This window comes from Scleropages formosus, chromosome 24 (assembly GCF_900964775.1).
Source record: "Scleropages formosus chromosome 24, fSclFor1.1, whole genome shotgun sequence".
Classification (NCBI taxonomy): domain Eukaryota; kingdom Metazoa; phylum Chordata; class Actinopteri; order Osteoglossiformes; family Osteoglossidae; genus Scleropages; species Scleropages formosus.
In genome coordinates, this window is record NC_041829.1 from 488,803 (window position 1) to 560,891 (window position 72,089).

The 72,089-nt window shown below is 42.8% G+C and overlaps 1 protein-coding gene across 1 annotated transcript; it reads right to left on the minus strand.

The window, feature by feature from the left end:
- Window positions 1-963: 963 nt before the first annotated feature.
- arhgef39 (Rho guanine nucleotide exchange factor (GEF) 39) lies at window positions 964-51,928 on the minus strand. Its single transcript, XM_018755831.2, has 12 exons — window positions 51,868-51,928; window positions 42,030-42,256; window positions 40,709-40,803; window positions 35,636-35,756; window positions 32,985-33,103; window positions 22,724-22,794; window positions 19,430-19,558; window positions 16,689-16,918; window positions 8,671-8,759; window positions 4,573-4,729; window positions 2,449-2,567; window positions 964-1,370 (listed from the first exon to the last, which is right to left on the minus strand). Exons 2-12 carry the CDS (start codon window positions 42,165-42,167, stop codon window positions 1,331-1,333), a joined length of 1,308 nt encoding a protein of 435 aa, XP_018611347.1. The 5' UTR covers window positions 42,168-42,256; window positions 51,868-51,928; the 3' UTR covers window positions 964-1,330.
- Between the last annotated feature and the right edge of the window lie 20,161 nt (window positions 51,929-72,089).

The following is a 72,089-nucleotide window of genomic DNA, read 5'->3' on the forward strand; positions in this document are numbered from 1 at the left end:
CAGTGTGGTAAGAATAACAGTTGGTTGTATTACAGAAATAGCATCACATCTGTGTGCTTTGCAGGGCAAATAAAATGAAAACCTGCTGTGGATGTAAAATGACCATGTGAGAAGGCAAAAATACTGTTGCTCTGAAGAGTGAACAAAATGAATAATGAATTTTTTAATGAGAAAAAAAGGATGTTGGCAAACTTTTTTCCTATTGTACACGACCCTGTAATACAAGCATGAATAAGTGATCTTATGTATTTAACTTTTCAACAATACGGGGGTGATGCAGAAAACTAATTTTGAGCAGTGTAACAGATTTGAGTGAGACATGTCTGCAGTAACAGCAATAAAAATCAGAGAAAGCGCAAAGTAATTGAAAACAAAGCAAACGTATAATACACAACAGTCACAAAACTCCTTACAAGATGAACTCCATAAAACAATCTATGTGGGATAAAATATGTGCAGAAACGTAGGTCCTAAGCACAGCAGAGGTGCGAAACAGCACACCTGCCACATGCATCAAGACAGACACTTTCTGCCAGGAAGGAAATGGAGCACAGCGGTTAAAAAACAGGTAATCTCCATCAGCGGTTCCACAAGGCTGTGCTTGTACTACTGAACACATGAAACGAGAATGGCAGGATCACGGCCGAAAATTGTAGTAAATACACTGCGTACGACACTCCAGACACTAAAACAGTTTAAATGTGCACAAGCTCAGTATTAGTAAACCCCTAACCAGTGTTACTATAAGTTTCACTGCCACCTATGACATAAATCACATTCTTACACAACACATTCATCTTGCTATAGGGTATATTTTTGGTAGCAGTGCTAATAAGCTCATTTTGGATTATTTTATATAGATCCATATCACCTTTGAGTACAACAATTCCCAGTGGGAAACAATAGAGCAGTACAGTAGGACAGTGTGTATAAACTTACACGATTGAGTCCTTTATTGCACGCCTTACATCTGACAGTTGCAAGCACATTTTTAATTACAGTGTTCGCCAACCATTATGCTATTAGTTCACACACCTCAGCAATGATGCCATTTGCAATACAAAATCATCAATATGAGATGGTTTTACAAAAAAGTACAGTCTTGTTTGCAAAAAACAAAAAATGCATGACTAGGTTAAAAAAAAAAAAAAAAAGCACAGCATATTGCACACAAATGTAAAAGAATTCCAGTTGATGTGACGTAACCCTCTTTGGCATTTCTTCGCTCAGACATTTATATTGAAGCGTGAAGCTGACACACAGACACACTGTTTCTCACACTGGGCTCGATCCGTCCTGAGAGGAGCTCCATGTTCACCCTGAGGCTTTGCTACAGGATGACACAGTTGGACCCTGAGGAAGTTGGAGCACTAAAACCACAAAGGAAGGACAAAACGGTCACGTGTGGATTCAGTTTTTCAATGTCATCTTTTATTTTCTTTTAATTACCTTTCACTTCTGTCCAAGAAAACCTCTGTCACATTTGTAAACAGTGCTACAGTTATTCATGCATTTATACAGCAGGGTCAGTATCCTGGTCAAAGGACTACAGCATGAGCAGGGATTCGAACCCAAGATGTTCTGACTGAAAGGCAATGATTGTAAGTACTGAACTACCCCAGGTATAAACAACAAAATAAATACTAACGAATGAAAGGAGATCATGGGAAAGCACGTGCAAGTGAAGGCTCAGACCTTTGCTCTGACCTCCACAACCTTTGCTGAAGAACCTGCGCCCTGATTTTCTTACACACCAGCTGTACCACGTGTAAACTTAAGGGTTCATTTCAACTTCTCTGCTATGTGCCCCCCACCCCCCAGTGTAGTACAGCTTAGTATAATGTAGCTTGGTGTAGTACCAAATGATATGTTCACCCCCAGTACTCTGGCTATGAGGTCACTGGCTGTCTTCTTGCTGGACAGGTGCCCGCCCCCTCCCCTTCCAGCAGACAGCAGAGAATGAGGGCGAGGCAGCGCACTGTGACTCCTAATCAGAGCCTCTTTGTCCCTGCAGATTGGACTGCTGCGCACCCATTAGGTACTGCGTTCCCTGCCATGTTTTATTCACGCCCAGTCGAGACACAACCGATCCTGCCCAAACGCAGGCATAAAACAAACAGAATGGCAAAAGAATCAAGATCGTTAGGAAAAACCCCGGTGCCTCGGGGGCTGCTGCAACTCCTAACCAGAGAACAACACAGGCGCCAATGATACCGTCTCCCAGCCCCACCACTGACTTCATTATTTATTTTCGCAGGCTTCTTGAGCTGATCTTTCGCTCAGCGGTTGCTCTAATTGGCTCTCAGATTGGAACTCTTAAATAAATAAACAAACAATCAGAGGCCAGGGTGGGGAGGAGGGGCTAATTAGAGGTCGGCCAGGGGCTAATAAATGTTTCATTCCCTCCACGGCCCTGTGGCGGTGACCCCGAGCACAGTTGTGCCATACCTTTCCGCAGGAATCTCCGTCAGCTTCATCCTTTTTGACGCGCTGGCTCCGCCTCCTCCTGGAGGGGAGCATGGACTGCAGCAGGCAGCGGCCTGCTCCTCACACTGCGCTGCAGCGACCTGCCAGGGGATGGACAAACGCTGTCAGCAGCTGCTAAGCAGGGTGGACTGGGGGTGAACGGAGAACAGCAGAAAAGCCCGTAGTGCACACATTTCAGCCTTTGCCGAGTTGCTGCTCTGGAATCTAGGACAGCAGCATGTGAGCAAAGCGAAGGGTCTTTGTTCTGTGACAGCAGAAGATGTGTGAGCATGGCGCCTGTACTTTTTGCCCATGTGTCGGCTTCAAGTGGGATTTCCTTCAAAGTCATGTAATAGTTGTGCATTCCGGATGCTCTAGCCTGCTGGTACCAAACAGGCAGTAAGACTGTGGGCTCTGCCTGGTGCCTGTTTGGAGACAAGGGGGTCTTTTTGCCATGCTCGCCTTGCGAGTAAGTAATGAAACCCAGCCTGTTGGGATGTCCGGGTCTCAGATCCAGCTTGGCAGGCTGTCCCTCTTCTGCCAAAGTCCAGCCTGGGGCAGAGGAAAGAAGAACTATGGTGCTTAGAGCTGGAGGAGCACCGCAAAGCTACACATACAGAACAACCAACAGACATCACCTGCACTGCTGGCAGCACCACATATGTGACAAGATGAGGAACAGAATACTCTAGTACTTATTTATATACTGAAGGTGGCTCCAGATACAGGCCTATTTATTACAAAAACACACAGAGCAAAAGTGCACTGTACAGTTTTTATACAAAAAGGTCAGAGTGTGATAAATATATCAGAGGACCATTTGCAAGGTCATCAACTTTGTTCACATCTACTTTTCAATGAAGCTATGATTTTTTTTTTTTTAGAAAGGTGCCTAAAAATCACACACATTCCATCAGGATTCTAGATGCGTTAACAGTAGCCAAATAAAAAGCAAAGAAAAGTTAAGATGGCCACTCCAGTGCTCAAGTGCAGCTGAGAACCTACTGCAGGTTGGTCTTATCAAAATATGTCCAAGCACTTTGAATTTGGGAACCTGTAAGACAAGAGCCCAGTAGACAGACCATTTAATCCAATGCAATGGTGGACTTTGGAAGGTGGTGACTCCATTTGGCAGCCCTTCCCATTGCACCCAGTTTTGGGTCGGCTCTGGAGGATATGTTTGATGGAGACGTTAGCAAGGTGTTCAGACAATGATAGCTTGGGGATACTGTAACTCCTAGGATGTCAAGCTCCTTTGTTGAGGTTTAAGGATCCATGTCCGGGCAGCACGGCAGCACAATGACTAGTACTGCTGTCTCACAGCGCCTGGGTGGTGCGAGAGAACAGGGGTTCGATCCCCGCTCAGTCCGTGTGTAGTCTGCATGTTCTCCCCGTGTCTTCGTGGGTTTCCTCAAGGTGCTCCGGTTTCCTTTCACAGTCCAGAGATATGCTCTTCAGGTTCACCCATAGTGTGTGAGTAACAGAGAGCGTGTGCTCCACTGATGTATGGATGAGTGACCCATTGTAAGTAGTGTATCTAGCAGTGTAAGTCACCACAGTGAATAAGGTGTGGCTGAGGACACTCCATAGAGTTCATTGGGAATTGCTGTGTAAAAAAAGCATTTGCTAAATGAAGTAATGTTCTACAGTGTCACAGACTTGCACTCATAGTTCCCAGGTTGGCTTCCATGTGTAACAGTATCTGTATTTGCTGAAGAACCCTCTTAAGGCTTAACACCATTATTTCCCCCGATATTATAGGTCTCACTGAAGCCTATGGGGCTGAAGCAGTGAAGCAGCTGCTGTACCGCCAGGCTACTTGGGAGAGGATTTGTGATGGCTGAAATTTACTTCATACACTTAAAGTTAAAATGTTAAATAAAGTGCAGTTATGGTCAAGAGGGCATCTTTACAATAAGAAGGAAGTGACCTTCAATTACAAGCCTGTTACTTTTACTGTTAATTTGGGAAAACTGCTACCTCTGATAACTAGCAGTAGATAACCATGTGACAATCTTTTTTATAATTAAATTTTTACACACACACCAATATTAAAGAGGCTAAAAGACATGGTACTAGTGGAGGGAAGACAAAGACGACTCTGACCATATTCCTCTTCCTGCCATGAGGCTGGGCTGTCAGGCCCTCGAGGTGGCTGGGGCCTGCAGGGGTGTTTGGCTCGCTTCGTCCTTCAGCGGAACGCAGGGGCTTCCGGCACAGGTTGTCCCTCTTTGATACCACTGTGCTTCTGGACACCAGCTGTCTACTCACAGAAGGGAAGACATTGTTTTTTTTTTTTTCTTTCCCCCTAAACATTTCTCTGTCTTTAAGGTCATGGGTGTATAATTCCAGACTTCCAGTTCCAGGGTTGATATCCTCAATTAGTGACAGATTCATCTAACCTAGCAAGTTAAGACAATGTTTCTGTGCCAATGACCAAAGATATATTGGTTTCTGGTGTTACAATGATTCCAATAACAAATTTCCAAAGATACAAATCATCCCATTTTATTTTTAACAGCATTTTTTGGGACCATTCTATACCCTCAATTGAAATGCCTGTTGAGGAACAAAAATTACCTGATTTTCGATGTCCCACCACTAGTTGGCAGCAAAACACGCTAAGAAGAAATGGAGTGCTGTACAGGTGAAAGACCAGCTTTGCTCAACTCACCCGCAGCGTTCACAGCTCAAAGTAGCTTGAAGTTAATAAAATGTTGAAATGAAGCCTTACAATGTGTTTTTATTTACTATAGGTATATCCCAAAATTTTATACAGCCATATTTGTAATAAAACCAAGCTTTTATTGACTGCATAGATATAGGTGAAGGTGGCGCAAAGCTGACGAACACTGGGCATGCTTATGTGAGGTCAACGGCGTTGAATTGAAGGCTGTGGAAAATACAACTATTTTATTTTCAGTAATTTTAAATAAACTTTAAGTTTAGTTTTAAGTCAATAAAAAAATTAAAGTGTAACACTGCAACGTAGTTGCGTTGGGTCCGGGCCAGATACTGCCTTACACTGTATGCTTGCAGCACTGGACAAATATTTACTGATAATGGATGGAAGGGTTACAGAGCATTTATATTATAGTTTTGTCTGAGAGTTTTAGAGAACTTAATCTTTTCATAAGTGATGTATGTATTCTTCAGCTATTATTGATTGTGTCTTAGTGGCAAAAGTGATTTTGGTTTTAGAAGCATATCAAGATATGGACATTGGATTTCTGGTCACAACTGAGTACGTACATTGAAGACTGAGCACAGAGTGAAAACCAGCACACTCAGTAACCCATGAAGGTTAAAAACATACAATACTTTAAACAAACACACAAGGAAATTATGGCTGTTCTGGCCTCTCGTGTTTTATTGTGAAAATGAGTGGTTTAAGGTTAAGCTGTTCAATATATCAGTTGTGCTGCAGCTACAGAATTAGGCTGCTCCGCTCCAGAGTTCAGGGCAAGAGACTGAATTCCTGTCTTGGAAAAATGCTCTTGCTGTGACTACTTCGAGAAGCAGTAAACCCACTGCTGGTGGGTGCAGGGGAGGGCACTGTTTTTTAACCTTGTGAGAAACTGTAGATGTGTACATTGATTCAAACGCCAATCGACTAATTCAGCTCAATGCTGCCTGAATGTGTCTCAGTGCTTTGCTCTCTTCCCCTTAGCAAGGACTCCCTTCCACTGAAAAAAGTATATAACATTTTTGTGATTTAAAGTTTTGCAGGATGTGAACATATACGGTGCACTGACCACTCAGATTATGAACGCAATTGGGACCAGAAGCCTACAACTCCAAAGTCACTTTTAGCCTTAAGTAACAATCAATAAATACCTAAAATACAGATTCCCCTCAATATATTCATGAGTCAGAGTTTGTACAAACCTTGGGTATAACTGTAACACATGAGAGAGTACTATTTTATTATTTCTATTTTTATTCCATGAGCATGTGCAACATTTATCAGCATCGTGGCACATTCCGATTTATAATATTAACTTTTGTCCCTGTTGAAGAGGATGCCTGTTCTCACTACTGCTATTAGAATCACCAGCGTTCACCAGCATCAGACCTATTCTGTTCTAGAGTGCCTTACTGACATCTGTCAACTTGGTGGATAAACACAGGTCATGTTCACACTGCTATTTCAGAAAAAGGAGAAGTAAACATGCAATTTCTTTAAAACATTATTTTTGGCAGTAATCTGCGTCTTTCAAATACGTAACTAAACATTTTGTAAGCGGCATAACCAATGTACAACGTAAATGTAGACAGTATTATATCAGTTCTAGATTAAGGAATATAAGATTCTTTCAATACAAATGCCTTGAAAAGTAATACTGGAGTTTATTACTAACTCAAAACATGTTAATCATTTAACAGATGTATCAAGCACTGCGCACATCTAAAGATTTTTGAAAGTTATGCAGAGAATGGAAAAAGTTTTTTTTGTTTCTCAATTTAATTAATTTATATCCCATAATGCATCCCATTAAGGCCATTTCAGAATATCACTGTACTGGAATATCTGAATTTTTCACAATGGGAACACTGAGAATTAATAAAAATGTTATTTGTAATTACATTCAGTTTAATGAGAATTGAAAAAACTAGAAAGAACTAGGAAAAAAAGAAGAAGAAAGAACAAACATTCCCTCATTCGTTTATTAAAGTAATAAAAGCTTCTTTCACAAGTCTAGGGCTTTGCTGCTTGGAAATTCATGAAAGCCTGAAACACATCCACATAAAGATGAACAAAGTATTTGCGCTCAGAGTGCTAACATTTCATTAGCAGATTCCTTAATTGATGTTTGGGGTGAGTGCCGCAGTTCAGCTGAGAGCAGCTCGCTGGTCCGAGACCCATCAGGAGCTAATTAACGGGCCCATGAAACTAGGCCGAAAGCTCTTAAAAGACAAATCCTGAGGAGTCGAACAATAAGGAAGCTCATCACTTCCCAACACCTTTAATTACTGTCGACAATGGGCGATAAAGGCCAACTTATCAAAGAACCGGTCGCTTCTGCAGCAGTGAAATTAACATCGAGCCCAATATCCATCTCTCTTTGTTGTATGGAAACAGATGTTGATGATGAAGCAAAGGGAACAAATTAGAAGCTAATGCCCCCATCCCTCCAATCTCTCTCCACTGGCATCCATTTAAAGGGCCCTGTGTTAAAAGCGTTGACCTCACTTGTACGAAAATGGGCCAACAAACAAAGAGGTAAACGGATCCTCATCAAAACTCAGACAGTGGGGCTTTCAGGAAAGTTTTGGTAATGACTCTCATGAGTGAGGTTGCATCATCAACATCATCATCGGCAAGGGTGGGTAAAGGAATAATGAGGCACTACTGCAAATCACTTCTTCCTGTACAGTTTTAAAATCAAAGCCATGCACCGCAGAATCTTAAACATGTTACGGGCTACAGTTCAGAAGTATTGCTGTGTGATCAAGGACATGTACACAGAATATGAAAAAGAGCAGCACTGTTTAGTATTAAGAAGCCTGCTGCATTCTGGTCATTAGCACAGTGTCATTGCTGTCAGGTTCCAAGAGAGTGGGACATCTCCAGTATCTATCAAAGTGGCAGCTGGGACTGCCCCCCCCACCACCACCCTGCCTTCGTTGGCTATGCATGTCGTTAAGACCATAGGTGCGCCAAAAAGGAAGGGGCCGAAGGGGGGCGGAGGGTGATTAACGGCTCCTTTTCCCCACCATCTGGACGCACATACCCACTCCTCTTCTTTCAGGTGTGCGGGCCAGCCCTCGTCTCTTACAGTCTCCTTCGCCGCACCCCGGCTGCGACCCCTGTCAGTGCATGAGCAGCAGGGCCGACCCCGGTAATGACCGCCCTGCGGGTCAGCCCGACCCGGTCAGCTCGGCCTGATTAAACTTTTAACAACGTCCCTGGTGCAATAAAGGGCAAGATGACAAGTTCTCCCCTCGTCAAGGTGTCTGTATAATAAACTAATTAGCCTGGCTGCGCAGGCTGCGAAGCGCTTTTAATGAGCAGCTATCGGCTGGCCCCAGTAATAATAGACCAGCCTGGGCCCCCCTTTTGGGATTCAATTAAGGCAGAGACTGTCATATGCTGGGGGACTGATCAATGTGGCTGCGGACACTTTCAGCTGGAGAGGCGTCGGCAAGGTCGCCAGCCAAGGACGGGCCTGGGTGGGGCGGGGGAGTCGGCGACACACGTACCCGACGGCTGAGGACAGACTCCGGTACCAGTCGTTGATGTCTTCCTGGTCACTGGACATCAGCAGGAGCTTGTCTTCAGCGAAGGTCAACTAAAAGAGAGCCGAGTCGGAAAGGAGAAGGAAGAGGGGGGAAACAGTGTGGTTACAGCAGGGCTACAGACATGGGTCGTCTGAGGAGGAGGGGGGGGGGGTATTCTTTTCCCAGCAGCCCCAGCTGCAATTTCCTCCAGGAACACTGTTGAATGCTCTTGTTTTCAGCTCCTCAAAAGTCACAGGCTGACAGTCACAGTTATAGAGACTCAGACATAAAAACAATCCTTGCATGGAGATATGTTAAAAAAGTACACAATGTAGCCTAAGAAATGAGGTTTCCTCCACAAATTGTCATAAGAAACAGATGAAGTTAGAGGCAGAGGCAGGTGACAGACTGTTGCCGCCGCATGTTGAGCACTGAAGTGAAGGCCAGCGAGCCTATTCGGCTGGGAAGTGCAGTGGAGTCCTGTCTTGCCTGCTGCTCCAGCAGATGCTGCTATTTTCTAACTAATGCTGCAGCAGAGCCTCTTGGGGATCTGAGAGGGAACCTGAATGATCTCAAACTCCCTGAGAGATATGCCACCAGTGAGGCAGATAAAAAAAAAAAAAAAAAGTTCAATTGCAACATAAGTATGGATATATTTATATTATCATATTTTTATACTAATACCATTATCTCTTATTCTGCCAAGGCCAGATGTTATATCATTGTGTTTAATACAAATGGAGAAAACTTCCAGTTTGAGTTTCATGCTAAGCTTAATCTAAAAGATTTTAATCTAAAACTGTACATTCTATAGGATCAAATTTGTTGTACGGCATTTGTTTGGCTCTGAATTCCCTGTTGCTCAGTCAAAATTCAAAACAGTGCACATATTTTGAAGTTTTAAATCATTTCCCTTTTAAAGGAATCAGAACAAATGTATTCTGGTTAACCCAAGAAATCCATCCATGCATCAGTCATCAAAAACTGCTGGTCTTGGCCGAGCTGCAGCGATTTAGTGCGAGCGCCAGAGAAGGAGGGTGGAAGACAGAGTCACTAGTACACTAGCCAAGGACACTCGCACACACATTGCCAAAACAAGGACAGTTTCAGCTAAACAGCATTCCTTCGGAGCAGGTCCGGAATCCAGCAGAAACCAGTGCAGACTCCGCAATCCTGAAGCTGTGAAGCAACAGAACCCACTCTACAGGGGGCCACAGTGCACATTTTTCCTTTTACACCACAAGCCATTCAGTTTACATTTACATTTATTTTTTTTAGCTGACACAATCCAAAGCGACTTACGTTCAGTTATTTACAACGATATAAGAATTTATACAGTCAGGTAATTTTACCACAGCAAGCACGGAACAAGCTTAAGGGTGCTACAGCTGCAGATGGGACTCAAACCTGCTATCTTTGGGTCCAAAGGCAGCAGCTCTAACAACTACGATAAAAGCTGCCCCTTGAGTCAGTTATAATCTGCATTTTAAAGAATTTGTTTCCTGTTATTTTTGTCGGTTTATAGAAATTTCAGAGCGACTCATGATTTCTGGTTATTTTAATATCTGGACACTTTTGGACAGTCCATATCCTTAACCAGTGAGCAATGTTCTGGATGGAGACTGTGTAGCAGGGAATAATTCTCAGCAGTGTGTTGTGAGTTGGGGGGAAAAGCTGCTCGGGTTGCACACCTGTTCACTTTACCAAAAGTGCTTAAGAGCCTGAGCAGAGAGCAGAATCGAAAGACTGAACTACATTCATGTACAGAGCCAACAAGTGCAGGAATTTCAAAATGTTGAGTAGAAATGCAGTTTAATGCATGAAAGTAAATGCTGTCAATGCAACAGACATGTTACAAGGCAGCATGACCAATGGGAAACTCTCAAAGATGTGGAAGTATTTAACGCTTTTCTTTACAATGACCAAGAATACACTGTGGGATTTTCGTCCTAACTGTGGCGTGCCACACAAATGTGTCACATGGCGAGAGGTACTGGACCTCCAGCAATGGCATTCCTGTCTCTCCTGTGAAACCAAAGAGCCTTTATTTAGAGATGCGTCATTGTTTTCACCATATTTGACATCATCAGCGCACCTCGTGCAAAAAGTGTCATGTTGGGCATTGAAAGATCTTGTGAAAGACAGCCAGTGGCAGCCAGAAAGCAGTTACATGGTACGTTTGGACAGAAGAAACCCAATAAAAGAAAACAATACTGTTGGAAGGAATGTGAGCGCTTGTTCATGCCGTTTCCCAAAGACTAACTCAACATGGATGAAAAAGAAAGCATGAGTGACAAATCGCTGCCACACTTCACATTTGACCCTTGCCGGCTTTTCCACGCCCACCCAGCAAGCGTTGCTAGATGCAATGGATCGTTCACTTCCATGATCCATACGTCATTCACACATTCACTCTCTAGTCACACCATTCATTTTTTAGGCCAACAGCAAGTCTTGTGATACGTGATCCCCAGCCAATAGCACTTCTTTCACTGTCTCAAGTCTGGTACAAGGGAGAAACAAGATATTTCAAGAGCTCTAATGTGAAATGGCCTCTGAAGAAACGTTTTTAAAAATTGTTTAATCCACTATGAGAGCACGGCTTGTGTTTTTAGGAGCCTGCAGCCCCGATCCTATGGAAAAATATCGGTTTGATAGTCTGAGTCTCTTCCATTAATCAACAGGAGATATATTCCTTCATCCATATTAGAGAGCCTTTAGCTGAGAATTGTACATGTCAAGCAAACAAGAAAACAGGTGGTCCAAGGCCACACAATAGGGGTTTTATACCAGAATAATTACAACAGGAACCTATTAGAGGGGATTATAATTAGTGCCTAACATATTAAATGACCTTTCACATTTACCTGGTGCTCTGGTTATATGGGAAACCTGTGAGGTTATGAACGGCATATTAGCCATCTTTAATCTTTATTACAGCTGTGGACAGAATTTTAATGACAGTTAAATAGGCAACGGTCACTAACGTATCCCTATTAAAATAAGGGGGGGGGGGGGGGTGGCTCATAAAAAATTAAATGGATTAAGATTTCAAATGTACCATCATCAAAAGTATTATCTAATTACGGAGTTCACTGAGCAGGCCAAGTGAAATGGCTGTGGTAATATTAGTTACTTGCCACATGGGAACGGTGGTGATTTATGCACAAATAGATTCCACTTCTGTTGCAACGCCGTAATTAAGAATTTGTCAGGAATTTTGACCCTCTGGGGTAGAAATTACTTTGTAAAATAGGAATGGCAGAAGCAGAGCCTCCTTACTGCACATAATTTAGCTTGATTATTTATACATCAAAAGGAGTCTGCTGTGGACGCAGTATAATATTTAAATAGCGGGGATGTTGGAGAGAAAGGCACATGGAAAGGGGGATGGGGTGGAGAGAAAGAGGGAGGAAGCGAGGCAGAGGGGGGGTGGAAGCTTTCACTCCCAAATATGCGTGAGAAAACGGAGGAAATTTTCATAAAGCTTTTTCGTTTTGCATATAAATTGGCATCAAGATTGTGGCTGTGCATTTGCTGCTGTCAAATTTAATTTTTCTTTAATTCTTCAGGCCCTGGTGTGAAGGGCTCGAGAGTGCTGACAGCAATTTTCTCTGCTTACAGGTAGGGCCTCGGATCAATAATGTGTCTTTATGAGAAATTACCCTTAATGTTATTGAGTATGCATTTCGCCCTTATAGGATAACAAGGTAATGAAATGCCATTTCTGCCATTAGATAACGTTAACTACTCCAATGAAAAGGCTGACAGGCCTGAGGAAGATGTCTTTACTGGATGGAAGGAAGAAATGGATCTAGGGCTTAATCTGATAAGTCCCTGAGAGCTGTCAGCCTCCGCCTTACCGTGCGAGGCAGGACGCCATCGAGACCCGTGCGCGCCTTATTTCGAGTCCCAGGCTAAACAGGTACTGGTGGGTGCTAAAGCTCATAGGTCACAACTCAATGCTCAAAAGTGTAACAAACATATTTGGCATGGCTACTGGGAGTAATTTACACTCTGCCTCAGATAATGGTTTGAAAAGCCATTCATAAGCACTGTTTGACTCTTCGTGATTAGAAGGTGAACGTCTTGACTAGCTTTCAGAAGGCAATGGTGTCTTGGTGCTGGCCATCTCCTCAACATACTTCACAGTGGTGGGAAGGTGAAGAACATTCGCTACAAAGAAATGCACCCTAAAAATGAAATAAAACATTTAAAAAAAATGAACATTAATGTTCTCTCTCCTCTAGGATGCTTTACCTGACATTGAGTGTTGATTCCTTTGCATGAGTCAATGCAAAACGATTTCTTCTCTTCCTCTTAACAGCACATGCACAGATTTAAGGTTCGATCTGACAAGCTTTATGGCTTTCAGCCAGTCACATTACACACTTAAGCCTTCTGAGGAAGTTCGTCCAGGAAAGGGGGCAGCCATCTGCCCCAGCTTTTCCCAAACTGTAGTGTAGCGCGCCCCCACCCCTGAAGTATACATGTACACATCCTGCCTATCCTTTTGCAGAAGATCGCCAAGTGGGGATTAACAACGTTTCTTAAATGGCATCAGCTTTGAAAGGTAACAACTACCCCAAAAATTACATGTCCAGCCCATGGGTGGCAGAAAAGGTGAACTTACATCAAGAGTCAATTCTGTGACCCTTGTTCTGGAGAGGCAAGGAGTAGTCCAATTACTGTTCCATGTGTATTAATTTATTAATTTAATTTAATTACTTACTGAAGCCAAGTGACCATATGCTCCAGGTTCTCAGTGCTCCACCATTGGTGCTCCACCAAATCTGCAGCACTGTTGTTCTTCACAACCAGGGTTCCCCACTGCCTGAGTCACGTGGCAGTGAAGCTCCTAACAAGGTGTGTCATCTCCACACAGGCCCCCGTCAGGTGCTTTTAAACCCTGCGACTCCGTTCCCCACATGCTGAGCCTGACTTTTTGAATGATGGATATGGATGCAAATGCACCTTCCTTGTCAGTCATCAATCTTCCTCACAAGCCTCACCTACTCCCTGACACTACAGTCGGGCTGCCGTGCGCCGACATGTCTTGCGTCCTCACAGTGAGGCGCACAAATTGGAAATGGCCCAGTTTAAAAAATATATATTTTGAAAAAGTTTTTCTTTAAATTCTGTGAAATCCTCATATTTGATTGACACGGGGAAATAAAAAAACATCAGTGTACCTAAGCAACGTAAACAGTGCTTTCATACCTAATAAGGCTTGTTCCATTTTTTAAACTGCATAAAAAAAGCTATATATTTTCATTAAACACCTTAAGTGATGCATAACTTTTGTTAAGCAGTACATATGAAAGCATGATGTCTTCCTTTCGACAGCAATATGGTCTTCTGTTGAGCACAGTAGATTGCTGGGCGTTGGGTGCTCACATCCTTCAGCAAACAGCAAGAAAGCTGTGCATCCCAACAACCTGCTCAATACAAAGTCTCGCGCCAAGGCCGAAGCTGCTTCAGAGCCCTCTACACCAGAGAAGAGTGTGCTACAGTAGGTTGTGCTACAGAGGAGAAAGCCCCCAAGGACAACGCCAATGAGAGTTGTACCATGCGCTGTTCGCGAGACTCTGCGAGTCGCCAGCCCATCAGTGACAATGAACACCTCCTGCAGACTGTCCCACTGCTCACTCACAGCATAGGATAAATGCCACAAACTAGGCATCTCTGACACCACAGAAGACCACGAGGGGAAATGGGAAACCAGTTCTTGCTACGAGAGGAAAATTCTGCTACACAGATTCGCCCCCACCCCACAATATTCATGGAAAATTAAAATACTCATCACTGAACCATAGAGAAATATCCCACAAATTATCTCTGGCATGTCCCTCTTAGCCTCCATGCCACAACCACAAGGGACATGGATACAGAAAAACGAGGACTTGAAGGAAACCAAAACTCAGAATGAAAAATACAGAGCCAACTATGCAAGTAAAATAGGGTAACACTTCTGCAGCTGCTGAAACTCTGCTGTCTGTTAGAATTAGACCAATTTAATGGCACAGCATCTAATATTAATCATTAAACCCCCAGTACGAACACACAAAACATGGAAACTCTAGATCTTGATCTTCCCAAAAAATTAAATAAATAGTTGAAAAAACAGCACCGATGAATAGCCTGTGGGACATGTAGGAACCACAGTAAAGGGCACTCTGTGGCTAGGATGTGGTGCGAGGGCAAGGGGCTAAAAGTTCTCTCAACAAAGAGAATGATAAATAAGTGATGTGTGTTTACCAGGGGGGTAATTATGCAAACTGGCAAAGTGCACACGTGTGTCTTGGAGTGAGAGAGCGAGTGTGAATGGAAGAGAAAAGGAGGGAGAAAGCGAGTGCATGTGCGCATGTGTGTGTGTTTTAAGAGTGTGAGAGACAGCCTAGTCAGGAGGGAGATGTTCCACATTTGAATACGTTTGATTTGCCATTGCAGTACGAGAATCAGAAGACTGATGCAAAATTAACATAAGAAAATACAGAAGCCTTTCATGTCTCTCTAGCTCCCTTTAATGCATAAACTGGGACACAAGTGAACTTTGTAATTAATGGGGCTGAACTTTAGCGGCCTAATCGTGTATCAAGAACCTCAGCATCATCAAACTTCGACATTACCGCCTTCCTGTTTCTGCATTCGACTCATTAAAATTAAATAATATGTCCACGTTCAACTGAATATTTTATATTGGCATCGTTTACATTCGTAAGTCATTAATGGCTGAGGTTTTAGCGAGCATCATCATACAACATATGGAAGTTTCCCAGAAAGTGAGAACTGCTTTGCATTATCAACGTAATTCCATTGATCAATTCAACCCATTATTAGATGTGCAGAGTATAATTTGTCAGTGTAAACAACAGATATAGCAGTGGAAAAAGTGACAGGTTTGCCAGTTGTCTTCTAAAATTGAATTAGGTGCTTTTTGAGTACTAAGGTGTTGCTGGAGAAACAATTTGTCACGAGCAGGTCAGCATCCTTGGCACAGACAGACTGTCCTGGTCTTGACTCATGGCAGAAAAAGTAAAGTTAAAGGTTTCAGTAGATCATTAGGGACTGGCAATTAGGGACCTGCCTGCTCCACAGACTGGCTCAGTGGGTCTGGGGAAGATGGTCCAATTTGGGACAGCAACTCAGCAAATGTAAAGTTTCAAAACCCACCTTTTCCAGATCCACTTCGCCCAAGATCTCTTCAGATCATCTACGGTGTAACTGTTCACGCATCGTAACTCCAGAAGCATCCCCAGATACAACCTTTATTCAGCCTGGTATTGTACTGCTCATTTGTGTATCTTATAATACACACACACACACACACACACACACACACACACACACACACACACACACACACACACACACACATTTTCAGAACCGCTTGTCCCATACGGGGTCGCGGGGGAACCGGAGCCTACCCGGCAACACAGGGCGTAAGGCCGGAGGGGGAGGGGACACACCCAGGACGGGACGCCAGTCCGTCTCAAGGCACCCCAAGCGGGACTCGAACCCCAGACCCACCGGAGAGCAGGACTGTGGTCCAACCCACTGCGCCACCGCGCCCCCTTATCTTATAATATTTAATAAAAAAAAAAATTTTTTTTAAAAATTCGTGTGGGTATCGGGATTTGTCTGTGTCTTATGCACCTACTTGAACGATGAACCTCGGTGCAGCATGTGGTAGGGAACAAACTAAGTTTGTTTGAGACTTTCATGTCTGCAGCTATGTCTCCTCTCAATGTAATGCATAAATTGTACTTTTGCTGAGATGTACGACGCTTTGGATAAAAGCGTCTGCTAAATGAATAAATGTAAAATTTTCCACTTTTTCATATGAGTTTCCTCCCAATACCTTCTGACACGTTCAGCAGAATGGCTCTAGACTGATCTGTGGGTACCTGTGCAGTGCACTTCCTGGCAAGTCCACGCCACAACTTGTGCCATGGACTGGACAAAGAGCTCTGGGTAAGGTAGGCGTGTCGCTCACTTACACTGATGAGGCCGCCCTGGCTCTTGGTGTGTCCGAACACCTTGTCCACCACACACTCCTTCAGGGGATAGATGCGCTGGCAAGCAAACTTGTCCCCATTGGTGGGGTGCAGTGGAGAGCAGGGTGTGGTCTGGAGCAAGATGTCAGAGAACAGGAAGAACATCTTGGGTTTGGTCTCAGTTCCCTTGGGGGGGACCACTTGCAGCCAGCCCTCGCGAATGTACCACCGACCTGCAAGAGAAAGCGTGAAGGGCTTAAAGGTGGAGTGGCACAGCGATAGAGGGTATACCCAATGTATGAATAAAAGCCTCACATGTTGTGAGCACAACACAGGTGCTTCATATCTAAGAAGTGCAATGTTTCAAATGCAACAGATATTCTTCTGGATTACCACCAAAATCCTTGCAAAAGTAAAACAACTCATCTGTAGTGAGGTCCTAATGAAATGATCCAACTAGCAATTAGCTTTCTAAAATACTACATTATAGAAAATGATGAAACTCAAATTTAAAAATACATACAGAAAAATACTAATTATCAAAAATACAGATTCCAACTGGAAATGCCTTGTATCTCACTATTAATAGCTATTAATATAACTATTAAGGAAAAATGTATTACAGCTTTTTGGAGCTGAATTTCAACTTTTTGTATCAGATCTATTACAATTCAATTTTCATCTTTTGAGAAAGGGACTTTATAAAAAAAAAAAAAAATTCTCAGAAACTAGCCTGTCACTGATCAATAATCAGCAGAGGCCAGTCGACAGTTTGCTTCAAACTGATGGGGATCAGGATGCCAGTATATGAAAAGAGGGATGGACAATTATCAGACATTTCAAAAAAAAAAAAACCTAACAGAAAATAGAGAGGGGGTGGCAGGCTGTTTAGTATTGATGATGCTCTCCAGCAAATCCGGAGTCTTGTTGCTAATGATCTTTTGGTCTTTCATTGTGGTCCTGCCTGCTCCATCCGTGCCCCTTTGAACGATGCGAGTTCAAAAAGCAGGACTTCCAAGCGGCCCTTTCCCATGTTGTGCTCTTTCAACTTCCCTTTTCAACAGAGCTCCTCTGCACCTCATCAAACATCGGCAAATTTTCGAGGGGGAGGGCAGATGGCTAAGGTGGCTTTACAAAAGCTCCCAAAATGTCTGAGCACGGAAGCAAAATGGAGAATGCGGAGGGGAGCATGAACTTCTGTTCCCGAGATGTTCTTCTCCAAAAAATAATCCTTAAATCTTGATTTCAAAATCATATTTTTGGCCATATGTAGGACAAGGCATTCTTTCAAATGTTACACTTCACTTATTTTCAATTTAAATACACTACTCTTTCAAGGGAAGCACTTCCACTGCTGGATCTGCACCTGAAAACTTACAGTTCTCTTAACAACTCAGCACCGCTGTGCATCTTCTAATGTATCCATAATTGCAGAATATTCCTCTTGTTTTACGTTGTTACAGAATCAACACGGGCCACTTCTACTAGCTGCCTTTGAACACCATTTTTAAAAATGCATAAATAAAAAGAAAAACATAACAGCTAAAAGCATGATGTTTAAAGAGAAAAAAAGGGCAGAAAATGCTGAATGTAAAACCTATACTATGAAGGTGCACTTTCCTGCAGGTGGGGTATTCACATACAAAAAAAGACATTAGATCGATCTTCTCATTTGCTCTTTCCTTGGGCTTTAAAGTGCCCTGGGGCCTGTGAGCAGCGCCAGTACTGATAGTTGCTTGGCCTTCTCTCCGCTGACCCATATAGCCTTCACAAAGTCTCAGCCCAGACCGAAACACTACGGCAGGCATATCAATGTCCCATCGATTCCGGCTCTAGTTTGAGGCCTGGCTCCCGGTGTCCTACCGAGCCACTTAACGCATTTCGAGAGTCTTGAAAGTTCCTTGTTTGTGAAGCATCGCTTTCTCTTACCCACATTCAGCGAGCGAGTAAAGAGGTGTGGCTTCTGTGCGATGAGCCGGGTGCTATTGGACGAAAGCGGCTGAGGCGGATTCGAGGTCTGAGAATTTGGATGAGAAAGCTTATAAACTTCTCACATCCACATCTGAGAGAATGCGCCCGCTGCTCGTTGGGTATTCATCATCCAGCCCACCCCCCTCTCCTTTGCGCGTATACTCTCCCGCTTCCTTTTTATCTGCCTGCCCACAAGATGTGGAGCGCCGTTAATTGGTCCTGGGGGAGAGTGGCAGGCCCAGGCTTTCATGACGAGGCTTCCCTCTGTTGTACACATGTGGCCGCCTCCCTGGAGACACACAAAGGGATGCGGCCAGGAAGAAAGGGCCAAAAACTCCACAAGTTGAGGAAAGAAACTGCTGGGGTCGATAGAGGTTACCTTTACAGCCCCCCTCCACCCCAACAATTACAAAGCTCAGTTTGTTGTTAATTTCATTTCATCGATTTTTTTTTTCCCTGCGACAGAAGTTATTAAAAAATGCAAACCAACCTTATCTATCTTACTTGGGTCACATTAATTGCTCTCAGATGATCATCTTTGGATTTGAACCTTTTTTTATGTATGTGCGTGTGTGTGTGTATATATATATATATTATATATATTCGACAAACAACCCCCCCACCACACCCTCCTCGTTTCCCACGTCTGTAACATCTCCCAACCCAACCCCCCATCATCCTCCCTCTCCTCTCCTTTCTTCCTCCCTGCAGACGACAGAGAAGGGGTGGTCCCTCGGAGAAGATGAAAGGAATAACTGATCACAGACACTAACCTGGAGCCAGCACCTTGGTCTTTCGGCCCTTCAGCAGCCTCTGTACCCGCCGCAGCTGCAGGTGGTTCTCGTGGCTGCGGGCGTTGTCCTGGATGCGCTGCGCCACCTCAGAGACCGCTTTCACTGCCCCTGGCACACGCACGGTTTTTTCGTTAGCTCCGGCTGGACGCACTGCATCCTGGCACCGGTCAATTAGCACTGCTTGGTTTCAGCTCATTTGGGCTCTTTATCTGTTTTACGCGTCCCATTGTGTAACCTCACTTTTCAGGTTTAGGGGGAATCCTTTTTGGAATAAGCTGCCCACCATCGTGATGATCCACAATGTATTTTTCCCCTTAGTGTAACAAAATCAAATATGGTTAATGTAAACCTTCAAGCACTTCAGTATACATTTAAAAGGAGCCTTTTTGCAATTTTAGCATACAATGTTTTTCCCCATGCATCATGATGTTTATATGCACACATGCTTATTTTCAAACAGTCCTATTTTCTTGTTGAAATGTGGATAGACATCTTGAACTTTCCCATATTTGAAGAACCTTTATAAATATTCAGGCTATGCTGAGCATACCGTTACCATGGCTAGGGCACACAATGTTGTGCTTTTGTCTCCAAAGTTGCCAGCAGGCCTAAGCTGAGCATTGACTTGGGGTTTGGAAGTTTAAAAACCAAACTCATGTTCTTTACACACTCTTGAATACAGAATAAAATGTACAGGCAAGTACATTATAAAGGCAGCGCTGATTTTTTTTGGCTTGCATGTTGTTATTACCACTGAGTATCCCATACAAATAAAGAAGTAGTTTTACCAGGGAATATTGCCTTGTGCTAACAGTGTTCTTTACAGTACAAAATGGTTTTTGAGCACAGCTTGATTTGCTTTTAGCAAGGAAAGGACAGCAAGGTTATCATGGAGCAACTGCATGTAGATGTGTGTCTACGGCGTGTTTCTAAAAAGGACGGTCATGTTGGACCCCAAGGGCCACAGGGTGTAGTAGTTTAAATTTCATCCAAACACTCAACAATGTGCGTGAAGTCAATATTGTGACAAAAAGCCATTTCACCAGTAAATCTGCCACTGGCTAAGAGCTCCCAGTGAAGGGATCCAACACCACAACTGACGGCCCTTCATCGTAGTACAGTTGCATTCCTAATGCAAAGCTGTATACCATAAATGTTAAAGATTTCATCTAACAAGTATCCAACATACAAATAGAATAATGAAAAAAAAATCTGAGGAGCTTTAAAAATAGATAAATTGCATCAGTTTTACATTGTTTCAATTTTGTTTTCGTTTCATTTTACGTTGCTGCAAACTTTGTTTACTGAAGGGTAACTTTTCCTTGTTATTTTGCATTTTAATAAATCACAACTCAAGCATGCTCCATTGGTTTATCTAATTACCACATCTCAAACAGAATGCACTAATAACATCAATTACTGTACACATTTACATATAGCTGAAGTAAAGCAACAAACAAAGCGATGTCTTCTAATTTTAAAATTAAACTTGTTCAACAACACCGGGGGGGGGGGGGGGGGGGGGGGGGGGGGGGGAATTACTGAACATGTTGCTTGAGGTACTTTAAATATGATAAAAATAATAACTGCTAATTGGGTCACTTATCTTCACCACAATTATCAGTGAGGTCTTCTGGAAATTACTTTTTTCTATTTTAAAACTTTTCCATTATTGTTATTATGTTTTTTTTACCTTTCTCAAATGTGTTTTAGCACTGTCTGTACAAATACATTAATAACAGCACTCATTCATAAACACAGACCAAAAAATACTAAGGCTTTATCAAAAAAAAAAAAAAAAAAAAGAACAGAATGTTGGATGAACACTTTAATGTTAATGTTTTTAATTAACCTTAAATAGGGTCACGGCATGGGGTGGGGATGGCAACAGAACACTATGTGGGAGTCATGACCAAGTGTGCTTTGTGAGATCATATTAACATGTGGATTACAAGAACTCTGGAGTGCAGTGATTAAAATACTTAACACCAAGCCATCAACGCTAAGTACAGTGAAACAAACCCGAGAGATGGCAAAGGGGAAGGGGGGAAAACAAAGACGTAGGATTTTCGTTGCTAGTCAGCCAAATCAGACACAATGTTATTTTCAGAGTGCTTTTTAAATAATTCCCTTTATAATAAGGCAGCGCTAAGTAAGAAAAGAGGAAGAAAAAAGGAGCACTAATGAAAAGAAGAAAAGGGAGAAAGAGGAGCAAATTTGGAAATGTTCCTTCATCTTAGAAAATGAATCACTGGGCTGTTTTAATTTGTAAGCAAAAGCAGTACGCAACCAATGTGATTTTAATTAATACACATAAATAATTCTTTGTGTACATTTGTGCTTAAGTAGGATCTGCTGTTTATTTGACAGTGGGATTAGAAATTAATCATTATTGGGCTTCTGTTGATTTAGAAATTTTATTTATTAATACATCTCACGCTTGATATCCCCTGGTCAGGTCCCAATTAATTATTTCACAATCCATACAGAGAACACAGACTCGCACACAGCCTCCCAATACTTTCATCCTCCCCGAGTCGTACTTCTTTGTGATAATAATAGCAAATAAACAATAACAAGAGGGAAGAAAAACATGTCTTCATTACCCTCACAAGGACAAGGGAGAGCTGTCTTTCACCCAGACATTTTATATCACCCACCCCCAACTTTTCTTTGCTTGACTCTTGTTTGTTTGTTTCTTTATTTTACATTAACAAGGTTTACTAACAGGCTACAGCTGTACTGGTTGTCCTCAATAGATAATAATGATGATGATAGATGATGGGGACCAGAAAAACTGCAACCACTACTGTTACTGCTAATAAGCATGAAGTAAAAATAATGTAGGTGGGCTTGGGCAGGTTCTGCTTTCTGGCGAGTCTGGGGTTCGAGTCCTACTCGGGGTGCCCTGCGGCAGACTGGCGTCCTGTCCTGGGTGTGTCCCCTCCCCCTCCAGCCTTGCACCCTGTGTTGCCGGGTAAGGCTCCAGTTCACCGCAACCCCGCTTGGGACAAGTGATTTCAGACAGTGTGTGTGTGAAAATAATGTCAACGTTAATGTACAATTAAGTATTTTATGCAACATATATTCAGTAATGGCCAGAAGGACCACATCTGGTAAATAAATGCCCTGATGAGCTAAAACCGTCACCTTTAAGCAAGACAGAAAAGTAGTCAATGTGACGTCACGGAAAATGCACTGCCATCAGTTCATGATTTCTGAAACTAAACCACATGATCATGACTGATCTTTGCAAGGTTGCTGCCTTCTTACCTGAAAGCTGTGGAAAATCAGAACTGTCTGCACTGGTGTTCTCAGTCAGATCCCGCAGGAAATACTTATACCTGAGCATACATAAAAATATAGGAGAGAAAGAACACATGGTCAACATATTGACAGGCCTTAGTTCCGTTAACCCCATTTACAGAGAGAGGATACCCGCCTCTCCCAGCAATCCACCCTGTGCTGTCAACACTAATCACCCTACAACACAGAAAACTTTTTGAGACTGGAAAATGGCAGTCAGATTAGCAAAATGGAAGTCAGGATGACATGTTCCACAGTACATAAAACATGAATAAAGATACATGTATGAATGAATGAATGAATGAATGAAAGATACATGAGAAAGAGTCACAACACATTTCCTTTAAAAAAAATTAAAGGAGAAAATAAGCAATCACAACTTTCAGTCACACAAAGTTTTTTTGTTTGATAGCTGCATTGCAGATGTACTCAGCTTTGTCAGAACCATTATTACTTATTCATTGACTTGATGCTTTTGATTTGAATACTAAGCTGCTTATACTGATTTACCATTTTATATAGCTGGGTAGTTTTCACTGTAGCAATTAGGTGCCTTTTACAAAGGCAATACAGCAAACCTAGGTCCTTTCAATACATGGCGAGTGCTCTAACTGCTATGCCACCTGCTGCCCCGTGTGAATATGAGATGTGAGGCTTCATCACCTTTTTGCTGAACGAGGAAAGCAACTCGCTGTTGAAAAGTATGTCCAAGAGGGGTTTTAACTTAGTTATTTTTCGTACCTTCAAACGATCTGTATCTTGATGTAAATTTTTAGCACCATGGAACATTTTATCATGTTATACCTTGATATTTCATAATGTCACCTCATGTCTACTTCCAGCCCACAGTGATTTCACAGCACTAGGCTAGGGGGTGGGGGTGGTGTAACTCCAACACAATGTTTAGACACTAGTAAAGTTTTATAAGCACCATATTCACTTTTGGGTACTGTCAGGTACTGCTGATGCTTCAGAAATTTTATGCTATTTGGCAGGAGTCAAGGTCAGAATACTAGTTTGCCAATTAGAGAACCATAAGATTATCAATTAGATAAATAAAGTATACTCAATAAAGAGCAATCAGGAGAATGTAAGTATGCATTACTGGAGCACCAACAAACATTTTGGAAGCGACATAAGGGGCACAGCACACGTGAACACCCCAGTAAAAGTGGGGACCACAAGTTTAAGGGTCCTTAATTACACTCTCTATGTGGAAACAAGGAAGAACAGACTTAAATCTCTATTCTGAGAAAATGGGAGAGAACTAAAGAGCTGCCCTGAATCTTTGCAGGTTTCAGGTCATCTGATGCTAAGCCTAAATTTCAGCAAATGCTTGTCCATCGCTACCCAATCCATTAATTCTTTTTTCCCCATCTTGAGTGCAGCTTTTAGAGTAGTTCAAGCTTCCTGGGCATTAAGTAAACCCATTTTTGAGGTCTGCAAAAAGCCATCAACAGTTGTCATTTTCAGTCATTACAACTAATGTCAAGAAAATAGATGAGTTTCATTCCTTGAGGCAGGGTTACAGCGGTGTAGGGCTCTCACATGCCGCTCTTCCGTAATCACTGCAAAACAAACAGTGAAACAAACAGCTACGCATCTCTCCAGTCAGACAGTAGGCAAAGAAATGGATATTTGAGGAAGTTTCCCTCTACAATGTAAGGAGTGTAAGGCTAAACATTAGAGAGATGAGATGAGGAAGGCAGGCAGAAGGAGCCCTGATTTGTACCATCCCAAGATCACACTCTGTCTCTGAAGCTCACAATTTCAGCACCTTGTGCTCAACCGCATTCGCTACATTTTACAGTGTTGTAGCCTAATGCTACCAAGAGGTGTTAACATAACGCAGATGCTTCGGACCATATAAGAGTACCTGTATACATATGTTAGAGTTCTGTTTTATAATGAGGGGGCAGTCACCTTATACTCTCAGTATCATGGCTTTCAAAACAAAAGCATCATTGGCAGGAATTTCATAGGAGCTGTGAAAAGCTACACCAGAAACCATAAACAATGTTTTATATTAAAAAAAAAAAAAAAAAATACAAAGGTTTCTTTCGAAGGAAAGACATGTTTCCATAGATTCCACCCATATGTTTCCACATAGATTTTATTAATATTAATCAGTCAAAATGTTTTCAGTGTGTTTATGCAACATTAAAAGATAATCTCTAACATATCTACAGCCTGCTGGATAAATGGAATTCATAAGACGGTGGTTATTGTCCATAACAATTAACATTTATATGCTTTATTAAATATTTACACAGTAAGCCTCACCATTATTTGAAGGGGCTTTAACCTACAGACTTGCTCTGCTCATAAGCACACGGTTTTTTAAAAAAAAAAAAAAAGTTTATATACAACCATCCTTAAATCCCAATGGACAAAAAGTTGAGCAAAGGATGCTGCAGAAGTATTCTGGTTCCTAAAGAACTGAGTCGAGCGCCGGTGCTGCATTTCATCACGGAGAGAACAGTGGGAGGAGAACAATGGCGGCCGCCTTACTTTTCCTGCAGCCATGTTCTGATATAAATACCTGTGACAGCAGAAGGATGTCACCCGTCGCTTGTGAAAACGACTGAAAGTGATAATATCCAGTAGAAAGCCTTCTCTCCCGCTGCCTTTTCTTTAAACTCCACCGCTGACAAGCCTTTGTGGGGGGGAGACAGCGCGGCCGGGAGTAGAGCCGCCGCATAAAATAAAATAAAATAAAATAAAAAATAATAAAAAAAAAAAATCTGCCTCCAATTTACTTGGCAGCATCTACCTCTGAAAGGAGCACAAGCAGTTTGCTGTGTTGTTCCTGACTGCAGTCGAAACCAGGGGGCACATGCCTTCACTCGTGTTGGCCTAATACATGGAACACCAACCAAAGCTTACACATAACGTGCAGACCTTATAAAGTGCTACTTGCATTGCCTTTATGTCCTTGGCGTGCCACAGCACAATTTGCAAGTGGAGGAAACGCCAGGAGAACTCACACACTCCCAGAGTTTTTCGCGACTTTGAAGGAAGTGTGTGAACTATTGCAACCCTAGGAAGACAGAAGGAAAATCCAATACCGAGGGCCTGCTTTCTCAGCTCTCCCATACTCCAGAGGCACTACACTCGACCACGCTGCCACGCAGAGTTTGCTGTGCTCTTCGCCCTGGTCAATACAACCAGAGACGGTTGGTGTGACCTTGGTGCCATTGACAGCTGCCATTGATTTCCTCCGTCTGTCTCTGCCGTTCAGCGTCCTGCTTGGTGTTTACCGTCTGGCTCTGTCTTGTGGGTGCGATGCTGCCATGCTGTCACTGCCCGATCGAGTTAGGCTGGATAGGTCACCCAAGGGCAACAGCCAGTGAACTGCAGATGGGAAATTTAAAGCTTGTCTCCCTGAGCCACTTGCAGGGAAGCCGATGTGGCGACTTGATGCTGAACGACAAAGCATTTACAGAATGAGTCCATCAGTATCCACAGTGTTTCACGATTTACTTTCCACATGACCAAACTGAGGGCTCAATTCAAGCCAGAAAGTTGTGAATGGTGTACAAAACACAGTACGGCAAAGACACACACACATTCACAGAACCGCTTGTCCCATACGGGGTCACGGGGAACCGGAGCCTACCCGGCAACACAGGGCGTAAGGCCGGAGGGGGAGAGGACACACCCAGGACGGGACGCCAGTCCGTCGCAAGGCACCCCAAGCGGGAATCGAACCCCAGACCCACTGGAGAGCAGGACCCGGTCCAACCCACTGCGCCCCCTTCTACGGTTGACTTCCTGCCCATTTATCTGAAACACCAGGATGATCCTGGAAACTACACAGGAAGAAATGTAGCAAGAAAAGGGACAAAATCCTCAGCAGACACCACCACAGACATATGAATGATGGCAGGGTATGAAAATGGCTGTTTCACAAAAGGAGAACTTGCCGCAAAGCAAACATAGGACACGGAAACAAAGTTGAGACTGAAGTTGCGGTGATGAGACCTACAGCGAGGCCCGGGAACACGGCTGGCCGGAAATTAAATTACATCTGGGTTCCATCTAATTTACATAGACGGATAACAGGGAAAATCACATTACTTGTTAGAAATAAAAAAATGAACAAGCTTGGAGTTAAATTAAGCCTTCTTCAATTAAGAAGCACTTGAAAGTGAAATAATTTCTCTTCTTTATTCTAGTTTTAGAACAAATACATTACAGGCATTATCAGCACTGAATGTCCTGGTACTTATTAGGGAAGAGGAAAAAACTAATTAAAGCAAAGCATTTCCCCCTCTATTGAACAAAAAAGGAACATTCTAATGAGAAATATTAAGGCATATTCCGAATAATGTAAACGGAAGTTGCTCATTTAGCAGCCCTGTTTTACTCATTACCACAAAAGCAAAGAGAAGATAACAAGACAATAATATAATCTGAATGATATCTATACCAATTAAGTTATTATAATGAAGACTGCAGGATTAGAAAGCGCTGTTGTCCTACTTACAGATGCACCACTTAACAATTGCATGCTAATTCCTTTGCCTTAAAAATAGCACATTTCATCTGCATATTACAGACATGTTGGGTCATTCCGTACCAACACACTTGTCAACGAAAGAGGAAGGAGGGAAGGAAAAATATCTGTCCAATTATTTTACTTAATACACATGCATTAAAAATTCAAATTTCTAATTAAGAGACAACATGTGCTGTCAGGCATCTGCATGGGTTATTGAACGCTGCATAGACGGTTCCATAATTATCCAAGTTTAATAGCTCAAAAACTGTAAGCAATGTGCATCTACTTGGAGGCAGCAGGCACTCGCTGACATGGGGAAGGCGCTGGTCGGTGCGACGTGGCTATGCCTGAGTTCGGCTAATTAAAAAATACAATAATTGCTTCAAGAACACTGCAATACAGAGTAAATGGAAAAATTCACAGTTTTTTTTTTTAAAAAAAACTCCCCCTTACCGCATGCAGTTCCGCTGATTGCCCTCTTGCTGATCACATGGAGTTTAGAAATAACATGAAGAAATCATATTACCAGCAAAGACTGTGGTCCCCAACAAAGGGGGTTATAGCATTCACTTAATGTCTCTGGTGGGTTGTTCCCAGCAGTACAATCTGATGCAGTGTAAAAGTTCAGAACCCCAGCCATCTTGCTGTGTCACATGATGAGAAGAGGAGGGTACTCTTGCATGGTACTGGGATTCAAACGTTGTGGTGTGGATGCTAGTGGAAAACAACCCTGTGTCGACAAGTGTGGAAATTTGGGCATCCATAAATCATTACTTTCAGTCATATGGTGCACAGAAATTGTACTGGTGTAATCACTGAAACACCTTACCCTATCAATAGCCACCTATTTTACCTCATTGATGGATCCTGTAGCAATGCAGTCAGAGGACTGAGATTCACCAATCACACAATAACTTTTAAACAATTGAATGGACATACATAATCAATAGATCCCAATAAGCAAGTGTCCATTCACATGTGCCTTAAAGGTGGCTATCCAATCTGCTGTTGGCAGCACTGGAGTAAACAGAGGGGGGCATCATGGGGCGTACTGTGAGACAAAGCAGCAGTGTGTTCTGAGACGCAAATATAACTCCCATCTTTGCATTCCTGACACCTCCACATTTCCCCAAAGTGGAAAGCACGCTTGACTCGACGCTGGCAGTACTACTCCAACCTGCTGAGGACAAGGCGCTGCTGCAGGTGAGTTGGCGCCCAGGTTGGTCTAACACCTGTGCATTAGTGTGTGGATGGGGGGGGGGGGGGGGGGTGTTGACTCATGGGAGAGGGCACTCCGCCCAGACCCGGGCTCCCGGCAGCACCTGCATCCCACAGCAGGGTCGTGTCAGGCAGGGAGAGAACACCCCCCGCCCAGTGCAGGTGTGACGAACGTCAGCAGCAGTTGGCGCAGGCATATGGCCCCTTGCGTCGTGGGCTCCAGGAGCCCTTCCGTCAGCACTGCTGCCGTGCTTAATTACAGCGGACGGGTGTCAGCAGCAGGCAGCCCGGGGCCTGGAGCCCGCAGGGAGAGGCTGCTGCTGCTGGATGTGCTGACAGCCGGTTCACGGCACTTATCGTGCGCTGCGGGAATCTACAGCAGTGCAGTTAACAGCAGAGCTCTCCCTGGCAGCAGGGGGCCAGGGGCAGCTGTATAGAGGGATCCTCTGCCTTTGCTCTTTGTGCCACACCTAGGAGCTGGCTTAGCCACAGTGAAAGGCACAGGTAGACACCATCGTTATAGACGCAGGTATAATCAGTGAACAGCATTACGGCAATCCATGTTCCGTCCGTTCATAAATCCCTGGGACAAAATATTATGCTGTTAGTTGGGCTGCATTTGACCATGTTTACTGTTATCAGATGCAACTCACATTTCTCAGTGCTAGTATAAATGATGAGAGCTATGACACAGCCACCTGAGGTTCACTGTAACTAGCTCTGCAGTTGCACACACTGGATTGCAGATACACAGCAGAATAGCAAGGACTTTGCATCTTAAGAAAATTTTATGCTTTTTTTTTTTTTTAATACAATCAAGATTCAGCCAAAGTGCTATGCAGAATACTGCCAGCAACAGGAAGTGCTTTGAAGTACCCTCCCCTCCCGAAAATGACAGATATTCATGTCCAGAGAGGCCCGTGTCCACCATATGCTCGAGGCTCATGAACCTCGTGGAGGTTTAAAACAAAAGAAGGGAAAAAAAAACAGTTTAATAAAATGTGAGAACTAGGAACTTTGTCATAAATTCCCAACATTTACGTAAAACTGTGAAACACTAGAACAACCAAGAACATGACGAAAGGTAACAACCCAAACAAAGGCAGGAATGATTTAGGGTTGGCTAGGGAAGTGATCTCAGGTGCATCTTGGCACTGCTGCCAAGGTCTAAGACTAATCATACAGAAGAAGTAAGGATTCTTCGAAGGGCAATGTTTTGCTAAGCTGACCAGAGTTTCACCCTAGATAAACTGTCAAGAGGCTTCCACACTTTCTCCTGTCTTCAACCACACCTTTAGTGCAGAAGTGCTGGAGAAATTACTCTTGTGTGTGTAACACCTCTTTGTACTAAGAGTAATCATATCCAAGATCTTTGCGCTTCTCACATTTACACACACGGCAGCTGTAACCCTTTACCGGTGTATAGTGACAGCAAGGGATCGTTTGACTGCTGGATACAATAACCTGTGATGGCAGGACACAGTGAAGGTCTGCACACAGCAGGCTGTAGCCACAATGAGAGTTTGGTTAAACGCAGGAAACATTATTTCAGAATATACACTGCTCAAAAAAATTAAAGGAACACTTTGAAAACACATCAGATCTCAATGGGGAAAAAAATCATGCTGGATATCTATACTGATATGGACTGGGTAATGTGTTAGGAACGAAAGGATGCCACATCGTTTGATGGAAATGAAAATTATCAACCTACAGAAGGCTGAATTCAAGGACACCCCAAAAATTAAAGTGAAAAAATGATGTGGCAGGCTAGTCCATTTTGCTGAAATTTCATTGCAGCAACTCAAAATGGTACTCAGTAGTTTGTATGGCCCCCACGTGCTTGTATGCATGCCTGACAACGTCGGGGCATGCTCCTAACGAGACGACGGATAGTGTCCTGGGGTATTCCCTCCCAGATCTGGACGAGGGCATCACTAAGCTCCTGGACAGTCTGAGGTGCAACCTGGCGGCGTCGGATGGACCGAAACATAATGTCCCAAAGGTGTTCTATTGGATTTAGGTCAGGCGAGCATGGGGGCCATTCAATGGTATCAATTCCTCCATCCTCCAGGAACTGCCTGCATACTCTCGTCACATGAGGCTGGGCATTGTCGTGCACCAGGAGGAACCCAGGACCCACTACACCAGCGTAGGGTCTGACAATGGGTCCAAGGATTTCATCCCGATACCTAATGGCAGTCAGGGTGCCATTGTCTAGCCTGTAGAGGTCTGTGCGTCCCTCCATGGATATACCTCCCCAGACCATCACTGACCCACCACCAAACCGGTCATGCCGAACGATGTTACAGGCAGCATAGCGTTCTCCCTGGCTTCTCCAGACCCTTTCATGTCTGTCACATATGCTCAGGGTGAACCTGCTCTCATCTGTGAAAAGCACAGGGCGCCAGTGGCGGACCTGCCAATTCTGGTGTTCTATGGCAAATGCCAATCGAGCTCCATGGTGCCGGGCAGTGAGCACAGGGCCCACTAGAGGACGTCGGGCCCTCAGGCCACCCTCATGAAGTCTGTTTCTGATTGTTTGGTCAGAGACATTCACACCAGTGGCCTGCTGGAGGTCATTTTGTAGGGCTCTGGCAGTGCTCATCCTGCTCCTCCTTGCACAAAGGAGCAGATACCGGTCCTGCTGATGGGTTAAGGACCTTCTATGTCCCTGTCCAGCTCTCCTAGAGTAACTGCCTGTCTCCTGGAATCTCCTCCATGCTCTTGAGACTGTGCTGGGAGACACAACAAACCTTCTGGTTATGGCACGTATTGATGTGCCATCCTGGAGGAGATGGACTGCCTGTGCAACCTCTGTAGGGTCCAGGTATCACCTCATGCTACCAGTAGTGACACTGACCCTAGCCAAATGCAAAACTAGTGAAAAACAGTCAGAAAAGAAGAGGAGGGGAAAAAATGTCAGTGTCCTCCACCTGTAAAACCATTCCTGTTTTGGGGGGTCATCTCATTGTTGCCCCTCTAGTGCACCTGTTAATTTCATTAACACCAAAGCAGCTGAAACTGATTAACAACCCCCTCTGCTACTTAACTGACCAGATCAATATCCCAGGAGTTTAATTGACTTGATGGTATACTCTAATTAAAAAGTGTTCCTTTAATTTTTTTGAGCAGTGTATAACCATGAAGAGATAGTGTTCAGTCATCAGCAGAACTCTGGCTGCACAGCTTTGTAAAAGAGTCAGGCAGTCAGTAAACTGTAAACATATAATTAAAAACAAGGAACTATAAAACATAAATGTTAATACAGCCAAAATTAAATTAAACACACACACAAAACCCCTTAGTTACAATAATAGCACTTCTCCAAAAGAATCTCTATTTGGACCAGGCCTACGATGGCCTTTGTACTCACAGGTTGGTTTAAGGGAAGAGAAGAAAGAGGTATAATTAAGATATTCTCCACTAGGATGGTGAAACAGTGTCATGTTATTACTCTTGTTCATTAAGAAATGTGTTTTGGCCCATTTTTGCTTCATGCTGTATTAATTTACGACAGGGTTCATGACCATTTGAAATTACAGCCAACAAATTCTGGTAGTTAACTAGGCCTACGCTGACAAGATTGGGATACAATCAGCGCAGAAATGAGCTCCACCGTCATCTAAGAATTCCATCTCTTACAGCGGGTTACAATTAAGGTTTCCTACAGATGAAAATGAACGGCTAATGAAGATGTACGAAATCAGGGAGAACTCGAGTGTGAAAAACGTTTACTCGTGTGTGCCAATGAGAGCAACGCAAATGGCATAGACAGTACTTTGGAAATTTTCACATATTAAGTGGGGGGGGGGGGGCAAACGAGCAAAAAGTACCCCTTGTGTCACCCTCTGATCATAGATAAGTGACAGTCTATGGGTTTTGCTAAAGTCAAAAGCAGCAAATTCACTGATGTCATGATGCAAGAACACATATCCAAAATCTATAGGTCTGGGTGTGAAGAATGAAAGTACTGTCAGTGGGCAAATGGGGTCTAATCTCCAAAGTCCATAATGTGAGTGTCAGTCTGATCCTGCACAGCGATAGAAGGCTGTGAGAAAACAGAATCACTGATTCATTTTATTGATTTATATACAGCTTCATATTTTCACACTAAAGAATAACTCAAAATTATATCTGATCTGTATGCCAATGAGGTGAGGGGGGTGGTTTGGAAAGGTTAAAAAAAAAAAATAAATAAATCCAGAAGATGACTGTAGAAGTGTTGAACTCTTGTCAAGCCATGTGTGTATGGGTTTTCACTCGGTTATTAGTGTAAATATTCTAACAGGATACTCAACTGTACTATGCACGATTTAGCCCAATGAATACCACTTGAAGACTTGGCAAAATGGGTATAATAGTCAAGTGTGTTTATCAATAAAATAAAATTTAAAAAAAAAAAAAAAAAATCAGACCAATGTATTGAAGCTTGTAAACACCTGGGGCTGGTGAAAAGCATCTGAAGGCCATTACACAGGGGTGAGGCTGTGTGGGGGTACTTACTGCTGGATTCGCTGTAGTGGCAGCAGAAGCAGGTCCTCCAAGCTCATGTTGCGGAACTCAGGCCTCGACTCCTGGAGCTTCTTGAATCGCCGGAAAGCCTTGTTCTTCTGCACCTGAACCTGCACGATGGAGACTGGGTTACTGTTCATACTCAACATTCTTACACATAGTTGCTCAGGACCGAACACTTCTCCAGAGTTTGAAGGGATGTCCCTAATGAAAACTTATTGTTGCACAATAAAGTGGAGGCTTATGGTCCCAAAGCAAGGGATCTGTGCTCATAACTACAGCGAATGTATGTTGTAAAAACAGCGTCCCCAGTTACTTGTGCGTCGACCCATCACTATGCCTGTTTACAGACTGGGATTTTAGAACCCAGCAAAATGACTCACTAAGAACACACAAAATCAAGTCCATTTAGCACTATCTTACATTCCTATGTGCCAAAAAAAGCAAAGAAAAGCAATGATTCACCAGTTTCTCTTTCAGCACAGCAGATCATCAGCCCACAGAGGCTGAAGTGTGTGAACTGCTGATGGTACAGTACTCCTGACAAAGCACTCAAAAACATAGGGAACTGCTGACATTAGTTACTTCTCATTAACATTACAGTAAGTCCTGGACTTACAAACTTTAGGAGATACAAACTGACCTGTGCCCAAAGTTCAGTCTTCATTCAACTGTATCATTACTGATGATGCTCACTGGGATTCCAAGGATTCCCCGCCAATCCAATGTCACTCTTGCTGTAATTTTGGTGTCTCTACTGTTACAGCAGGTATGTTTACAAATCCAATTCAGCATATCTTAAGAGCACAGACAGAGCTAATAAGGTTTGTAAATGCTTTGGAAAAGAAAGAAGAAATAAAAAAGCTGAACATGGTCAGGAAGTTGTAAACACTGCCCTTGCTTACTGCATGAATAGGGTGACACGGTGGCACAGCGAGTAGTGCTGCTGTCTCACAGCACCTAGGTTGTGTGAGAGGACATTGGATCAATCCCTGCTCAGTCTGTGTGGAGTTTGTGTGTTCTCTCCGTGTCTGCGTGGGTTTCCTCCAGGTGCTCTGGTTTCCTCCCATAGCCCAAAGTCATGCTGTTCAGGTTCCCCATAGTGTGTGAGTGAGAGAGAGTGTGTGTTCCACTGATGTATGGATGAGTGACCCACTGTAAGTAGTGTATCTAGCAGTGTAAGTCACCTTGGTGAATAAGCTGTGTGGGCTGATAACACTACATAGAGTTCACTGGAAGTCACTTTGGAGAAAAGCGTCTGCTAAATAAGTAAATGTAAATTATTTCACAGCTGAAATGACTACAAAATGTTTGCAGATATTAATCATGAGTGCATTTTGACAAAGGAGCAGATCTCTACCCACCATCACAATCATAAATTGGGGACTTACATAGCATTAGAGCACTTCTTTAACTTTTAAATTCTTATTCATCATAAACTGATGTACTTCCATGTCAAGCGGTAAGGTGTTACTGCAAACCTTAGAAGAAGGGAGCACAGGCCAACAGAACGGACACTGGCTAACATTTAAAACTCCGTTTAATTGAGTGCACTTATATTATCATGCAAAACGACGACACTGAAGGTTGAAAAGGACAGAGCAACTTCTTTGCTGTCACATTGCTGCAATTATGCGGCTGCGTGTTCCAACAATTACATTTATGTAGACCCAGTGGTAAAATCAATGTTACTTGTGCAGCAAGTCCTTAATCAATGGGATCAGTCAATTTGCTGCGGCCACATCCTTCTTCTTAATTAAGACAGTGATATCTCTGGGGCTCAGGGGCTCAAAGAGATAAATAAGTATAGAGGTCAGGAAATGTCAGAGGGGTGACTATGCTTCCACTCCCAGGTGGACCTTGAGGCTTTGAGGCGGAAAAGACCATTCGTGAAAACAAAGGTGTTTGTGGGTGGAGGGTGGGGGTGAGGGGTGACCACTCATTAAGAAAGACCAGGTAGCAGCACTTGACAGCAAAAACACTAATGAGCGGTAAGGTTCCCCGATGAGCATTTCTGGCATGAATGGACAGCTTATTGTGAAGGTTGCACCACTCAGGCAGGCTGTAATGAGATGCGGGGCTGGGCCCTGTTCAGACAGTTAGCCTTTCTGGAGTCGGAATGGAATTGCAGAGGGTGTCACCCACTTGTCATAATCCAAATGGCACATAAGACGGAGCAGCCTGCTTTAAATGCGAGCGGCAAGGGTTGGATTCTGGACCTTGGGCTCGGTCATCTGTGGCTTTGGAAGCATGGCCTGGGGCTTGGTTGGAGGGACGGTACTGGAAGCCATGCATGACGATGACTCTGTGTAACATGTGCAGGGACAGATGCTGCTTGTAGCCATATTCCAATGTGCAATGACATGGTTACGATATCAGTTCTGCTAATGGCAACATGTTGGTGACCTGGAGATCTGCAGTTTAAGGACACTTGCAAAAAGGAAAATGGGGAAAAAACAGGTAGGATCCAAAAAAAAAAAAAAAAAAAAAAAAAATGTAGTGACCAAAGTGATATTAAATGACTAAAATCAACTGCTGAGGAACAGCTGGGGTTAGTACATCATATATGTTCATATAAATGTTTCAGTACTGCTTTGCCCCTTCCCTTCAGTTTTATTGCAGTGTTAAAGAAAACCTCTTACCTGAAGAACCTTGGAAGCATTATGAATGTTGTCCACATAAGTTGTGTAGCAATTCAGATGCTGGCAGAACCTCTCAAAGCCTTGGCCAAACATGCCATCTTCTAAGTAGGCCAGCAATGTCCTGTGCAATACCAAAGCGAAATCGAATGAATAAAGAAACAAGGCAACACTGTCAACCTGCACGCACGCGCACACACACTACATGTAAATAACATTCACACCTGCTCTCAAGCCGGTTCTTTGCAGTCAATTTCAACGCTCCTACCAGATCCCCTTCCATCACTAGATTCCATCACCAGGGTATGTTTGAATATCAGAAAACACAGCCTCAGCTATTGCATTTTTGTCTGTCTCAATTTGACTCAACTGTGAGGATGTAAACTGGGGTAATTTCCACTCGGCTTCACTACTGGTGTTTTGCTTTGCTGCACAATGCTTCCCGCGCTCCACTACAATGTCACTTGACAACACAGTGGCCTTAGAGCAACAAGCAAAGAGGAGAACACCAAAGAAGTTGTTAGGAGTTTGAAATTTGTTTTCAGTATGCGGGAGAGGAACATGGAAATGACGGCGAGCGCAGTCGCTGCAGGCTCGCTCCTTGTGGCTCACATATTTGTCTAGCTTCAGACAGTGGGCACAGGAACTTTCCAGTGGTGAGAGTGTTTGCTGAACCCAGGAACAAAGGCACATCAAAAGGAAAGCAAAGCAGTCGATCTGGCTGTCAAGCACGTTACCCTAACATGGATAAATGGGGAATTCGTCAGGATGTTGACACGCGCAACGAGCTTATTATCTAAACTTGGAATCACACACGCGCGCCAACCCACTTCCTAACAATGTTCCCTGGGACTTCAGATGTTTAGAGAAGGTGTGCTTTTGCAGTGAAGTTGATTTAAATAGATTTTAATGAAGTTGCACGCCACTGCAGTCTCCGTTCATCATCCGGAGATGTCAGCGGAGTCGAGAGACTTCTAACGAGGGCAAAGGGCAGGGAAAAGCAGCATTTCCGGGTTTTCTTGCAGCTAGAGGCTATTATGATAAAAATAAAAATACAAGCTACATTTTCCATACTTTTTTTAGGGCAATTAAATTCCTTGCCATGAGGAGCACTGTGAAAACAACATTAATATTCCATTTGCATCACGTTAATCCACATTAATTCGTAGTGGTCGAGAAATCTGCAGAGGTTTGGGCTCAGACTACAAGCGCCTATGCAATATTGTTTGCAGAGGGACCAAATATGAGAATACCAATTACTCGCTGCTTTGTATCCCCTTTGTTGCCATCGCGCTGCAGCTGACAGCAAAAACAAGATAAAAACTGCGGCACATTTGATAACCCACGTGAGCGTGCTGACTAACAGATTCACCTGCTTTGCTACAAAACGCTGGGGAACGAGGGCCAACGCAGCTGACAGCCCTGTCAACTGCAACGATCACACCTGTCAGATGATCCAGCAAACAAAGAGATACGCAGGCAGAGAACGGAACGATATTATTAGGCCTCCATGTTTAAACACAGGAAGCAACACCCAACTCTAGGCCAGGTAAGAAAGGGTTAAGGACTGTGAAGCGCAACCTTTTACGACTTGTTCAAAGTATTCACTCCGAAGAGAGATTGCCACCATATCCCATGCGTGCCCAACAAACTTTTAACCCCCCCCCCCAAGAGGTGCCTGAATCCCAGGTTTAGGACACTGGCACACAGGGTTGCCTGTTCCTGTACGGTGTAGTGAAAAACAAAGGTAGCACGTACCTTGCAGCCAAGCTATGCCTATGCACTGCCGAAACCTACGTATACATTGCTTGCCTCATAAGCAAAATCATGAGCATGTTCACATTAAAGCATAGCCTTAGGTGATTCTTAAAACGAGATGTCCTCATTAAAATGTGTATCCAATTAGTGCCTGAAATTCACAAGCCTTCTATCAAAGTCATTTTTTCTATAGAGGTCTTAGGTCATACAAAGATATATTTTCCCCCTCTTACTGAGTAAGATGGATAATGTGCCATTATCCTCCACATGGACAAATTGCTTAAATTAAGGGGAAAAAATAAAATGTATAATTTTTTTTTTTTTTAAATATCCCAATATGTATGCTGAATCTTTTTATATGAGCACCAGTACTGCAACATGTGGACTCAACAAGCCCATTTAAAAATAATAATAAAAAAAATAACTGATAAATTGAACACCCCCGAGAACCTTCAAGGCCTGAACTTGAGCAGTTCTGGAACCAAACTCATTTTTTATGCCAGGCACCTTTAAGACATTCAATTATGCTGTAATTTTATTCAATATTTCTCAGTGACAAGGATCAGCTTCTGACACGTGGGATATTATTTGATCTATTTTCAAACCACATTTATTCTCATTAAGAAACCCCCTAGACACGTTCTTTCAGAATATTTATTTTTCAAATACTTTTTGAAATTGTGCTACTTACTCGATAAAGTGACAGCACTTTCAAGTTCTTTATTATAGTTTGCTATGGAGCAGCAACCCAATTATCCCTGGCTGCTATCACAGCCCGGTCCCCATACTCCACAAACAGCCATAATGATGATGTATGGCAGTGGCGTATCAATACATTCAAATCATGGGACATTTTAATGAAATGTTTATTGAAACGGGAATTCATTTACGCAACCCCCCCGCGCCGGGATAAAAGTAAACAAATAAAAACAGGAAATAAAAATCAAATATAGGACCGCCACCTCTTCTTATCTTGCGAACACTTCTGTAAGAAGTTTGTAAACGCATGCTTCCCTGACAGGACGACTTTTCATTTTCTTCCCAATGCTTTATGAATTTTTTCTCGAAGATGTTTTGGCTCATTTTCATCGCTTCCACATGCGGTGTCATCATACCCAACTACAAACAAGACTTAGTAGAAATTAATGGGAGAAATCTTAGAATTTAATTCTACATAGCAGCACACGACAGGAAAGATGATAGCTGATAGGGGACTTTATTCTTTGCAAGAGAATGTAACCGTTTCTTGTGTCGCCTGCAAATTTAAATACATATGCATATCCACTCGCCAGAGGAAAAAGGAATTGTATATTTGTTTTGAATGTTGTTTCATTCTTTATTTATATTGAAAAAGGCAGTGAGGATGGAAAAAATGAGGGGAAAAGCATGCTTCGTTCCAGAGGTTTGTAATCAAGGAACAGACATCTAAGCCTGCAGACTTCTAATCTTCCAGACTTGGGGACGTCAAACTTTTACAGGGACAGAGGACCACTGCATAGTGTCTTATCCCCCCGCCCCTTCCCCACTCACTCTCGTGTGTACAAGGTTCACGTTGTACCAGACAAACAGCCCGTATTTTTTATTATTTCAGCAGTGCAGAAGCCCACAGCAGCACAAATCTCGCAATATTAATGGGCAGCTTTTTTGTGGAAAAACAAGAATTAATGACATTTTCTGTCCCCAAAAATAAGAGGCAAGAAATCACTGTCCATCTTAGTTCTTCGCAATCGATGTTTCATTGCGTTCCCTCCACAAATTGGAATGGTTAAGCAGCCATTAAGCGACCTCCCACAACTCGGGTAACGGTTATAACAGTGATGTATGCCACTGCTGCCCCCCACCTCCAGTCTACCCCCAAGATTCGGTGTGACCCATTGCCCAAACTGCTGGGTTCATCTCTCAGTTTCATCACTGTGCATGGCTGTCAAAAGCTGTCAGTCTTGCGTGAAGGTGGAGACCCTGTTCGTATTCATCATTTAAACTCCAAATAAGATGCGATTTTCAATCAAGCGCTCTGAGATGTAGCACCTCTTTTGGTGAAATTGTTCCACCATACATCGAGCTGGTCTGCTTGCAAAAATGCCACCGCACAGCACCCAGCTGCATTTGATAATGCGGCAATTAGTAGGCTGATAAGGAAATGAATTGTGTGCATCAGCGCGGGGTTTCAGTTCAAACGACAGGGCTGAATCTTTAATATTGATCCAGCTGTTGAATTTATTAGCCATTTCAGGGTTGTTAAAATGTGGTTATCTTGCTCATTCAGACACAAGCAGGTTGCAAACAGCAACAACCGAGCAAGCAGGGTTCATATATGCTGCAGTGAGCAACGCTCTCTGGGGGTAGTTGGCACTGAAAGAGTTCTGCTGCTACACAGCTTTCAGGTGCAAAACACCTCCACATTTGATGCTGGTGTGTTCAGGGTATCGATTATGTTGTGCTCTCCTAAAAGGAAAACTGTCAGCGCCTCTCTATAAGTCACACACAAACAACTGATGTTGTGTCAGTTGCACAAAGTACAGCCAGAGCAGTCGTGAAAACTCGAGAGAGCCTTTAGCACTCGAAGAAACAAAAATGGTGCATCTCAGAAAGCCACTAGCAGAGCTTCTATCAATTATTACTACTTCAGATGGTTTTCTCATGCTGATCTCCTGCATTGCTGGCACACATGACGGAAATCTCTATTTTGTCTTGTTCTTCTGCAGCCTCTCACCAGGAAGGAATATGGTGCTGGACAGAATGCACTTCCATACATAAAACAATTGAAGTAACAGGCAATAGCAACACAGGACACACGTTTTTCCGGAGGAGGAAACATAAAAAGGTATTTTTTGGTCAAAGACCTGCAGGATTTAACAATAAAAGGTTGCGCTGGATATCTACTGAAGCAATGCAGGCCAAGTACCTTTCTCAAGAGTTCTGCATTAAACTTCTCAGTCCTCAGCAAACTATATGATCTTTGTGCTGCTGGAAAATGCTCAAATCAAGGGCAGAGGGGGCTTGAGATGAGGGCAAAACATTACAAAACACTAACACAAAAAAAAAACAAGACCTAAAAGTAGAGAAAGCAGAACTGTACAGGTGGCAGCTCCACAACACTGAGTTTAAAATAAAACAGCACATCAAGGGAAAGTGCTGCATGCAATTTTGAGCTGCCACGTTTATCGATTCGCAAGGATCTTGTGAGCGCGGATAGCTAAAATATACCATGCAACCTCAGAGTTCATCGGTACTTCATTAATATGTAAGCCACCAATTAATGCGCCCCCATCCCCTGTAAAGAATAAATACTCTGTAAATTATTTAAAGGATACTTACTGGTTTACTGAATGAATGGATTTAATTGAGCTGAAGATGCCTTCTCTAATGTCCTGCCTCAGGGTTCCTTTGGCATTCAGAATCTCAACAAAGTACTGCAAGAAAGAAGAAAAGGGGAAACTGAATCTTTTCAACATTTGTATACATCCCGCCATCTCATTGAGGCTGTCGTTTTACATAGGCACCATGGAAAAGGAAGCGACGTGCGTAGGAAGGCATTTATCAGCTATGATATCTCAATTACTCTTAACAATTTAATCTCTGATGCAAATTTAATGTAGGTTTGCTGGGTAGAAAAAAAACACTGCGTGGAATATGAAATGGCAAGCTTTCGAAGCCCATTAATAATGAACACAACGTTTCATTATATATCACTTTTATAATCGACCACTCAATTCAAATCGCATAACAATGCTAATGAAAACAACAATAGCAAGATTTATGACACCATTAGAATAGAGAGGAATATTTAATGTAGCTTTGGCATAGAGCTTTTTTCTGTAGCAAAGTTTAAAAGAAAAAAGGGCACAGCACATAGTAAAGAGGGTCTCTAGTGCTAAACTTGGACACGCTCTGTGTTCAGTTAATGACGTAACCATGCAACAGATCTGCTTCTCTAGCATCCAACATTCATAGTCTTGGGCGTGTGTGTTATGTACACTGTAGAGTAGCCTATATAGCCTGATAGCCTATTACAGATGAGTGCAAAACATTACACAGGCACAGGTGAATTTGATAGCTTTAAAATGCACCAACAGAAGAGGAAAGGCCAGACTGGGTGGCACAGTGAGTAGCGCTGTTGTTTCACAGCGCCTGGGTGGTACGAGAGAACACTGGTTTCATCTCCTCTCAGTCTGTGTGGAGTTTGCATGTTCTCGCTATGTCTGCGTGGGTTTCTTCCGCGTGCTCCGGTTTCCTCCCACAGGCCGAAGACATGCTGTACAAGTAGGTTGGCGACTCCAAGTCACCCATAGTGTGTGAGTGACAGAGAGAGTGCGTTTCACTGATGTATACTCTGTATGTATGTTTACTTGAGTCACATGTCTGCAGCTATGTCTCTTTCTCTTAATGTAATGCATAAATTGTACTTTTGCTGAGATGTATGTCGCTTTGGACAAAAGCGTCTGCTAAATGAATAAATGTAAATGTATAGATGAGTGACCCAACTGTAAATAGCATATCTACCAGTGTAAGTCACCCTGGTGAATAAGGTGTGGGCTGATGACACTGCATAGTGTTCACTGGAAGTCGCTTTGGAGAAAAGTGTTTGCTAAATGAAGTAATGCAACATAAACGTGAGTACAGCCATGGCAGCGCCCACCGTGATGACCAGCTCCAGTTGATGGCAGTAGTGTTGCTCGGTGCAGACCAGCTCTCGGCCCGTGCGAAACTCCCATCGCTCCCTCTGCTCCTGTATATTTGCTGTGGGATGGCTGATGGGGGTCAGTGCTGAGCTCATGGCAGAAGTCCGTCTTTCAAACTAGGGCAAAGAGTTCTTGCAAATGTGCTGAGATGAGGTGGTAGGGAAGCTCTTGATGACCAACACACCTGAAAAATGTCACAAAGAAAGCAAATAATAGTAAATGTCAGATTATAACACCACTGAACACACCAGCAAAACATTGAATTGTAAACACCAGCTGCATCTCTGAGGGGTTGGAGACACGTCTATCAACAGAGTCTTTAACCCTTGGACATAATCACCATCAAAAGTGTGAGAGTAACATTTAAGAGGCTTCATGAAAAACCGCAAAAAGAAAACCTTACACCAGGACTTTCGTAGCCAGAATCACACTCTGCGTCCCTTATGGTCAATCACAGAATTCAAAACACAACTGATTATGTGCGGCACACAAGCTTTCTAGGCATTAAAACTAATAGGCTAATACCATCTGAAGTTTATAGGCCAAGAAATCTACTGGGAGAGCTCACATTAAACAATTCTCAAAAACTGCATCACATCTCTCAGACAACGATGAGAACGTTTCCTCAAAGCTAAGATGAGCTGCATTCTGTGGAGCAAAGGGAATTCAACAGAGGTGCTGAACAAGAAAGCGAGTGAGCGAGCAAGAGAGGAAGAACCATGAAAGGAAGGATTTCACTTGGGAAGTTGTGTTACAGTTCACGGACAACCCACTGTTACACAAAGCCTCCACCAAACTGTCAATAATGCCTATAAAAACCTACTGCCCTGTAACAATCACACCTATGTGTCTGCATTTTGATATTTGACACATATAAGAGCTTAACTCTGTTCGAATATAACATCTGAGAACTTATTTCCAAATGGACACCCTATTAAAGACATCTGAACTACTAGATGGTCCTCAGCAATACACAGGTAAGGCCAACATCCACCCTGGAAGGGCTACAGGAGCCATGCTGGAGAAGCTCCCCTGTCAGGCCTGTACTTTAATACAGCCTAAGGTAAGGATCAGACCTTATTTTTTTAATGTATTTCCAAAATGCCCATGGGACAGCAGCCTGGCTGGGTGCAACAGTGTCAGTGTGGAATTTAGTGCCAAAGACATACTGCTACAGCAATGTACAAAAAGTGCTCCTTACTGAACATGTTCACATTAGTACTGGAAATGTGCCAGTCTGCTCCTGCTCTTCATAACTGGACACATTTGTCAAATAAAAAGGCTTGGGTATGTTTTAGGTGAAGCTAGTTATCACTGGAGCACTTTTCATCCGATTCACTCCTCATTAACTGCAAGTTAAAAGTATGAATGTCTTCATTTTAATTAGTTATACATTAACTGTTAAAGTAGTTGCATAAACTTTAATAAAGTTGAATAACCTTCCACATCCACTGCAAATTCAGATGTCACTTCACCTGAAACATAACTAAAACATATATGCAAATATAAGAGTTACGGAATTTTTGGAATTTATCGCCTTTTGCAAATGTGCATAATGTAATTTAATATGAAAATAAACCAACTGGCTGCCTTGCATCAGCAGGTTGTATTAAACAATACTAATATTCATTTTCAATATACAGATGCTCCTTGACTTACGATGGTGAGCTGGCGAGAGACATTCAGCAGAAACCGTATTTCGAATTTAGAATTTTTTTCTGGGGCAAGTGTTATGCAGAGTGATACTCTCGCGATGCTGGGCAGCGGCAGTGATCTGCATCTCCCAGTCTGCCACACAGATGTGTTTTGTGCATTCACAATGTCACAAAAACACCTATCTGTGTCTCGTGCTACCGGTGGGAAGAAGAAGAAGACGGCAATTACTCTTGAGGAAAAACTCAAGATAATTGCCCAGCATGAAGGCAACAAGCCCGTAATGGCCATCGTACATATGCTAGGCTATGATGTTCGGTAGGTGAGGTGTATTAAATGCATTTTCAACTTATGATATTTGAATTACGATGGGTTTCATGGAACGTAACCCCATCGTAAGTTGGGGACCACCGGTATTAGCCTTTGTAAAAGTCCTTTCAGACTAATGCAAGCACAGTAGGTACTGGCCCGAGTAGCAGTCAACTGAGCAGAAAAACAGGTTCTAAAGAATAAGGACAGATTTCATTTAAGATGACTGAACCAGTGACTAGCTATTACTGTGATGTGTATATTATTCATCAGTTCCAGAAACCGAAACAGAGCATACTTCTCATCAGTCTCATGCTGTGCACTCATTGTTAAGTGAACACTAGCTGATGTCATTGCAATTTTTAAAACTTTTTCCCTTTTTTTAATGATTTTAGTAAAGTAAGAGCATGTAGGGAAGAAAAAGGGGGGGGGGGGAGACCTTCGGAAAACAAACAGGACAGAGAAATGTCAGCTGTTTGCGGGCTTTTCCTGCCCTGTTTTGTTGGTGTTTGCAGGTCAGCACAATCTAATCAGGAAAGGTGACAGCATTTGCACGAAGAAGTCAACTAAAATCAAAAGGCAACTTGTCCGAACAACACACTGTAACTGTACAGAGCTTAATGAATATGCCTATTACTCAAGGGACTTTTAAAGAAGTGAAGCAAAAAATATAGACAAAGGCAAACCAGTTATTTGTGCACGAAAGGCTCATAAATGTTCGACACCTAGGATTCGGCTTACAGGACTTCAGAGAAGACCTGTCGGCTTTATTCCATATTAGTCATTATTATTATAATGGGAAAACACAATTTGATATTTGTAGCCGTCTTATTTACGCACAGGCCTGGAAAATCCTTCATGAAATATTCATCTGAATGCCCAAAAAGGCACCCCAGCAAGCAACAGGAGACCTTGGCTGGTATGCATGGATAAACCTGCTTAAAAGCCAGGATAGGCCACCGGAAGATGTGGATCCACAAATGAGCCCAAAGAACAATATTCGTTTTTCTAAAATGTGACTTTTTTTTTTGCATACAGAAATGTGCTGTGGACTTGTACACAAAACATGGAACTGCCTGGACTACGGGATTTGTTCTCGTGCATTAGATCATAAATTACAGAACTCACACTGACAGAATGCAATTAGCAGTAGAATAAACCAGAAGGTTGGTAAAAATAAAAATGTACTATACTAATAGTGAATATAAAATTCACTGTGTCAACTAACAGATGTGACAATATATTTACTACAGCAGCACCAGACAGAAGTCCATGTCCCTTAGCAAGATGCTAAGTAACCCAAAGACTGGTGGTTCAAACCCAACTCCAGCTACTATCACAGGACCTTTGATCAACACATTTACCTTAAACTGTTCACATAAAATACTGTGGTGCAAAAATGGGTCATTTTGGGAAAAAGCATCAGTTAAGCAACAATTTAATGAATAATAATAATGCTTTTAAACACATGGATATTTCCCTGAAGAAACTTAAGTCAAGTATATTCCTACAAGCAGTAACATGAAGCCTGGACGCACTACCATCAACATTCCAATTAGCAACCTTAGGGTCACCGGTCCATTTTTTTCCCCCATTTTTAAAAACCACAGCGGTATCTACTGCCCTAGAAAACGACACAAAAATAAAACACAGAAAGGAACGCGTCTATGGCTACCGGTACCCATTCCTTGTTTAAAACATGACAGAGGCATTGCGTTTCGGTGTGTCCTTTTCAATTCTGAGAGACAAATTGTGAGGTGCACCAACCGAAAAACACGACATGTCAAAAAGCAATGAGCGTATTATTCTCTACTAATGCTACTAATGGTGTAAAGAGCTGTCGCTGCACCTCGAAGTAAAGATGCAGGCCTACACAGAAAGCTTGGCCCATGATGCGCATACTGGCTGGGAACGCACAACCCCCCAGGGGTCTCTGCTGGGCCTTGTTTATCACTCCTAATTGGCACCACCCGAACGGCACAACAGCCCTCGTGCGGCTTCAATTAGTGGCGGGGAGGTGTGTCCCCGGGCGGCTGGAGTCTGTTCTGAGGGCCTAGGGCTCGAAAGGTTAATGGCCAACAAAGAAACCTCCAGCTAACACAGAGCCTCCTCAGCAAGGACAAAAGCCTCTCTCGTTTGCCTCCTGAGGTTTTCCAACCCAACACAAAAGGGTAGAAAGCAACGATGGGTTGCACCAGCTTGCTTCACATGTGCTTTATTTTGCCAGCATTTTTCCCCCAGTAATGCACAGCAACGACATCTCTAGGCCATTAAAATCAACTGCTCACCTCTCCTTGCTGTTACACAATGCACGTTTTCATTATAATTAAATGTCTAATGCTGTCTTGACCCACTTAAACAGCTTCATGTTTAGGTGAGCAGCACAGGTTAGGTGTCTTGCTCACAGGACGGGAACAGCAGGTAGCCCCTGGATCTTCACCTTTCAGCTGCATGCCCACATCCTTAACATCTTTAACCAAGTGCAGTACATGCTAGTGTGTAAACCATCCGTTAGCAATGGTAGACCTGCAACATCGCGCTCGACGCTACCGGGAGAACCAGTGGAGCCTATAAACACTGGCCCCTCCTTGGCTCAGCACTGTCATCTATCCCCCTTCCCACCCTCCTTGCTCATTAGTGTCACCGCTAACTGGGCTGGAGTGCACACTGCCACCATTGCTTTAACAGCAATTAACCCCTAAGTCGTCCCTAGAGAGCAGCTTGCTGGGACACTGTAAACAAGCATGTGCAATCGATGGCACACTGGGGGGGCACCGTGAGGTGCAAGTTCCCACACAGACAGCAAACAGGCACTAATCTGAATCGTCTTACATGCTGCATCAGCTGAACTTGTAAAAAGGACATGTTATTCCTGGCCTGAGCCAGCAGCTCTGGAAACTTGATGTAAGTACGTTTTCAAATGTCTCCGTATTTTGTTATCCTGGACACCTGGATTTCTTTTCACCCTCCTCAAGCAGTGTTCTTTCCTCAGTATAGTGTCAGTTTAGGATTGGAACCCACCCCAGAGGGTTAAACAAACTGCTGCTTCCATATTGTTTAAGTTTCCCAGATGAGAACTGTAAAATATAGAAAAACTTTTTTTTAAAAATTTTTTGCATAGCTTTTGTGAGCTTCTACACTGCTTTCGGTATAAACTGGTACCAGTAAGAAGCTATTATCCTTTGTATGACGACCATGAGGCTGGTTAATACTTGTGGCATTAAAAAATAAAACCACCTAAAGTGAACAGAGGATCAAGTTACCGAACTTCCTGAGCGTGACAGATGCCAATGATCCTCGGCAATTAATCTAAGATAGGGTTCCTGCTGATGGCAAACAGGTGTTTAGAACTGATACGCCAGAAGGTGAATAAACCACAAGCTTAAAAAGCACACTATAGCAGCCCTGGAACGTGCGTGGAAGGCCATGTTTATGCATTAAACATCTGCCTAGGTTATAAAAATATACATGGTGTAATCTGATTATTTGAAAGAAAAAGGAGAAGTAGCAGCCTAGAGCTAAAAGGAAATAACCTATATGCACATTACAAGAACATTTCTGGCGGCTTACATACAGAGTACAAATAAAGACGGGAAAGAGAATTTACCGATAACAGCTTCTAAACTGATTTAAATTTGCAACCAAAGGGATGATCATAAAAGGTACCCTCTCAAAAGATAAAGAACAGTTTTCCAGTGGATCTGTTCTGTGGACTCATGCAGGCCAGTGATTTGTTAAAGATCAACATATTAAAAGGTATTAAAAATATTCCTTGTGCTGAGCAATACGAATATTTCAATAAACTCCTTAGCACAATATTACAATTTATGGAGACCTGGGCATAAAACAGCAGGCAAAGCATTTTCACCAAGAGGGACCAACACTTAACTTTTACAAAACATGTAGACAGAAATCAGGATTTCATTACTTCTTGAACAAAGAAAAAAAAATTCCTCTATTGCTTCTTCTTCAACTGTTAACTGATGCTACCGGATATTGATACTATTACCACCATTACTAGGTAAGGCAAGGCAGATCTCGAACTTCAAGGGCACTACCACTTCAGCCACCTTGCAATGCCTTGGAACTAATAATCATCCTAAGGAGTGGAGGCCATCCTGTACTGTCTCACAGCACCTGGGTGGTGCAAGAGGACGTGGGTTCGATCCCTACTCAGTCTGCGTGGAGTTTGCATGTTCTTCCCGTGTCTGCATGAGTTTCCTCCCAGTGCTCTGATTTCCTCCCACAGTCCAAAGACACACTGTTTAGGTTCTCCATAGTTTGTTAGTGACAGAGGGAGTGTTTCACTAATTTATGAATGAGTGACCCATTGTAAGTAGTGTATCTAGCAGTGTAAATCACCTGGTGAATAAGGTGTGTGGGCTGATAACACTACACAGAGTTCATTGGAAGTCGCTTTGGAGAAAAGTGTCAGCTAAATAAAATATAAATGCATTGCATCTTGCCAACAGCTGGCTCTTAGACAAAAATAGTAGACATACTTAATGGTGAGAAGTAAAATCAAAATAAAGTTTAAAACTTAAGATTCCAGTATCAAACATATATCCAGTAGTGAGTGACTTTTGGGCGGAGAGAAACTTGGGTCGGCAGGCCCGAAGGCCCACATCGCCCCAGCAGTAGCCCCTGAGGCCCGTTCTCCCCGCACAGCTGCGTTCATGTCGGCTGATGTTACCGAGATCACGATGTGGCACACGTAAATGCCCATTATAATGCAGCAATAATTAGCCGTCGCCTGGCACAGCTGACAGGTTATTCTCAGGCTGGGCAGGGCTTAATGAGTATTAGGGTTTAGAAGTACAATATGTGAGAGAAAGGAGGGTTGGACTGCCCACTTGAGCCACAGGCAGTGACAGAATGCCACTGAACTCTCAAAACTCTAAACAGCTTCAGCTTTTGGTCAAAGCAGGACAATAGTGTTTGATACACACAATACAGGAAAACAGGATGAACATAGTGCACAAAAGTAAGTTTTAACTGTACAGTTCTGAAGGTGGATACAATCAGTTTCTGAAAATGCCACATCAGCCAACATCGTATTTCAAAGTCGAAGTGACAGCGGGCGACACAGTGCACGAGTGCAGAGCGGAAAGGGCAATCTAATGCAAAATGGAATTGGCTGAGCAACAAATAACTGCATTGTGATAAAACGTTTTGTTTCCAGGTTATACCAGAACAGTTTCATTAGCAATGGGTATTACCACTACATTAGGGCAATTGCATTTTATCAAACGGTATCGCCCTGAAAATCCAAGATCACATCAGTTTAGCTAACATTGCACCAATCTGAGCTGCACCTCCTTATAAATCCATAAGAAAAACCCATCCATTGACATCTTCTGTTACATCTCTCTTGGGAAACGAGAAAAGGGCAGGGCAGGGACGACACAGAACAGGATCGCCATTGGAGCGTGTGTGCGAGAGAGGGAGCGTGAGGGTCTTATTTATGTACTGCTACTGAAATAACTAAGCATTTCCGAAGCCTGTGCGCAAGAGAGCCTGCTGCCTTTTGTTCACACATTGCATCGGGTGCATCCATCCAGAGGCGCGCAGGAAACCAGCTGCATAATATCTCCCTGCTAATTGATTCCTGGCACCGAGAGCAACTTCAAAGAGGCAGCTGGGGGAAGAGCCGTTTCAGCTTTAATTATGTAAGCCACTTATTCATCTTTCCACTTTGTCTTTAGAAAAAAACTTCTTTCCATTTCAAAGATGTCAGCACAAAGGTATAAGGAGGCTACAAGCTGCCGGAGAAGGCGTTATTGTCTCAAATGATGATCTGGAGTCACCATACACACTTCATGGAACTGGATCTGAACCAGGAGGATCTGTTGCTTTCAGCATTTACACCATCTATTGATATCATTTTGTGCTACATCCCTCCTGCATTCAGCACACAAGCAGTACATCTGGTCGCTATAGGCAACTCAATGCAGGAAGAGGCTTCACATTACAGAAAGAATGGCAGTAAATGCCTGCGAGATCTTCCACATCCTTCTATGCCGGCTAGGCACGTACACGCACATGTGTGGCGCAGCGTTGCTGCATCGGTACTGGAATTATTGCAAGAGTCATTTAAAGTAGCGAGGTGGAATCTGTGGGTGCACTTCGCCAACCCTTTACATCATATAACAATTGAAGCAAAAATCACCACTAGCACATACATATCATTTTTAAGCATTTGTGCTACATGGCCAAAAACAGGCCCCCGAGGCAACCGCTCAAGTATTAAATCCACTCTTTGTGTCAAATAAAACTTGAATTGTTGCAAATTTAGCTGACTCCTTTGTACATGGCAACTTACCATTTTATTTTCTTTATAAAACACACACTCCAAAATTATTTAGCCATTCAAACAGCAGGGTATTCATACTGCACCAGTTCAGGGTACATTCCTTTACCAAGGGTATTAGAGCAGGAGTGCGGTTTACATTTATTTAGTCAACACTTTTCTCCAAAGCGACTTCCAATGGACACTGTGTAGTGTTATCAGCCCACACACCTTATTCACCAAGGTGACTTACGGTGCTAGATTCGCTACTTACAATGGGTCACTCATCCATACATCAGAAGAACATACACACTCTCTCTGTCACTCACACACTATGGGGGAACCTGAACAGCATGTCTTTGGACTGTGGGAGGAAACTCCCATAGATGCGGGGAGAACATGCAAACTCCACACAGACTGAGTGAGGATCGAACCCACGTCCTCTCGCACCACCCAGGCGTTGTGAGACAGCAGCGCTGCTTGCTGGGCCATTGTGCCAAGGTTTAAACTGGGAACCTTCGGATTGTGAGTTGATGACAACGCTATACTACCCTACTTACTTGAAGGAACAAGCTGACTTGGGTGTCAGAAACCCCGTCTTCAGTTCAGTACAACTTTCTGCTAAAGCACTTTAGAGTGTCATACTCATGTACACAGCAGAGTAATTCTTACCATAACAATTGTAGGTAAGACAAGGGTGCTACAGTTGGTGTGGGATCCAAACCAGGAACTTGATACAGGATATAACAGGCCTAACACCTGCTAAATATCACTACCACATCAGTTTAATAACCTTTCGATCTGACCAACAAACAGTAACTTTGTGATTGGCTGCTCAGGCCAGGAGCCCGCAAGTGGCACAGAGGACATGGCTGCGTAAGGTTCGGATCCCAAACACACTCTAGCTGTAGTGCCTACAGGAAGCTACTTTCCCAGAAATTATACAGCAAGAATTACTAGGTAGTACTTTGCTAGGTCACAGTAGGTGGGACTCGTACCAGGAACCTTGGGGTCACCAGTCCAAGCGCTTCAGCACTACGCCACCTGGCTGTGCTGGTGGGACTCGGCGTGACACTCGGAGGAGCAGCTCCTCCCACTATGAGGGGAAGGTTCAGTCCAGCTGATACGATGTTTTAATTCTTTTTTAAAGTCCACAATTCTGCTCACGGCTGCTGTTATTATTTACACCGCGTAAACAACAATTACGGTAACTTCGTTGTTCCAACGTCGGACGTACAGTAACAGTGCCCTCCCGCTAGTAGTAATTCTCCATCCTGAGCCCCTTCTCACAGGAATAATGCATTTTTACCTCCACTGTGTAAGTTACCGTATATATAATATAGCAAGCAGAACGATGCTTAAGTCACACAGCTAGCTTCAAACATGGCTAACGTCAGGCTCATCATGTCCTTTCAGCTATTTTGTAACTGGAGAGTTAATTCTATGTTTTGCTTCATAAATTGTCTGTCCTCTCAAGTTTCCGTGAAAACGGCTGTTATTCGAAGTACCAGCGTATCGACAGTTTCTATAACTGCAAAACTAACCTTATTTTGCCTCCACACTTCGAATCCAGGCGCTCTTTTTCAGTTTGAGCACTTCCGGGCTAAGGGCTTTTCCTATTGGTCCAATTGCGTTACGCGGGATACAAAAGCGCCCAATCTTTGCGGCACGAGTTATGAAAACACCCAATCAGAGAGAGGAGAGGAGAGAGACGAGAAATAGGAGGGCTGAGCTTAATATATGGACTAATGTGTCTGTTTATTTATTTAAAGTTAATATGCTGAACTTTATAAGTGTTTAAAGAATACCAAAAAACTACTTTATAAGCCGAGCCATATTACAAACAGTTTTAAGAAATTATCCGCGTATTTCTACAATGTGCTGTGCACAAATGCAGCAAAAAAGAGAGAGAGCGGCTAATTCAGCAGAATTCTAACTAGAAATTTCGACCGAGGTGATGGGGGGGAAATGAAAGTGACGGCGCCACCTTCCTCAACGTGGAACAATGTAAAGAACGGCTTTGGCCTCTGCTTGTTCAGACCTGTCAACCCCAATACGTTTTTTTTATTATTATCAGTTTGTTATTTAAGCACGCGGAACCGACTTGCAATAGCTATGTCACGCACGCTCACGTTTGAGAGCGCGCGCCTTCGCCTTCCCCGAACACTCGGGACAGGAGCCCGGGCCACGGTAGCGGGAACACTGACATCTAGTGTTGCAACTTAGCGAGCTCGTCCGGACACTGGTCACCAATGTGGCGCGCGCCACACTACACGCGCTCGAGCGGAGCCGCGAGGGGCCCCGCGAGCTCTAGTGTTCACCGTCGCTACATAGCGCGCGTAGCACGAGAACTGCAGGCAGCGGAGCAGTGCGGGATGGGGTCGGAGCCCGGCTGGGATACGGTGCTGCTGGGAGACGGAGATCCCGGTGCCGAGCCGCGAACACACAGCACAGGGAGCCTTGGCCTCAGTCGCTCCGTGGGACAGCTGGAGTGTCAGAAACCTCACAGTGCAATACATACGATAGAAAACACACACAGTATGTTGGCACATCATGTTGGGAAACTGGAGATACACACACGACACGGAAAGCGAGCTGCTCTGTACAAGTAAAGTAACGGAATGTGGAAGAAGATACAATAAGTAATACATTAATGATTAAGTAGTACAAAATTATCTGGGCAGGAATCAGTGTATGTGCCCAGAAGTGACTATGTGCACATACAGTGCTGCTTGAAAGGGTGTGAACCCTAGAGATGGCCATTATCTTTCAGTAAAAGTTTAAAATAAACTTAGAAAATTAATAATTATGAGTCACCCAGCTGATTCTACTTACCTACTTGGTGTAACCGGTACAACTTGGGCTTCACGTATTTTTGCACCTGCACTACTTGTGTGTTTCTCCTACACATACGATTTCCTCTAAAGTAACGTACGGAACTGTCATTACACCCCTACTGTGTCACATGAAAAACACTGATTCCCATTAAATAACCACATTGTGGTAAAACTAAAGGACACAAGGGGGTCACATACTTTCAAGAAGCGCTGTATAAGTAATATGAGCGTGGAAACAGAAATAACAGTACTAAATATAAGTAGGTTTAATAGGTGACGCTTCAATAAGTACATTACTTTGTGAAATATACAATGTTATCAGTGTAAATTCTTAACTGTCGGTGTCAAAGCTGGATACCAGCAAAGAGGTTTTAATGTAAAAGTATAACAAAAGCCTCCTTATAGGGGAAAAAAGAAAAAACTTAATTCCTGTGGGTAGGATGACAAAAGTTAAAACAGACACTTGCTCATTGTGTCTTTCATAAAATGATCATATATGGCATTTTTCAGTTCTTGAAGCTGTTATGACATTCAGAAATTTACATAAACTTAACTTTTTTAACCTTTGAAGAGTTCTGTTATATAAATAGTCAAATTTCTGGAAAAAAGCGAGGGTGATATGCCACAGAAATAAATTAAACATTTATGGAGACCAAACAAAAAAACAACAACAACAACAAAAACGTCTCTCAGAGTGATTCAGCAAAAGACTAAGGTGTTTAAACTTACGGCTGGAGAATGAAGCAGCCACAAGTAGTCAAAGATAAATATTTGGCTTGTATCAGAATCCAGAGCCTGGGTGCAACACAGAAATGCCTGCAATGTATGTTGATTCCTTGCAGGTTCTCAGGAATAATTTAACTGCCTTCCAATCAATAAGGCAGCTGGAAATTATATTTGTAAACAAACCTTTTTTACAGTGTTTGGGAGCAAGGGAGGAGGTGAAGTAAGTGAGAAGATGGTCTGGAAACTCCAGGGTCCATTGGGTATGTGTGTGTGTGTGTGTGTGTGTGTGTGTGTGTGTGTGTGTGTGTGTGTGTGTGTGTGTGTGTGTGTGGGAGGGGAGGATGGGGGGTTAAGAAACAGATGTTGTAAAAGTGAAAAATGATTACATAGGAAAAGTAATCATTGGGAAAATAGCTGTCACCCTCATACAACTGTACACGGCATGACAATTATTGTAACATGCCTGTTTAATACATTTTCATTTTGTCATTCTGCTAGCTTTTACTGTTGTATTTAAGCAGATGTTACTTTGCCACTGAGTATGTTAAAAAGAAACATTTGTTTAAATCTGTTAATACTAGTAGGGGGGGCTCAGTGGCGCAGTGGGTTGGACCGGGTCCTGCTCTCCAGTGGGTCTGGGGTTCGAGTCCTGCTTGGGGTGCCTTGCGACGGACTGGCGTCCCGTCCTGGGTGTGTCCCCTCCCCCTCCGGCCTTATGCTCTGTGTTGCTGGGTAGACTCCGGTTCCCCGTGACCCCATAGGGGACAAGTGGTTCTGAAAGTGTGTGTGTTAATGCTAGTATGGAGCTAAATGCATTGTGGCAAAACTGATTCAGTCCCTTCAGCTATTTTTTTTTTTGCCCAGTTTATTTATTTATTGCTGTTGTGTTCTAAATGTTTTCTGTTACAGCATGTGAGTGTCATTCTTAAGTTAATGATATGTTGCCGGAAGTATCCAACAATGTCTTTTTTTTCTGCATCGACACATGAGGTTAAGTGTAGCTGGACAGTGGTGTCACATGGTCGTACGAGACCCCTCTCAGACAGAAAATAATTCTAGCATGTGAGAACTCTCAGACCCTCGGGTAAACAATGTGTAACAGTTCAAAGAGCAAAGTGCTGTGAAACATCAAACCAATATAAAAAAAAAATTATCTTCATTGTGAACCTATGAGAAAATGTATGAAAAAACTGGCAAACCTACCCTTTCTTGTTTTCGATTTTATTGTGTGTTTTATGTTTTAAGAAAATTTGTTATTATAATAATTTGCCCCAATAGAGACCTGTGCAAATTAGGCCTATTTTGCTGGAGGGCTACCCAGACTTGAACAACAAGGAGTCCAGGGAGAAATACCCATACAAAGGGTTCATTTTACCTGAGGAAAAAGATATTGCGTATAAACATCAATAATCCACACAAGTTAAGCAACTCTCTCAAGGTTTTTTCTTCACTCTCCATGGTGCATTATTCATGCACTCTGTTGCCAGAGGACACTTAAATATTTTGACCTCTTAACCTCTCAAACTTCATGAGTTGAAAGAGTGCGATGTTTTGAAATTCAACTTTTGAGTCCCTTTACTCCAGTCCAATAGTATTGAGTTTTAGGTTATGAATTATTTAGGCGGCGATGACCTATTAGCTCAAACTTGTCATTTAAAACTAGGCGCCAGAGCATAGGAGAAAAAATCACATCAAAAAGCTGAGAGAGAATGAAGCAATGGAGGACACATCAGAACTAATTTATGTGTGCTCTAGCTACCAACTGATTACAGTACGATCATGTGTTCCCATGAAAGAAAAAGCAGCGCTGGATTTAATACCATATTTAATACAATACCTGAGTGTATAGCCAGCGTACAAGACATTACCTTGGGAGGTGGTCACTGCTTTCATCCACTAAAGGGCCTCTTTAAATGTTAAATGCAATTTATATCAAAGTGGTGACCATAAAGCGTGGCATGGTGGTGCAGTGGGTAGAACTGCCGCCTCGCAGCGCCTGGGCTGTTTGGGTGAAAGTTTGAATCTGGCTATGGCAGTGTGTGTGGATTTTGCATGTTCTCCCTGTGTCTGCGTGGGTCTGCTGTTGGTGCTCCGATTTCTTGCCGTACTCCAAAGATGTGCAGTTCGGGTGAACTGGCGATGCTCAGTTGCCCATGGAAAGTCTGTGTGTGGTGATCCTGCGATGGACTGCAGTCCAGTCCAGGGTGTCAGCCCCCAGCCTGTGCCCGGGGGCTCTGGGATGGGCTCTGCACATTGCCCACATGCCCAGAGTGAGTGGTAACTGCCAACAGGTCTCAAGGATTGTACCTGATCTGATTTAAAGCATATAGCAGTTTTTAAGTAACACATACAGTACATACTTCATACATGTACTTTTTCAAGGACTTGTTTATTGGTGGATGTCACAGAAAGTTCCAGGGTACACACTCTTAATTACGGAGGCATAAAGGCGACTCACAAATAGAGTAATGGAGACAAAATGAATTCATGGGCAAAACAGAGCGAACAAACTGAATCAGCGGGGACGGCGACGGCACCACTGACACGGCAGAGGGTTTTGAAAAGCCATTTGCAATAATTGTCACACTCTATGTAAATTCGCCCTCCGCCTTCTCCAGACCCGATAAAAGCATTCAATCAGCCCCAGTCACCTGGCACTCCATACTTGTCAGCTTTGTGAATGCTTTAAACGACAAGCTCATTAAAGCAAAATGACCATTTGGTCAGGGGAAAAGGGAAAAAAAAAAAGCCTGAAAAAATAGAGGGACACATAAGTTGGAAAGCACCATCAAAACAAGAAGCTTGCAAACATTGATGGTTTTTATGGATAATTAAAACTCTCGAGACCACAATTACTAAAAGCGCCGCCTGACAAGGTTTATGTGTGTCAACGAGGTGTGCTCCGGTATTGACAGTCCGCGTCGGCGTGGGCTCACTCGCCCTACGGCTGTCACTCAGTTGTCCAACAGCAAACGTGCTGCTATTGACTTTGTGTGACAATAGGCTGCTCGCACCCCTGCCCTACACTGCAGCCCACAGTTGTCCTTGCAGCTGCGGCAGTTGCATCTCTGAATTCACAGAGTGATATGACAAATGATAAGTAAGACATAGAGATTGCTGTACTGTCAACCCAACCCCCCCACCACCACCACCCCGACAAAGCCAAGCTAAAACTGGTCCCATGTTGTTTTTCCATTTCTTGACATTTGCCACAGTAAGGACACATTCATCACTTGGAATGCTGATGTAAGAATGCCAGGAGGCTAACATAATGGTAGCCAGTAAGCATATGATCATCACAGAAAAAGCCCCCCCCCCCCCTTCATGATAAACTTGTGTGAGTGGCAGTGCTTCATATGTTTTTAAAGAGTTTTTACAGAGTCATATCATTCAATATAATTTGCTGGGATTCCATTTGTCATTACAGGGAGTCCCCGGATTACGAACGAGTTCTGTTCCTCAGTCTGTCTTTAAGTCGGGTTTTGATGTTAAGTTGGAGCAGTTAGGTATGGTGGGTATCTAATGTCAGGTTGTCAAATGTTTGTCAGTATATCGTGTACCTTTCTAAGCATAAAAGAAACACTTTGGATACACTGAAACATCTTTAAATAATAATCGAATGTAATGATGTAATAATAATAATAATTAACTATAATATTTATAATAGAGAGTGTGTGTGTGTGTGTGTGTGTGTGTGTGTGTGTAGGTATAAAAAACATAAAAGAAACTTTAATGTTGGCTTTTCACCTTTTTCTGATCGTTTTATCATTCCCACTTTAGTTTCAGTCGTGATCGTTTTCCTTTTCTTTAATGCATCACCATCACTTGCATCACATTTACGCTTTGGTGCCATGATTAGGAGGGTAAAAACAGAAAAATTAAAGCCAAATACAGTAACACAAGAGACACTGTTAACGGGAAAAGAAGGAAGTCTTAGTCCTACTTCGGACTCACACTCCCACGAGCCGACGAACCACCGTAGACGCCCAATGTTTTGATGCACATCGCAAAGTAGCGCCTGTTTGTTATTGCAAATCATTGTATATAACTCGAATTTTTAATATATAAGGCTTTACAGGGAGGGTGGTTCGTAACTACGGGTTGTATATAAGTTGGATGTTGGTAACCTGGGGACTGCCTGCTCATTTACTAATTTAGCTGATGCTCTTCTCCAAAGCAACTTACAGTGTGAAGCTACTTAAACTATTAATGAATGAATGAATTAATTAAATAAACTATTAACTCAATTATACTGCAGGGTAATTTTTACTAGAACAATTCAGGGTAAGTGCCATACTCAAGGGTACTACAGCAGTGCGCAGAGTTCAAACCTGAAACCGTCATATCCAAAGGCAGCAGCTCTATCCACCGTGCTACTAGCTGCGCCATTATTTCTTGAATTTATTAAAACTTATCATACAATTTCTTATGCTAGTTTTTCTGATAATAAACATGATTTGTAGTAAACAGCTCCTTGTCTCTCTCCATTGCTGTCCTGTGGCTGCTTATATAAAGTCCAATAATCTATTTACAGACAACAAGATGTTGGGGGTCATCTCCTGGATTCCTCCTGAACCTGATCAGTTATGACACCGCCAGTAAGAGCACCATGTTTCTTGACCTGTGGCCACACGGTGGTCCCACTCATTAAAGGTCCAAAGTCAAAATGATGTGGTGGAAAGAACTCCCTCTTTTCACTCAAGAATGCTGAATCCTTTCCATTCAACGTGGGCTTCAAAACTTACTTATATCAGAAACATTTTCCTCCAAAGCCCTTGACAGCTTTGTAAGATGGCTCTTCTCCATCTGTTACTTTTACCTCTTTTTGCTATTTGGTTGTCACTTGTATAGTTAGCTCCTTGAAGATCTGTGCTAGGAAAGTAGTGTTGTCAAACAAAGAGGCTCTTCTTCAGTATTTGTATTGAATTTGTATTGCGTTGTATTGTATTTGTATGTTTGTATTTATGGCCTCTGTCTGTTGTGGAATGCACTTTTGTTTACTGTGAATTGTATGCCAATTTCAAAAAAAGGGTCTGCTAAATATATACATTTAATCGTGAGTGATAAATAAAAACAGCAAAACATGGCTCACAATCACATGGATATTAACTGGGATGTCAAATATGGATCATCCTTAAATCACCTGTAAAAAAAATTAGAAGTGTTTGGGTTTGGTTTCTAGATGCAGATTCAGTGTAGTCTTACACTAAATTACACTCGCTACTTTCTCCACTGAAAATATTTTTAGTGTAAAGCTGGGCTTCATTTCAAAATAGGAAAACAGGCCAACAATCTTTTTAGCAAGTGAAAAATTATAGCAGAGGTAGAAAAGAAAGAGTGCGTAGGGTACCTTACCCCGAGCACGAAAATAGTGTGAAATAATGAAATGTGGTGCAGCAGACAAATCTGTTGCTTCACAGCTCCTGGGTTGTGTTCAGACGTTAGGTTGAACTCAGTTGTCTGTGTGGAGGTTGTATCTTCTCCCCATTTTCACATGGGTTTCCTCCAGGTGCACTGGTTTCCCACATTCCAGCCTGGCTCAGGTGAATTTGTGACTCTAAGTAGTGTGTGTTTGTGTGAGTGTTACCACTTAGTAATCACTGCGCATCACTTTCGAGAAAAGCATCCGGTCAATGAATAAACGTTGATTAAAATGTCACGATTCAACGTGTCTACCTTCAGATATGGCGTAAACCTGGTAGGGACGTTGTCGAATAGCGATGACTTGGTCAATAGAAAAGCCTTATGAAATAAGGAAGATGCCTCAACCAACAGCTCCACGCATCCATTGCCAGCACGAATTCTGACCTCAGCTACAAAGACACCCCACATCTGCAAGTGTATTCTCCGCACCTGTTCCTCTGGGCAGCCCTGCATAGTCCCAAAGTTACTTCCCTCTGTCTTCTGAAATTTTTTTCTGACTCTGCAGAGCGAGGCCCATGCATTATTCGAACAACATTATAATTATGCCACCAATTAAAGCCATGTCTGGAGTGAAAAGTGGTCCCTCCTCACTTGCCATGGCGCTTCCTGCCTCTGCTTTGTAGATGGCGGCTCCTTCAGCGTTGCCCGAGGACATAAAGTGGATTTCTCTTCAGAAGTAATGAGGCCGAAAGAAATCATTTCAGCATTTGTGAACTTTTTCTGGGAGTGGACCTTCTTCCACATTAACCACCTTGATCTCCACCATTGCATTTTAATTTGTTCACTGTCATTATTTCGCTAATTGATTTTCATGAATATTCCTGGGAAGCATTAGCTCACACTGTGCTTTAAATTTAAGAGATTTAAGGAAAACTGTGACTCAGCTACCTGTCGTAGCTTTTCCAATGTCTTCTGAAATATATCTTTTGATTAGAAAAATTTGCATAGTTACAGTTATGCTTCTATGTTATTGATATATTCCCTATATTTGTGTCAAACACAACTCTTGCTGATGGTAGGGAGATTGTGTATTGCAGGTTTTGGCTCCAACATCCTCCTTTAATTACTTTAGAAGTGTCATCATATTTTATGTTTCTGGCATTGTTTGCGATTATGAAGATTATTTGAACCATGCAAATGCTTTGCGGTGTAATCAGGGAGAGGGTTCAGTGCAGTATCTTGCGGGAAACGCCCAGGTATAGGAGTAGTACAGATAATTAGCTGTAACAGATTGCGCTGAATAAGCCTGCAGAATAAATTGATATGAAAACTGGCTCTGACTTACTTATTACATAGTGTAATAACTGAGTTATTTTGAGTTATTATTTTTTATAATGCTGTGTTTTTTCCTTATAGATGCAAGAGATTTGTTCTGGGTACTGGAAGTCAGCATGACTACGCTCAACACGGACAAGAATCCAAGATATCAGCAGAGTAACGGACAGTGATGTTGCCTCACAGTTTGGGGACTGGGGATTTGAATCTGGTCCTGGACCTTAGTGTTGGGGTTACTTTTTGAATCTGAGCCTCTGTATATCATTTGTGTTCGAAAGAATAACTTAAGAACAGTGTGTGCAAGTGCCATGGAATGAATTCGTTTGCAACCTTCTCCTACGTTCACCGCATCACAGAATCTGCATCACCAGGACCCCCAGCTGGATGCATGCGTAGATAAACTAATGCGTTTGTAAGGTTTCCTCACATTTTCACATATTTTGCTGTGCTCATAATGTTGGACATGCACGAAGACCGGAATCCACAATTTCATGCACTATGTTAACGTGGGCTGAAGCTCTCCCACTGAAACAGTTGCTGCTCCATCACAAGTCGCAGTACAGGAGGTGAGCTCAGTTCAGCTCAGGTCAGTGTCTCGCACGTAGCGTTCAGGAAGGTGAATGTGAACAAAGTTTCGGGCCCAGGTCTGCGTGCCACAACAGAAAGCAATGGTCCAAAATTCCAAAGTTTCAATCTAATCCGAAACTCTTTGCAAGTTAACAGGCATCTTATAGATTCAGGATTCAGTTAAGCCTTACTTAACCAACGGAGTATGCCATAATGCCGTAACGACTTTCAAAGCGTTTGTTCCCACATGTGCGTAATAACAGCGTTAAGCAAGTTAATCACAGATCATGACAGATTAATACCAGCCTTTGCGATAAAAGAGAAAGAAAGGAACATTACTGTGGAGTCAAAGATCTTCTTTACATACTAAGTAGAGGTTGTCAGAAGAAACCCACTAATTTAAGAAGCAGCTACTCCTCGCTGTCTGAATTTCTTGCACTTGTTTATGGTAGTGTTCAACTGCACTGACAATACAAAGTGCTTTTAAAAAGGATGAAATTGCATGTGAAACTTGTTTGAAAGTTGTACATTTGTGAAAGTTTTATTAATAAAATATAATTATTAAAATTCTTATACAGTAGCAATATCGACCACAAGTTGATGAGCATTTTTTGTATGATTGCTGTAATCCCACAACAGCTGAGCAGAACAACTATGCAAAATGAATCTACTGAGCTTGAGCTGCATTCACAAAAGTACGACTGAGCTGTTTCCTTGCAAATTCTGCAAAGACAATGTTCAGACAGCACAACTGAAAGATTAGAAAATAATCCAAATACCCAGTTATTAATGGCGTATTACTAAACATTTTGATGTTCACTACAGAACTGCACACACTTGTGTTGTAAATGTTTGTTATGTATTTTCGAAGACATGGACAATTTTCCAGATAATTTTCTTAACTGCATTTTATTCCTTGTACATTTTCTAACATTTTTGTTTGCAGGGTTGAAGTGACCCCCATTTCCTCTCCTAGCCATCAGTTGGCAGTAAAATGTACCAAAACCATATGGGGGTGTGGCAGCACCTTCGTTCAACTCCCTTCTACGATGTTCACAGCTCATGTCTGGTGCTTGTGTCTCCGATCAACGACAAAATGACAAATGCTGCATGTTTACGGGATGAATCTTAGATTTGGCGTCAAAATGCAGTTTGTGGACATTGCATATTTGTATTTTATGATATCACATTATATTATTATTATTGTTGTTGTTGCTGTTGTTGTTGTTGTTATGAAATTTTTATATCCAAGTTAATTTAAATGTTAATTAAAAATTCAGAGTACTTTAATGTATTATGGCTTTATCTGGAACCTATTATCTTGTGTATTATGATTTGCAATATGACCTATTATGATTGTGTAAGTAAGAAAGAATGTCAGATGTGACCAGAAGCTGATGAACACACTGATGTTGTGAACTGGTCAACAACTGGGATTCATGAGGGTCTTGTGGAATTGACAGACTATTAAAATTTTCATTAGTTTTAAATTTAAGTTCTATATTCAATTTTATCTAAAGCTTTTACAGCACTGAAGCAGCAAATAAATCAATGGGTGTCTATGTTGCTTAACCTTTATTGATTGTGAATTAGTGGTTTGAATGGCTTTGGATTTACGAAAAAATCAAGTTACAGGTGGACTTTTGGCCACAACTGTGTGCTCTGAACTTCATCAGTGTGTTTGCAATGAACTGTCAGAAATGTCAGCTGTCTTTCCAATCTGCATTTTTCAGCTGTACAGTTTAAGCACCTAACTGACCACTCAGTTCCCCTGGCCTTGACCATCATCAATAGGAAGCCTATGTACTGTATGAGTAATTTGAGATGTACATAGGTGTGGAGATGCCACGCAAATGTAAATGAGGGCACTTGTTTTCAGCTCATCAGTCAGGGAGAATCACTTTTGCAGTACACTGCTTGTGTTTGAAACCTTAACTCTGAAGGAATACCACTGTGTAGGGAGAGCAAAACTTTTTTCCAAAAGTGTTTGAGAAGTGTGACAAAAAAAGGAGAAAGGGAAAGGAAGTGGGGTGGGGGTTGGTGCCTGGTAGGTTCATTAAAGAGCGATGAGAAGTACCTCCTGGCAAACAGGCGGAAGCTGATGGACGGGCTCCAGTGGGGATTGTTGTGTTGTCTTTATGGAGGGTTCTGGGCTTCCATGCTCCTGGGATAGTGGGGAGGGGGCTCCATCGCTACCATTTCACTCCCTGGGGCGGGTGGAGCTTGCTGGCAACTAGGGCTCCTGGCTGCTGCATCTCTGCAGTGCCTCGTTACTGCATACAGATCCCCCTCTCAGCCGGGTGGCTCTCCTCTGGGAGGCCTGTCTGTTGCAGGCTTGGGCAGGGAGACCTCAGTGAGGAGACCAGTGATGGGTTCCATGTAGAAGACTGTACTAAGTGTGTGATTGCAGAAGGAAGCAATAAGACAACGGACATGGGTAGGACCTCTTGGCTTTGCAACAACTAAGCAAGACTTGTACTCGCACTGTCACATCGTTGTTCATAATTGTGCTGCAGCATTGTGGCACACCGGAGTGCAGACCTGGCCTCCCTCACGGATTACCGGTTGCACCTGAGTGGAAAATGAGGATCAGGTGTGGTCAGAGATGGGAGTGTGGCGCTACAAATTGATTTTGACACTCTCTTTGTTTTATGTACTCAAACTCCAGAAGTCCATGCTAAAGCACACTTTTACTTGATTAAGGAGGAAAGACTACATTTCCATCTGCTTGGACTACTGCCCCCGCGACCCGGTCCCAGATAAGCGGAGGAAGATGGATGGATGGATGGATGGATGGATGGATGGATGGATGGATGGATGGATGGACTACATTTCCATTTTCTTCCATTCTGTAGACTTGAGCCCTCTCTGATTTATTCGGTATGCCACAAAATCTGTGAAGAGCTTCAGCTGCTGAGAGTGTAGCACAAAGCACTAAAAGTGTGGCATAAGGATTTGTCGCCACTGATTCAGTCCACCCACTTTTGACCAGTACATTTAAGCAAGTTTAATGCTTTTTGTGATTTATTGAACATATTTATGGTAGCTGTATCCAGTGAAAAGCAATACTGTTCCATAAGTAACAACATTTTCACATAAACGATGGATTCTGTAGTGGCTTGATTGAATCACAAATGTAACTGAGAATGTAATCTTTAAATTGCTTTTTTGACTGGCAAATATCTATTGTATTGCAGGACTAACATTCTGGCCTGGCTATACTTTCTGCACTCTTTTGTACTCTATATGATCAAACCAAAGAAGATTTTGCTCAAACTTGTATAATACAGATTGAAAGACCCGTGAATAAATTCTCAAATAATATAATATTCCCATCCGACTCAATAATGTGTTACCCTGAACTCCCAAAGTACTTATTTTCTCTGTATTTTTTTTTTTTGTTCTGCTATTGCATTGCATGTCCATTAAAAAGAGAAAAAATATCTACAGACATGAGGGAAAGAGAAAGCGGGCAAAAGAAATAAATGCAGACACTTTGACGCTTGCATCACTAGCTTTGCTTTGACCATGCTAACAGCACTTTGGGTCTTAAATTATATATCTTGTAACCTGGCACCTCCTCACTTCAATAGCATTTGACTTAAATTAATTGCCTTTCAAATTTTAGCTTCGCAAATGGCACTTAAATGGAGATCTGGAGTGGTTGGATGATGCTTTAATTGTAGCACGCAAAATGTATTAGCCATGACCTACAGGCCCCGGCGGCAGCTCCCATTCAATATGTATGTGTGTGCCGACAACTTGGGGTTTTAAAAGGTTAATTAACCTCTTGTGCTAGACCTTTCCTCAACACTTAACTTTGTCTGAATCCTGATAGTGCCATTAACCCTGCGCTTTAGCCTCTAACCCTCACTATCATTAGCCACATTCATCTCATTAAAACTTCTCATTGATTTTTCTTGACTTGTACTTTTCTTGGAAACAAAGATGAGCACTTTTTCATATTTCATGGACAAGAATGCAAAACAATGGATTTTTCGGAAAGGAGGCGAGGTGTGAAACATGGCTTTGACACAAAGCGGAAGCTATGTGTGGGAGTGGTTCCTCAGATGTTTGCATCCAAAGCGAAAGATGCTCAAACAGTCATTACCGTAAGCCTTAAATAGCTCAAGTCTTAAATCTACAGCACTTTTAACTTTTCAAACCTGCTAAACCTCACGACTGGTCTCCAAGCTCATTGTGCTTTTTGAATTAAATGATGAATTTTCTCCACATGGACACTCGTGTGTTGTGATTGATGCCACCCAGCTCATAATACATTTGAAATTCAACGTTTTGAATGCCATTTAACAAAGGAACGAGTGCAGATGGCGAACGGTCTACGTTTCCACTGACGTCATTCACTGTTCACTCATTGCTTTACTCACTCGCTGCTATTAAGAGGAAGACTGAAACATTTCGAAATTCTGGTGCCCAATATTTTAGAAAGGGAGAGAGAGTCGCAAAGAATATTTATGTCAATTTTTTTCAGATGAGCATTTCAGAAATTAAAATGGCACAATTTCACCTAGTGAGCTCACAGTATAGCATTTGTTTTTAGTACCTTCAGCAGTCTTTACAGACATCTCTTGTACCTAAATAAAAGCAGCATTTTTTTTCAGACTTGGAATGGTTATTTTCCGGTTTACCCCAGTCCGGGAGATGATAACGTTTATTACCATGTTCCCATGGATGCCCGGAGTCTGCAGGTAGCTTTGTAGATTTCTGCTGTCTGCCCAGCAAAATTGGCTCCTGTGAAAGTTCAAAACTGCGGACGTAAATATGAACCTCCTGTGTAGCACCCCCCCACCACTCCCCACCCATTTCCACAAATCCTAAACACCCCCAGCAGAGAACAAATCCAGGCCTGGAAGGTCTCTACAAGAAGGTGTCCCTTTTACAGCAGTAAACAGGGTTCCTTCCTGTGCCCCGCAGGCTCCTCCACCAAGAGCCGAGCGCTGATTGACTTCTTTCTCTGGCTTTCTTCCATCTTGGACGCTCGAGCCTCGATGTTTTTGGCCATTCTGGGACACTGTTTTGGGCAGACAGTTTTTTCAAAATTGAGGCAAGTAATTATTGCAAACTTACACATAAATCTGGATTATTCTAACTGCACACAAATCAAAACAAAACAAACAAACAAAAAAAACAAAATCAGTGGTGATTTTTGCTGCACATCCTACGTATTGGAAGAGACATTCGCTCCCTTGGCTGGAGTAGCCCATATATATCCCAATGTGAAGTCAAGCAGAACAAAAGTGTACTTTGTCTATTATGACAGTCCTTTATAATTGTGAATATAATACATTACAATTTTTAATCATATTGTCCTTTGTAACAGATATGTAACGTGTCTCAAGCACAAAAAGGGCAGCGTCACCCCAAGTGTTAACATTTAATCATTTGGCTGACACTTTTCTCCAAGAGACTTATAATGTTACCTACAACTATTTACCCGTTTATATAGCGAGATAACCTTTACTGGAGCAATTTAGAAGTACCTTGCTCACAAATAATACAGCAGTAGAGGGGATTCAAAGCTGCAATGTCTGGACCCAAAGGCAGTGGCCTCTAACCGCTATGCTTCTAGCTGGACCCAGGAGAAAACCCCAGTGTTCTGTCATGGAAAAGAGAAAATCTTTAAGTTCCTTTCAATTTTTTAATTAACAGATATGTTGTTTACCTCTAGTGAATTGTACTTTTTATGTAAAAGAAAGTATTTCAGTACTGTCTCACAGCGCCTGGGTGGTACTAGAAGATGTGGGTTCGATCCCCACTCAGTCTGTGTGGAGTTTGTATGTTCTCCCCATGTCTGTGTGGATTTCCTCCAAGTGCTCTGGTTTCCTCCCACACTCCAAAGACATGCTGTTCAGGTTCCCCCATAGTGTGTGAGTGACACAGAGAGAGTGTGTTCCACTGCTGTGTGGATGAGTGACCCATTGTAAGTAGTGTATCTAGCAGTGTAAGTCACCTTTGTGAATAAGCTGTGTGGGCTGATAACACTACATAGAGCTCATTGGAAGTTGCTTTGGAGAAAAGTGTTTGCTAAATAAATAAATGTAAATGTATGTATTTAATTTTCATCTGTAGGACCTCAACAAGGCAGCAAAACAGTGACAGTCCAACTAAAGTATCATGTGTGCTACTGATGTGCCATGTTCTCTACTCTCTGGCGTCTCCATCCTGGACGTGAAAGATTTTGAATGGCAGGTCCTAACCACGGTGGTCCTGAAGCTTCCACATTAATATCACATTTTTGACCATTCCTGATCTGTGGTCCTCACCCTGGCGTACACTGAGCCCTGAAGTGTACATTAGATATGGTTTCAGAGCAGGACCCCAGGAGGCGGTGCTGGGTAATCTGCTCTTTTTGAGTGCACGCCAGGCCCTACATGCCAGGTCATGGTTCCTATATGAGTTGTGCCGTTTGCCGACTGTGGCCACGAATCCTGCAGTGAGCAGGCGAATAGAGCGCTTGTTTACTTTTACCTTTGACGTTACACGTTGTCTGCAGTTGTGCTGCAAGCCAAACAAATGGAGTAAAATGACCGAAAGGTCAGGGGCACAAAGGACCGCCAGACACGGGAAATGAAACTCGCTGGTCTCAGATCGGCCATTCCGATGAGTTTGGGTTATATTGTCACAGGAAGAGAGTCAGTTCATGGAGGTCCAGTTTGAAATAATGCCATATTTACAAAGACAACAGTGTTCTTACTTTTGTAGTGTTCTTCAGTAATGTCTCATTAAAACCATATTCGCAAAGGCCAGGAATGACTGCACAAGGCATTTTCTTTAGTAATAAAAGATTTCGAAGGAGGACCCCTTCCTTACGAAAACGGTAGGAATTTCCTCCAGGCACCTTTTGAAGACACTATTATAGAAAATAAATGGAACAGCTCAGTACTCCTTGTAGTTTTGCCTTGGTTACATAAGTAACAAATTGATGGTCTTTTCATTCAGTCTATATTCATGAATTTTATTTAAAAATAACCTGCATTTGCCAACACAAATGTGCCACTCATCCGGTGCTGATAATGTCCACGAAATCTGGACCCTTCCGCATCTCCGTGGACTGGGTGGATATGACCAGAGCCTGAACGCAAACAGCCCTGTGCTTTAAATTTTTTCTTTTAGAGTAATTTGTAAGATGTTGTTGGAGGTCGGAGATTACTAAATTGCTGTTTTGCCCTACCATGAATACAGAGTGCTAGTAAATAGTTTCTGCCCATTCCAGTACGATAATATTACCCCTTACAGGGGACTGCAGGTCAGCTAAAATGAGGGACACAGCTGGCAGGGGGAACAACACCTCTAACTCCACATATTCCTTCATATCTCTTTCACTCTTCATATGTCTTTGACCTTTAAAACATACCTACTGTATGTGTGTTTTATGCCACTTGCAGGTCTGGAGAAGACAATGTTAGCTATAAATTAAATGATGCTAAGATTACCCATGATTCATGCAGTTTGTTATTGTCTATTATTGTATGTTATTTATACTTTTGAACATGTATAGAGCATCATGCACTATTTTTATGAGGGCATTGTGCTTGTTTACTAGTTGTTTGTATTATTTTACTAATGTGACTAAATGCTTGAACAATTTTAATGCCAAGGATTTAATGAAATCAAATGTTATTTACTTCACCCTTATTTGATTTGGCAGGAGTAAACCTTGAACTTTGAACTGCAGGAAATAAATGCTTTTCTAACTTGCATGGAGACCAGGAGCGACACACGGAGCAACCTGCACTGCACCCCATCCTCACTCTTTCTGTCTGGAGCAATCAAGCACAATTAGCAGGATGTTTGCCAGCTTCCTATTTGTTCCGTAGCCACGGCAACAAGACAGATTAACACTCGATCAGATGCCAAATTAATGAAGTAAAAGCTCTCATAAACAGAAACTTAGTACAGCCGTGCATTTAACGTGTACGTGCAGGTGTGATAACATGGGCATTCGAAGGCAGAGAAGGGGTGGGGTTGGAGTGTGGGGGGTGTGTGCAGGGAGGGCACTCTAAATACCCCCTGACATTTAAGACGCTAATATCTAGAAGGCAAACCTTTAATTTGCTAGCTTTTAGAGCCACTTAATTGAACTCTTTTGACTGAATCCGTGGATAATTTTTCAGCGCTGTTAAATTACCATGTCTCCCCTCCCACGCTGGGAGGTTTCTGAAGAATAGCCGAAAGTGGGGTTTGGTAATTTCTGCTGCCCACCTTGCTTTTTTCTTCTTGTCTCGTATTGATCCGGGGGGAAAGTGACACAAGGCCGCCAGCAGGACTCCGTAATCATTTGACTGATTTGGTCACCGCAGGAATGGCTGCCCTGCCACAAACGGGCATGAATTCGTGGTGGTTTGGGGGTGGCGGAGGCACTTGGTCTGGGGGTGCGGTAACAACACGGGCTGACGGGTCCAAGCTTGTGGTTTGCCTTGTCAAGTTGCTACTTGCGCAAATGAGGGCTAAAGGAACATGCAAGGCCAATGTGCGTAAATAGCTGATGCCTCTTGAAACATCATGTTCCCTTTTGTGAAGGCAGGTCCGGATGAGAACAGTTTGACGTAACATAATCACAATAGTTGTGGGCTTAACATGGGAATCGCGCAGGTAACATCTAGGAGATAAACATTAATGCCTATTAGCCACAGCTCCACGCGACGGGCAGAGTCGCGGATCAAAGCCAGAGTGCAGGAGCAGAAATGCAGGCTTTTCACCAAAATCCAAACGTAGCGGGATAATGATCACAGGGATTTCTAACGGGGAAAACAAGGGGGAGCCTAGGGCTTTTGGGGTGGGGGAGGCGGGACTTGGCAAGGTGGTGGGGAGGTGGCTGTGTGGCAAAGGCGATAAACCTCTTAAAGAGCCCCGGATTTCCTGTGTCTCCGCCCCCATACAACCCCCGCCCTTTTGTCGTCTGCTCTCGGGACCCCGTTCTCACCAGGGAAGCAAGCTCCTGGGTGGATCGAGTGTTGCTCTCGCTGGTGGCTGGCAGAAGATGAATAAAACAAGGGTTAATGAGGGAGCTAAGAGCTCCATGGTCTTCATTTGAGGCCTAACTACAGCTGCCTCTCAATGTGACCAGGCATTGACTCAGGAAAACCTATTAAACCTCAGACTGCTGATAACTGCTCGTCCCAGAAAGGATCGCGGCCGTCCGGAGCGGATCCTGGAAGCCTAGGACGAGAACTAGGTAGCGTACTACAACAAATGGGATGGTAGTCCAACGCAGGGTAGCCAAACACACATAACACACACTCATTCACTCACAAATGCACATAAAGCAGGCCATTTAGAGTCACCATTTCACCTGAAAGACATCTTTGAACTGTGGACAGAAATCAGAGTACTCGGAGGAAACCCACGCAAAGACAGGGAGAACATGTAACACATGTTCCACACAAACTTAACACTTGGCCTTGCATTCTGTTGCACAGTCCTGGCATTGTGATCCACCCATGCTACCTGCAGCTCCACTGTGCCGCCTTCAAGTAAACATATTTCAGCAAACATATTTAAACAAGTATATGTAAACATATATAAGTAAATATGCTGTAGTTCTTAGAGAAAATCAAAAATTATTGCAATACAAAGTTGTAACAATTTGCATTCCTTGGGAGTGTTTTGTTTGAGTAGGAAAATTGGTTTATTGTAAATAGTTGAATTGTGGGTAAAAATGGAACTGTGTTCAACCATTGTGGAACTCACAAGGAATATAAATGGGTAAGTGTGTTGAGGGTTTCTGAGGGGTGCTGAGTAGGCTGAGAAGGCTGACTTGAGGTACAGGTCCTTCAAGTAAAGGGGTCCTCAGACCGAGAGCGTTTTTTTCCTTGTGTTCCTTGTGCTCCAACAAATGTTTATAATGGACGCTGTCCATGCGTCTTTCTTTGCCCCAGCCAAACCCGGTGTGCAGTATGCAACAGTATGAAATGTTTAGTGAATCTGAAAAAACATAATGTACAATTTGTATGTATTTTGGCATTATATACTATATAAAACATGCTAATTTCCTATTAAACTGTATTTGCTTTAACTTTATCCAGGTGTATTGTAGATCATACTGATACAACATATCCACATGCATACACTGACTGAAGTTGCTTGTCCCGAGCGGGGTCGCAGCGAGCCGGAGCCTAACCTGGCAACACAGGGCGCCGGGCTGGAAGGGGAGGGGACGCACCCAGAGCAGGACGCCAGTCTGCTGCAAGGCACCTCAAGTGGGACTCGAACCCCAGACCCACTAGATTGCCGGCACAGGCCAAGCCTGCTGCGTCACCACACCCCATTACAAGAGATGCACTTATTTTCTTTTTATATTGTATATATTCAGTGTTATTTCTATTTTAAAGGAACCGTGCACCATATTATAGTTTAACTTAGCTACAAGTCAATGCCATTTCGTGCTTCTTGCACAGCATTTAAAAGTAAGTGATACTGGGCCTGGTGAGCGCTGATGGGGAAAAGGTTTTGTGCTCACGGGCCAATAGGGGGCGCTGCTCACGCCAGACCAAGTAAAACACTAATGTTCCAGTATGATGAAGGGCACCCTGCGCTGTGGAAGGCATCTGCCTCTATGTTATATGTTATATGTAAAGTGTAGAGTCAAGGTCCTGTCTCGCTGTGGCTGTTAGACACCTCATGGCATTCATACATGTTATCCTACTTCCTGCACCAAATCTCCATTCATGGAATCATGGAACAATAGGAGTGTAATCATTCACAGTATATTAAGTGGTTCATATTTATTTCTTACTTCATTCACTCCGAACAGTAGATGAATATCCATTTTTATTATTAGGCTTTCAAGACACAATGTCAGCGTCAAGGTGTATGGAGACAAGCTGTATGTTCTGGTCTCAGCTTGGGAAACTGGCAGGCCCAATATATGGACAACACACACACACACATTTTCAGAACCGCTTGTCCCATACGGG

What these genes read in the sequence shown, in the direction of transcription:
- arhgef39 (XM_018755831.2), bottom strand. Translation starts at nt 42,167, where the DNA reads ATGAGCTCAGCACTGACCCCCATCAGCCATCCCACAGCAAATATACAG. An exon ending in GCCAGGGCGGCCTCATCAGT is followed by an intron (nt 8,760 to 16,688) that starts GTAAGTGAGCGA and finishes GCTCTCTTTTAG; the next exon opens with TTGACCTTCGCTGAAGACAA. An exon ending in ACGGAGATTCCTGCGGAAAG is followed by an intron (nt 1,371 to 2,448) that starts GTATGGCACAAC and finishes TTGTGGTTTTAG; the next exon opens with TGCTCCAACTTCCTCAGGGT.